At 36.2% G+C, this 72,089-nt stretch overlaps 1 pseudogene; it reads right to left on the reverse strand.

Annotated features, from left to right (window-relative positions):
• Positions 1–8,237: 8,237 nt before the first annotated feature.
• On the reverse strand, positions 8,238–40,319 carry LOC117096748 (annotated as a pseudogene).
• Between the last annotated feature and the right edge of the window lie 31,770 nt (positions 40,320–72,089).

Consider the following 72,089-nt stretch of genomic DNA (forward strand, 5'->3'; position numbering starts at 1 on the left):
TTAAAAATTTTTTGAACTAAATGGTAATAGCAACACAACCTATCAAAATCTCTGTGATACTGCAAAAGTGGTGCGAAGAGAAAACTTCATAGGATTAAATACCTATGTCAAAAAGTCTGAAAGAGCATTAATAAACAATCTAAGCTCATACCTCAAGGAACTAGAGAAATAAGAACAAACCAAACCAAAACTCTACAGAAAAAGAAAAGAAATAATGAAGATTAGAGTACTCAGTTCCACATGGCTGAGGAGGCCTCACAATCATGGTGGAAAGTGAAGGAGGAGCAAAGGCACTTCTTACATGGTGGTAGGGGCACTTCTTACATGGTGGTAGGCAAGAGAGCATGTGCAAGGGAACTGCCCTTTACAAAACCACCAGATCTCGAGAGAGTTATTCACTATCATGAGAACAGCATGGGAAAAACCCACCCCCATGATTCAGTAGCCTCCAACGGGGTCCCTCACATGACATATGGGGTTTGGGGAGCTATTAGGTTGGTGCAAAAGTTATTGCTCTTTTTGCTATTACTTTTAATGGCAGAAATCATGATTAATTTTGCACCAAACTAATACAATTTAAGATGATATTTGGGTGGGGTCACAGTCAAACTATATCAACATTAGTGAGATTAACCTAAAATCAAAGAGAAAATATCCAAATAAGTTCAATTAGAAACAAAGTGGAAAACATTACAACAGATGCCACAGACACACAAAATATCGTTCAAGGCTACTATGAACACCTTTATATGCATAAACTAGAAACCCTGGAGGAGCTGAATAAGTCCCTGGAAATATACAGCCCTCCTAGACAAAACTAAGAAGAAACAGAAAATCTGAACAGAACAAAAACAAGCAGCAAGATTGGAATTGTGATTTAAAAATTACCAACAAAAAAATGCCCCCAAGACCAGATGGATTCACAACTGAATTCTATCAGACATTCAAAGAAGGATTGGTACCAATCCTATTGACACTATTCCAAAAGACAGAGAAAGAGGGAATCCTCCCTAAATCGTTCTATGAAGCCAGTATCACCCTAATACAAAAACCAAGGAAGGGTATAACAAAAAAAGGAAACTGCAGACCAATATCCCAAATGAATATAGATGAAAAAATCCTCAAGTAAAAGCTAGCTAACTGAATTCAACAGCATATCGTAAAGATAATCCACCGTGATCAAGTGGGTTTCCTACTAGGGATGCAGGGATGATTTAACATCCACAAGTCAATAAATGTGACACATCACATAAATAGAATTAAAAACCATATATATGATCCTCTCAATGGATACAGACAAAGCATTTGACAAAATCCAGCATATTTTATAATTAAAACTTTCAGCAAAATTGGTGTAGAAGGGATATATCTTAATGTAATAAAAGCCGTCTATGACAAACCCACAGCCAACATTATACCAAATGGGGAAAAGTTGAAATCACTCTCCAAGAACTGGAACAAGACAAGGATGCCCACTTTCACCACTTCTACTCAACATAGTACTGAAAGTCCTAGCCAGAGCAATCAGACAAGAGAAAGAAATAAAGGGCATCCATATCAGTAAAGAAGTCAAACTGTTGCTGTTAGCTGATGATGTGATTGTATACTTAGAAAACCCAAAGACTCATCCAAAAAGCTCCTAGATCTGATCAATTAATTCAGTAAAGTTTCTGAATACAAAATAAATGTGCACAAGTCAGTAGCACTGCTATACACTAATGGCAACCAAGCTGAGAATCAAATAAAAAACTCAACCCCTTTTACAACAGCTGCAAAAAATAAAATAAAATGTTTAAGAATATACCTGACCAAGGAGGCAAAATATCTCTACAAGAAAAAACACAAAGCACTGCTGAAAGAAATAATAGATGACACAAATGGAAATACATTCCATGCTTCTGGATGGGTACAATCAATATTGTGAAAATGACCATACTTCCGAAAGTAATTTACAAGTTCAATGCAATTCACATCAAAACACCATCATCATTCTTCACAGAACAAGAAGAAAACAATTCTAAAATTTATATGGGACCAAAAAGAGCCCATATAGCCAAAACAAAAATGAGCCAAAAGAGCAATAAGGCCGTAATCACCCAAATAGCATGCTACTGGTATAAAAACAGACATGTAGACCAATGGAACAGAATAGAGAGCCCAGAAATAAAGCCAAATGCTTAACAGCCAACTGAACTTCAACAAAGCAAGCAAAAGCATAAAGTGGGGAAAGGACACCCTATTCAACACATGGTGCTGGGATAATCAACAAACCACATATAGAAGAATGAAACTGGATTCTCGTTTTTCACTTTATATAAAAATCAACTCAGGATGGATTAAAGACTTAAATCTATGACATGAAACCATAACAATTCTAGAAGATAACATTGAAAAAACTCTTCTAGACATTGACTTGGGCAAAAAGTTCTTGACCAAGAACCCAAAAGCAAATGCAACAATAACAAAGATAAATAGATGGGACTTAATTAAACTAAAAAGCTTCTGCGCAGCAAAAGCAATAATCAGCAGAGTAAACAGACAAACCATAGAGTGGGAGAAAACTTTTGCAAGCTATGCATCCAAGAAAGGACTAATATCCAGGATCTTATAGGAACTAAAACAAGTCAGTGATAAATAATAAGAAGAAGAATACTCATCAAAAAGTAGGCTAAGGACATAAATAGAAAATTCTCAAAAGAAGATATACAAATGGCCAACAAATATATGAAAAAGTGCTCAACATCACAAAATGCAAATCAAAACCACAATATGATACCAACTTACTCCTGCAAGAATGGCCATAATTAAAGAATCAAAAAATAGTATACGTTGCCATGAATGTGGTGAAAAGGGAATACTTTCACACTGCTCTTAGGAATGTAAATTAGTACAACCACTGTAGATAACAGTATGGAGAATCCTTGAAGAAGTAAAAATACAGGTACCATTTCACCTAGCAATTCCACTTCTGGGTATCTACCCAGAGGAAAAGAAGTCATTATATTAAAAAAGACACTTACACATGCATGTGTATAGCGGTATAATCCACAATGGCAAAAATTTGGGACCTAGCTAAATACCCATCAACCAAGTGGATAAGAAAATATGGTTTATTTATATATACCTTGACTACTACTCAGCCATAAAAAGAAACAAAATAATGGCATTCACAGCAACCTGGATGAAGTTGGAGGCCATTATTCTAAGTGAAGTAACTCAGGAATGGAAAACTACACATCGTAAGTTCTCACTGCGGTGACTCAAGCCTGTAATCCCAGCACTTTGGGAGGCCGAGACGGGTGGATCACGAGGTCAGGAGATCGAGACCATCCTGGCTAACAGGGTGAAACCCCATCTCTACTAAAAAATACAAAAACAAAAAAACTAGCCGGGCGAGATGGCGGGCGCCTGTAGTCCCAGCTACTCGGGAGGCTGAGGCAGGAGAATGGCTTGAACCCGGGAGGCGGAGCTTGCAGTGAGCTGAGATCCGGCCACTGCACTCCAGCCCGGGCGACAGAGCGAGACTCCGTCTCAAAAATAAAATAAAATAAAAAATAAGTGGAAGCTTAGCTATGAGGATGCAAAGGTATGAGAATAATATAATGGTTTCTGGGAACTTTGGGGGAAGGACGGGAGTGGGATGAAGGATAAAAGACTACACACTGGGTTCAATGTAAGTTGCTTGGGTGATGGGTGCATCAAAATCTCAGAAATCACCACTAAAAAACTGATCAGTTTAACCAAATACCACCTGTTCCCCCCAAAATTGAAATAGTAATAATAATGATAAATAAATTTTAAAAACGAAGAATTAAAATAAGAGCTCTTTTTCAAACATATGCACCTATACAAGAAAATAATGCCCAGTTCGTAGGGTTGTGTTGCTGAAATATTTTATCAAGTATTTATTTTATTTTTAGTGTTGAATGGCATTATCAAATAAATCATTCCATGATATTACCAGTAATATATAATTTTAAAATGATCAAGCGGCTGGGCGCAGTGGCTCACGCCTGTAATCCCAACACTTTGGGGAGGCCAAGGCGGGTGGATCACCTGAGGTGAGGAGTTCGAGACCAGCTTGCCCAACGTTGTGAAACCCCGTCTCTACTAAAAATAAAAAAAAATGAGCCGGGCGTGTTGGCAGGTGCCCGTAATTCCAGCTACTGGGGAGACTGAGGCAGTAGAATCATTTGAACCTGGGAGGCGGAGGTTGCAGTGAGCTGAGATCCTGCCATTGCACTCCAGCCTGGACTATAAGAGCAAAACTCCCTCTCAAAAAAAAAAAAAAAAAAGATCAAGCATAATTTACTACTAAATAGGCAAAAACTTTTGCTCAGTGCTCATTTACCTATTACCAGTTCATTATTCACACATGTCAGCATTTGCTGTAAACAAATCCAAACATGGGCAAAAGACTCTGAAATGCATTCAAATCTATTACCCTTTTACTGAGGTCCTTCAGAAAAAAAAAAGTAACCTTTTTTAGGTAAACAATATGATAATTTGATGTTTGGTGTCTTTATTAAGATACCTACTGGATAAATTATTCATTTTGTCACATTTGACTTTAAAATATAGTATTTTTATAATCTCACAAAACTATTTTAGTAAAAAATTGTTTTTTTCAGTTTTTAATTTTTTTTAAATTTTATTTTATTTGAGACAGAGTTTTGCTCTTGTTACCCAGGCTGGAGTACAGTGGCGCGATCTCGGCTCACTGCAACCTCCACCTACCGGGTTCAAGCGATTCTCCTACCTCAGCCTTCTGAGTCGCTGGGATTACAGGCGCCCGCCATGCGCAGCGAATTTTTTGTATTTTTAGTAGAAACGGGGTTTCTCCATGTCAGCCGGCTGGTCTCGAAATTTTTTTATTTCTTTATTAAGATTATCTATCTCCTGACCTCGTGATCCGCCCCCCTCAGCCTCCCAAAGTGCTGGGATTACAGGCGTGAACCACCAAGGCTATCTTGGCGAAATTCCATTTCTACTAAAAATACAAAAAATTAGCTGGGGTGGTGGCGGGCGCCTGTAGTTCCTGCTACTTGGGAGGCTGAGGCACGAGAATCACTTGAACCTGAGAGGCAGAGGCTGCAGTGAGCCAAGATCCCACAATTGCACTCCAGGCTGGGCAACCGGGCAAGACTCTGTCCCCCGCAACACGCCCCCTCGCAAAAAAGAATCTATTTCCATATCTAATATCTATCACTTGTCTCTGGCATTGAACAGGGTATTTAGAAAAACAAAAATCTCATGTTGTTGCAAGAATTTTCTACTTTGTAATTTGTAGTCATCATGGCCACTGCTGGATCTGATATATATCATTTCACTTTCACAAGTGAAGTCAGTTAAATTCCATTCACTGAGAGTAATACCAGGGCTAAGACTTTTCCAAGAGATCTCTTCCTCACCTACCTACCTATCGGTATTGGAACTGTCCTTTATCTTAGGAGAGCTTTTCCTTTCCTTAACTAAAATTGAAGAAATTTTAACAAATATTTCTGACATTAGCGATTATTTATTCAAGCAACTCTAAATTTGAATGCTACAGGAAATTATAAACAGTGAAAGAGTAACAGCATTTGTTATTCCTAACAAAGCATGTTTACTTGCAGTAGCAGAGAAACTTTGGATAAACACTTGAGAAAATATAAATTACAGGGCACAGCTAAGAAAACATTCTTAAACATAGTACGTTTCATTTATAGAAAAACATTGGTGTAGTCTTTCTTATTATAAATATACTTTGCATTTGAAACACAGTTTTTAATTTCCAAAAATCCTGTATTTTTACAATTCTATTTCTATTATAAGCAAAAACGTAAAAGAATGTCACATATTTTTTCTGAGTAGCTGCACTGTTATGATTTTCTGTGTTTTAGGGCAGAGACCATTACTGTAATGACTACTGTGTGAATATGTAATTACACATGTACTGCTATGGTTGTGTAGAGATAACATGATCTATTTATGCAAGCATAAAATATGGCCATATGGTTTATATTCTAGACTTGCATATTATGAAATCATTTGTAGCCCTACCCTGAACTTCCACAGAGAAACATCACACACATGAGATACACACATGGGCATTGTGGTTTCAAAACTCTTTGTGGAAAAAAGCTGAGATAAACAAATAGAGCAGAAATCTCCTCCCTTCAAAGTTGTGAATATTATGTCTTAGGAAGAAAATGAACCTGGGATTAGACAGATGGAATTGTAGTATTACCTATGACAAATTATTCAACCTCCCTGACCCTAAGTTTCTTCATTCTAAAAGAGAAATCAGATTATTAAACTTCTATATGTATCTGTTTGAAAATGCTAGGAAAATAGTAGACATGCAATAACTGGTTGTGAATGTTTTTCTTTTTTCTTCCTATCACACTACCATATCTAAAATGTCACTTTATGTCATTATGCTTTTTTGCAAAAGGTTAATTAACATCAAAGTACAGGTTATAGGCAATATCATGAAACATGTTACATTCCTGATTTGAAAACTTGATAAGAAACCACTCTTTATTAGAAGATTCAAATACTTACCAATGAGTGTTTTAGCTCAACTTAAATTCTGTATATAAGAAAATTAAGATTATTATGCCTTTAGTGAACTGACAATAAAATATAGATGATGACCCAGCATATTCTGTGATATTTACCCAAATGAGTTGAAAACTTATGTCAGCACAAAAACCTGCATGTGGAGATTTACTGTAGCTTTATTCATAATTTCCCAAGCAACCAAGATGTCCTTCAGTAGAAGAATGGATAAATAAACTGAAGTACATTCAGATAATTAAATATTATTTAGTGATAAAGACACTATCAAGCCACAAAAAATACATGGAGGAAGAAAACTTAAATGCACACTGATAAATCTGAAAAGACTAAATAAAAGCCGTTCTGAAAAGGCTACATACTGTATAATCCCAACTCTATGACATTCTTGGCAAAGAAGACACCACTATGGAGACCTCAAAAGGAAAAGTGGTTGCCAGGGATTTAAGGCAAGGAAGGGAGGAATAGGTAGAACACAGAGGATTTTTAAAGCAATGAAACTACTCTGCATGATAATGTAACTGTGGGTACATGCCACTATACGTTTGTCCCATAGAACGCACAACTCCAAGAGCGAGACTTAATGTAAGCTGTGGACTTTGAGTGATGATGTGTCTATGCAGGTTCATCAGGTGTGACAAATGTACCCCTCTGGTTGGGGATGTTGATAATGAGGCAGGCTGTACCTGTGTGGTGGCAGGGTTATGTAGGGAATCTCTGTACCTTCATCTCATCTTTCCAGTGAACCAAAAACTACTCTAAAAATAATGTCTATTAAAAGTGCAGGTGATGAACATTAATTTAAAAATTTAGTATTTTTACAGGGAGAATATATTCAGTTATTTGTTATGTAAATAAAATTAACATAATTTTTTAAAAAAATGATGAAGACTTATATTTTAGCTGAAAATACACAGAAGCAATAGCCATTACATTAAATACCCAAGAAAAAATATGTATTATGTCATGCAAAGAGTCAAGAAGATATATGCCCATTCATGCATATACATCCTACAACCATGTGGTTCAATATCAAATTGAGCTTGTGGAGTAAAAATGTATGAACAGAGATGTTGCAACAAGCACATAAATCTCTCAAGTCACAATGTCCCACATATAACAGAAGTGTAAGGAAGCATTTCAGATAAGCATGTAGCATTGCAGGTAATAAGAAAAAAATAATAGACTGAAGGAGAATACCATTGACTTATTAAGCGACAACTATTGATGTGTGCTAGCTGGTTGATACATGTAACTTCATCTTCATAATAATATCAATTTTTAAGGATAAATATTCTTGTCATTTTATTGATAACAGAATGGAGGCTCCAAGAAACTAAATCATTTTCTTGAGATCACATCATCAACATTATACATGTGAGTATGTTTTAGGAATTGGATTATAAAAACAGAGTAAAACTACCTCAGTGTCAAAATGTTTTTCTTTTTTTGTCATATGCCCTTCAACAGTTACACTGCAGCAAGGAACAAAACACATTTATCTCCTAAATAAATAGCCTATAACATATTTTTGCATCCTGATCTTTTAAACTGTTCAAATATTTGAAATTGATCATTATATAAACCAGCTCTTCCCCACTGTTTTTAAGATGAAAGTTACTTTCCTTCTCTGAGACTTGTTTTTTTCCTTTGTGGAATGAGGAAAATAATACTAATTACTTTGTAGGGTTATTGTCAGAATGGGGCAGCTGATGTTTAATGCCCCCTCCAAACACGCAACCAAACCTGAATATGAAACATAAAAAACAAATGCACTAAGAATCAACTTATTTGTAATTTCATTAATTTCTTTTTTTTTTTTTTTTTTGAGACGGAGTCTCGCTCTGTCGCCCAGGCTGGAGTGCAGTGGCCGGATCTCAGCTCACTGCAAGCTCCGCCCCCCGGGTTTACGCCATTCTCCTGCCTCAGCCTCCCGAGTAGCTGGGACTATAGGTGCCCGCCACCTTGCCTGGCTAATTTTTTGTATGTTTTAGTAGAGATGGGGTTTCACCAGGTTAGCCAGGATGGTCTCGATCTCCTGACCTCTTGATCCGCCCGTCTCGGCCTCCCAAAGCGCTGGGATTACAGGCTTGAGCCACCGCGCCTGGTCAATTTCATTAATTTCTTAAGAAAAAAGAATAATGCCAGTTAGCAAGTCAGATTATACTGGTGTAATTAGGATACTTATCATGCTCCTGCCTTTCGCTGGAGCATGTTTTCTATCTTATATACTCATCAAATCTGAGGGAACTCCAACTTAAACACATTTTTACCTTGTCTTTCTGCTGCTGCCAATTTCAACTTTTGCTGAAAGCACTCACAAGTACTATTTTTGTCTTACTTGTTTTGAATGCTAAAATCTTCATACTATCTCCCTCTAGAAATATCATTTTCACTTTTGTCTTTTAGTGCTTTTTATTATTTTTAAAATTATCCTCCTCATTTATTCCTCTCTTCCACATTAAGCAATTTTCCACAGCCATTTTTTTGGTGAGGTATGATTATGGCTGCCTCATGTGTGGCAGCTACATTAACTACTGCAATCTTCATAATGGCTCTGAGGTGGGTACTGTTATTATTCATCCCTGTGCAGATGAGGAACCTGAGGCCAGGTGGGGTAAGGCCTAATCCAAATCACAGAGCTAGTAAAATCTGGGTGTGATTGAAATCTTGGTGGGCTAGCTTCAAATACTGTGTTTAGCTGTTATACTAAACTCTTACTATAGTTATCTGTACCATCTTATTTCTCTATACTCTTTTATGGACAATTTTATAAAGGAAGCTGAGGATATACTTTTAATATTACACAATGAGAAAGTTCATAGAAATGCATCAAATGCATTATTCGTGAAGGTTAAATTACTAAAATAAAAGCTGGATTGCCTTAATTATACACATAATGTAGTCCAACTGAAATACCACTGTAATTTCTCTAACAAAATTTTTAAAACTTTTCACACAGTATATTATTAGAAAGATATGAAGGATTTACAGGGAAAAATAGCCCCATTATTGTCTGGCTAACAGTTTTATTTATTTAGCCATGTGTAGAATTAAATTTCAATCATTTAGCCTTATAATCAAAACTTTTGAAAGACTTAGTAGATTCTTTCTTAAGAGATTACTAGGCTTGTTGTGAACCCATACAAGTTTTTTCATTGAAAATCTTCACTTAAGTGTTTTTCTAATGCATTTCTTTACACACAAAGGCTTATTCCAACTCCTGTGTACATACTAAACAAATACCCACGTAGAAGAAATTACTTAAACAGCATGAATTCTACATGAGTAAAGAGTTCATAATCTGGCAATCTCTTAGAAAATCTAGGAAATATATATTCATAAAATCAAGAGACTATATTTATAAAATCAAGAGAACAGTGAGAATAACAGTCAATCTGTAGCTTAATATGAAAACACTTTTAACAAAATAACTTAGCTAAAAGACAACATTTAGAATGAATAATTTATTGTTTGATTTTCATTGAAGAAATATGTCACCATCAGGGCAGATAATTGATTTTAAACTATACTAAATTATATTTTAGTTTTTATTTTTTTAGAAGTCAAGCCAAGTGTGGTGGCTCACACCTGTAATCCCAGCACTTTGGGAGGCTGAGGTGGGCGGATCACAAGGTCAGGAGTTCCAGACCAGCCTGGCCAATATGGTGAAACCCCATCTCTACTTAAAATACCAAAATTAGCTGGGCATGGAGGTTTACATCTGTAGTCCCAGCTACTCGGGAGGCTGAGGCTAGATAATTGCTTGAACCAGGGAGGTGGAGGTTGCAGCGAGCCAAGATCGCGCCACTGCACTCCTGTCTGGGCGACAGAGTGAAACTCCATCTAAAAAAAAAAAAAAAAAGTTAAAGTCAGAGATAGCAGGTCTAAATATTGAATGTCAAAGTTATTTGTTTTTGTTGTTGTTGTTTGCTTAATTTACTTTATTTTAAAGTTATTAAAAAATTATCTGACCAGGCCAGCAGTACACATTACACATAGCCCTGACTAACTGGGTCTTTGCTCATTTCTTTCGATTACACAAGAGTATTTTAACCACAGTATTGGTTACCATAATTTTACTTGAAAAAATATGCAATTAGTTAGCATGTAAAAGATCTATTTTTATAGCAGTTTATAACTATCTACTCAAAACAAGTCATTCAGAGAAACAGTAATTCAAACTTACTCTAAAATGTTCACAAAGCATTTATTCCATTAAATATTTATAATATTTAATATAAATATAAACAGTCCCCAACTTATAATATTGGCTTAGAATTTTTCAACTTTATGATGGTGCAAAAGTGATAAGCATTCATTAGATTCCATACAATCACTCTGTTTGTCACATTCAGTATTCAATATGTTATATGAGCTATCGCACAGTTAATTATAAAATAGGCTTACTGTTAGATGATTTTGCCCAGTCATAAGCTAATGTAGATGTTAAGGGTATGTTTGGGGTGGGCTAGTGTAGATAAGCTGTGACATTTGGTAGGCTGGATTTATTAAATGCATTTTGACTTACTATATTTTCATTTTAAGATTACTTTATTGGACATAATCCTATTGTAAGGAAGTAAGCATCTATGTTACTTATAAATAATATATTTAATGTATTAAAATATATTCAGGTAGAATATTTTTAACATTAAATAATTCATTTTGGCATAAATACATTTATAGCAAATGATCATTTATAGACAATAAACAACAGTCCTAGGTCAATGACATCAGAAACATTTTGTGTGAAGGCTGGAATTAATTTTGTTTTTCACATGATATCACAGGTTATAATGCCTTTAGCATAAGTCAGTGCTAGCCATGTGGAATCATAATGATCTATTCTAAAAGGCTCAAAATAATCTTTTCATTTCTGCAAATTTTAGAAACATGTAATAATTGCACCTGGAACTAGATTTTGGACATTATTCCATTCTGCTACTGTTTTTGCTAAGATGAAAATTGAAATAGAATAAAAATTTTTATTTTTTGATCTCATTTCAATGTTACAGGAGAATATGAGTATTGCCTGGACACGTGTTTGTTTGTAATGAGGCCTTAAATACAGGAATGCAACTTGAAACTGATGTGAAAGTAGTTAAACCTGGTGTATTCCTGGACTAAAAAGTTATATTGTTTCAATTGGGAATTGACTTCGAATATAGATATCTATTTTTCTCATAACAGGTTTTTGGGGAAAAAAATGACAAATCCAAAACATTTACAAAAGACAATTCAAAGCCATTAATAAATATTTGGAAGGATATGTTACTTTTTATGAAATAATTGCATATTGTCATTTACACAAATGTCTCTCTTTGAAAGACCACTGAGGAGTGACTGGGAATTAGAACTGGAAAACAAATCAACCCCATACAAAGAATGTGGCTGAATTTTCACTGAAGCAAATGAAAACAGTTCTCTCATTCACTCCTTGATATCTAGTCATTGGCCAAACAGCCTAATTCATAAATGGATCTCAGAGAAGGCAAATTCAAAGTGTCTAAAGGAAATTCATTTTAATAAATGTAAAACCAAATGTGTATTAGACTGTTTAATGTAATAAAGTCCAGAATGTTATATTTGATCATCACAAAGCTTTAGTTCTTAAATTCTGCATAGAAAAAGCAAGCCAATGATTCAGCCATTTCATTTGTTTAACTCACTTTGAATTCCACAGGAAGCACCAAAAGCAAGTAACTATGTAATAGAAATATATTTTATCTCTACTAAGAGCTTGCCTCTCATTATCAGAGTATGACTGTTACAGATACATGTGTACGCTTGTCATAGTAATGTATTTCCATTTCCATTTTAATCTGTTCTTTTTAAAATCAGTTCTTGACATAATTTTAAAAATTAGAGTTAGAAATTACAAACTCTCTCTTTTTACATTTTTTAGACAGTGTCTCACTCTGTTGCCTAGGCTGTAGAGATGGGGTTTCACCATGTTGCCCAGGCTGATCTTGAACTCCCTGGGCTCCATTCGCATTGACCTCCCAAAGTGCTGGGATTACAAACGCGAACGCCTGGTCCCCAAACTTTCTATTGCAACAAAAACATTCGGAGATTTAAAAAGTAAACTGAATCAATTTGCAGCTGGGACAGTGTTATTTAGACATCACTTGACCTACTAATGGAGCCGTCTAAATCAGATACTTCCGGGAGATGAGAGGAACTGTCAAAATTGGCATCTTTTTGGTGGAAACTATGATTGGGGCTTTTAGTTGTTGGCTTTCGCATTCAGTTTGGGAATGAGTTTAACAAAGAATAAGAATGAAACTGAATCATTTCTGGGACCAGTTTTCTCCTTTCCTTTAACAGTTTTGAGCCACTGATGGCTAAGATGAAGAGACTTATGGCAAGGCTCCCGTCTAAACCTTTGTTTATGTAAAAGGTCCTTTGTCAGCTCTATGTGGGGAGGATCTACTTACATTATATATTAGTCCATTCTCAAACTGCTATACAAAATACCTGAGACTGGGTAATTTATAAAGGAAAGAGGTTTAATTGACTGACAGTTCTGCATGGCTGGGGAGGCCTCAGGAAACTTACAATCATGGTGGAAGGGGAAGGGGAAGCAAGGCAGGTCTTACATGACAGCAGAAGAGAAGGGAAAGCGCAGGAAAAACTGCCATTATTAAAACTATCAGATCTCATGAGAACTCTCTCATTCTCACAAGAACAGAATGGGGAAAAAACAAAAACAAAAAAAAACCCCATGATCCAATCACCTCCCCGAAGGTCCCTCCCCTGACAATTTGAGATGCGATTTGGGTGGGGACATAGAGCCAAACCATATGACATAGAATGATTACAAGAATGCCAGGCACACTGATGACTTTTTCCCAGTTAACTACAATGTTACTGAACTTCTTTGCATTAGATATACCTAAAGGGCTGTCCTCAAGCTGGCTTAAAAATTGATATTTAGAAGCTAAATATTAAGGTTTATCCTATAGAGTAGTAAATATCTTACCATCTAGCTCAAAGCAAGACCTGAGGGATTGATAAACAGAATTACATAGAGTTTTGTAGAAATGGGTTAAAGAAAATATAGTAAGGGACTATTCAATTATTATTTACCTTCATTGAAGAATATTAAAAGTTATTTTTATTTCATATTTCATTATATTCAAAGATTATCTCTAATGAGGCCTACCAAAGTAACTTAAAAAATAGAAAAAAATTGAAAGGAAAAAGAAGAAAAAAAGAACAGAAGAAAGAGAAAAGGAAGGAAGGAAGGAGGCAGAGGCAGAAGAAGCAATGGAAGAAAGGAGGGAAAGAAGGAAAGAAGGAAGGAAGGAAGGAAGGGATGGAGGGAAAGTAGAGCACACATGGCCAAAATGTCATACCTGAGATTCTGTAAAACCTCATCTGTTTTATACAGTGGGACAACTAGAATTGGTTTGATTTCATAAATGAGATAAATAGATGTTGGTTTATATATTGTATATTATATATTCATCTTGAAATTGAATGTCAAATTTAATTTAAATTTTATTTTGAAATTATTTTTAAATTTTATTTTTTAATTTAATCATATTGTGGAATATATCATTAATGCTGCAGAGAATATATATTGGAAAGTATATTTTAAAGAATATTTGTTAAGTGAATAGAACTACTACCACATTGCCTGTGTCTTAAAAGTCTTATAAGTCCCTTCCAAATTGCCTCCCATTTCTGTTTACAAAGCAAGAGAATCCCAGTGTATTAGTCAGTGATCTCCACAGAAGCAGAACCAGTAGGCTGGAGACCTAAGGAAGGATTGATGTTGCAGTCTTGAGTCTGAAGGCTGAATCTTTTCTCTTAAGGCCTTCACCTTACTGAATGAGGCCCATTGAATTATGGAGGGTAATCAGCTTTACCCCCAATGCTACTAATTTAAATCTTAATTACATCTAAAAAATGCTTGCACAGCAATGTCTAGGCACCAAGTCAACATAAAATTGACAATCACACCCAGCAAGTATCTCAAGCATGTAAATGTAGATGTTCATTTCCAGGTGGAAAGAGATATATGGAATATACTATTATATGTTACTGTGTACCTCATAATTATGCTTTTTAAACTTGGGGAGGCCTTAGTTACATGTTCAAGTGGCTTAATGAATGGCAGTCAGTATATTGAATCTGTGAATAATAACAAACCCATAAGTACAATGTTTACTTTTACAACTTGGCAAGAATTTTTTTTGAGTATCAAACTGGGGGAAAATCTAAAATGCGTGCCTATTTTGTAGTGTTTAGCCCTCTAACATAATAATTACCTCTTATAAAAGCTATTGATAGTTTTTATGTATTTATTTTTTGCTACCAATCATGCAAATGTGAAATGTACTTGAATTGAAAAATAGTCACTTTCCCTTACTGCTGCCAACCTGTATCCCATCACAAACTTCATCAAGGATGTCTGTGTTTATCCTCCATTTTCTCATCACAGGTTAATTCTTCAACTTATTCTTATTTGGATTCTACCTCTATCATTTTATCAGAACAACCCATTTTATGCAATCTCTAAAAAATGTACAATACCTTTGACTTTGCCCATGTCTTTTAAAAAAAAACTAGTTTCAGTTGCCAAAGATAGACATCATTCACCTATAGCTCAGGCTAGAGGTAAATATTAGAAGTGATATTGTATCCGCTATCCCTGAATAGGTAGGATTGAAGCTGTGATTATATATTAAGTCAACCAGAAAGTGAGTATGGACTGCTAAGGAAGAGGAATTAGGATGAAATGTCAATGCTCAGTGCCTGAAGAGAACAGGGGAGTAAATAGAAAAATCAGCAGATGTGTGGCATTTTAGAAGAAATAAGTTGCTTTGAAAAAGGTAATGGTAAACGTTTTTGAAAGCTGATGAAATGTCAAGAAAGATTAAACCTTAAATATATACATTGAGAAGACATTTGGGGGACTAGTAGAGGGAGACAACAGATTAAAGTGAGTTGAAGAATAATGAAAAATCTGCTAAAAATACACAATTCTGAATTATTTTGTACTGCATAAAATCCGACTCAACTGATATTCTTAGCTTTTCTCAGTGTGACCTCATTCTATATCTAGCTTCATTTCTATTGCTAAATTGACTTTCAAAATGTGCCCCGTAATGAAGGTACCTATTATTTTATTCTCTCATTTCACCCTTCTATTAATTCATCCAAAAATATTCATTGAGTTATAACTATGTGTTAGTAACATCTAGGAACTGAAAACTCAGCAATAAACAAATAAGGATGAAGTCTCTGCCATACATACTACATTTATTTAGTCAAATTGTAGCAGTCGGAATGGTTTAGCCAGGTTTGCTGGGGAAACAACCATCCATGTAATCTCAGAGGCTTACAGTAATAAATCAACACTTAATATTCAAATTGCGTGTAGGCTGAAGTCAGCTGCAATCCTCATCCATATATTTTCATTCCGGGACCCCTACAGAAAACAGAAACAAATAGGCATAGAAATTTTATTAGTACCTGTTAAAGTTTCTTCTCAAAAACAGTATACATCATGCCTACATTTATTCCATTGACTAAAGCACATCACATGGTCAGGTCCAACATCAATAGAGCAGACAATATATAGTCTGTCCATAAGGGGCCCCTAAGCCTGATGTCAATGAGCAACAATGTATAATTTTCTTACAGGAAAGGAAGAATGAATAACTGTGAAATAAAACTATCTAGCGCAGGTATTTACTCCTGTATTTTACCTACAAAGTCATCCTGTAAGTATCTAAGAAAAAATGGCTCAGCTTTAAAGCATCAGCAATAATACTGCTGCACGGCTTGTGATTCTTAAAAATGACTTGATGTTGGGCATCATCATTAAGACTTGCATTATTTTATCATTTTACTTGATACAATTACTTGTATCCTTTCTTGGGAATGCTATGAATCGTTGATATACTGTATTTTTTATTTCTACTAGGACATTCTGCATTAGGAAAAAGTTATACTGTTTTTAAAGCATCCCGAATAAATCAATTCACTGAGTCATTAGAAGATATTTACTTGAGTTTCTACAATATATTCCAATCACAACTGGTCACACACAATATAAACAAATTGTCAAAAATTTATTTCAAAATTCATATGAAACCAAAAGAACCAAAGAGGATATACATGTGACCAACAATTATATATATATATATATAAATTTCAACATCACTGATCATTAGAGAAATGCAAATCAGAACCACAATGAGATACCATCTCACAACAATCAGATGGCTATTGTTAAAAAATCAAGGTGGGGCATGGTGGCTCATGCCTGTAATCTCAGCACTTGGGGAGGCTGAGGCAGGTAGATGACCTGAGGTCAAGAGTTCGAGACCAGCCTGACCAACATGGCAAACCCTGTCTCTACTACAAATACAAAAATTAGCTGGGCATGGTGGCATGCACCTGTAATCCCAGCTATTTGGGAAGCTGAGGCGGGAGAATTGCTGAGACCCAGGAGGCAGAGGTTGCCGTGAGCCAAGACTATGCCACTGCACTCCAGCCTAGGTGACAGAGCAAGACTCCGTCTCAAAAACAAACAAACAAACAAAAAACAGATGCTAGCGAGGGTGTGGAGTAAAAAAGGAACGTTTGCTTATACATTGTTGGTGGAAGTATAAATTCAGACATTGTGGAAGACAGTGTGGTGATTCTTGAAAGACCTGAAGACAGAACTACCATTTGACTCAGTAATCTTATGACTGGATATATACCCAAAGGACTATAAATTGTTCTATTATAAAGACACATGGATGTGTATGTTCATTGCAGCACTATTAATAACAAAGACATGGAATCAATCTAGATGCCCATCAATGATAGACTGGATAAACAAAATGTGGTACACATACACCATAGAATACTATGCAGCCATAAAACAGAACAAGATCATTTCCTTTGCAGGGACATGGATGGAGCTGGAGGTCATTATCCTTAACAAACTAATACAGAAAGAGAAAAACAAATACCACATATTACCTTATAAGTGGGAGCTAAATGATGATAACACAGGGACCCACAGAGGAGAGCTACACAGCCTGAGGGGCCTACTTCAATGTAGAGGGTGGTAGGAAGGAGAAGATCAGGAAAAATTAGTAATGGGTACTAGGTTTAATATCTGGATGATGAAATAGTTGGTACAACAATCCCCATGACACAAGTTTACCTATTTAACACACCTGCACATATACCCCTGAACTTAAAATAAAAGTTAAAACCAGGGCTTCCTGTTTGGTCTCTCTCCCACCCACTATGCTTTACATTCAGTGGAACATTGGGCCCCAGGCTCTTTCCAACAGAGTTCTCTTCAATCAGATCCACGTGGGACAAATCTGATTATCCTCCCTCACAACCACAACCTGCTGTGTTTTGTTTAATGTCATCTCTCAACGTTTAGGACAAATCTAGCCTCATTATTATGGTACACAATGCCTGGGTTCTTCTTTTGCTTCTTGTCCACTTCCTGGGCCTTTCCTCTGTCTCACAACCTAGAGCAACTATAGGCTTTTTTCCATTCCTAGAGCACATGGATTTTGATGTCTCCTCATTTTCTGCCTAGAAGGCTGCCCTCACCCATTCATCTTTGCTTAGGACTTTCCTGACCCTTTGATGTAAGCAGGATCGCTATAATATTTGCTCCCATCACCCTGTATGTTTCCTTTATACTGATATCATAATATGTAGCTAACATGTTTGCAGCATTTTTTAAATGTTTGCTCTGCCCTCTAGACCTGGGCTGCTCAGAGCATGATCTCCTGGACTGGCATTAGTGGAGAGCTTTAAGGCAAGATAAATATAAGAATTGAGAGTAAGTGTTTCAAAATATCTGCAGCAATTTCACATTGCCAGATCATATAGATTTCTGATCAATGGGATTATTTCTGACCAGGGTATGGTACAGTAAATTGTGGATCACATATGCTCTAAGCTGTATGCTAGTCATATGCAGTAGAACCACATAGCAACAGGTGACACTTTAAGGTTAGTTTGTGCACTATAACCCAAGTGTGTGTAAAATTTTGAGAAAATATAAGCCTTCGGATGCTTCAAAAAAAATTTTAGGTGCACTTTACTTTTTAATATGCCTGTTTTTCAAATTATAATTTAACGTTATTAGTTATACTAAGAGTAAGTTTAATGCTAATTAACACGGAGAGAAATAAGTTTCTCTGGGCTTGTTACAAGAAGGCGTGGATTCTCAACTACAGACACTTTAGGTTAAATAATTGAGAAGAAAAACAGTAGGGAAAAGCTAAAGACCAAAAAGAGTTCATACTTGTTTTACTTAGAAGTGTGTATCTTAGTATAATGAGATCAGTTTTCTAACCATAATTAATAATACTATGCTAAAACTATGGTGCATCATTTGTGGAGTTGCATTGTATAGTGAAGGGATGAAACAATTAACACCTATGTGGTATTTACATAAAAGATATAAATTTTCAAAACCACATTCTTTGTATAAGAGTATTGAATTGAAAAGCCTACAGAAGCAGATGCTCAGCATTTCACATATGAATATTGGTGCTTTATATATCTTATTGTAAAACAGCACTTTGGGTTGCTAAGACTAGAGAAAACATACAATTGCTGAGACAGTGACGTATGGTATTAAAGATATTTGATTGGAAATGCAGTATGAATCAGTATTATGAAGTCAATCAAATACCACTTTGCAATAACACTGTATGCTTAGGAGCTGAGTGATGACATAGAAGAGCAACTCATTGAACAATTAAAACTAGTAAAGTGTTTTTCATTGTGATTATACTAATGCACTAATACCACTGACATGGCAATTCTTTTAGTGTAGTCCACTTTCAATATTATATTGATATTATGTAACTTTTTTCTTCATTGCTCATGTAAACTGACTAGATCTGAACTCTATGATATGAACCGTCAACTGGTGTAGTTTACAGATTACATCTCGTGTGCATGTTTCCATGGCATAATATTTATCACAGAAAACATTCTTGAGTGGTTGCCCAGATATGGTGCTTTTTAAAAAATGCAAATCAACACAGTTTTCTTTATCAAAAAACCCTTGCATGGCATTAAATGTCAGCTTTAAAAAGTCGTTGATAGCATGGTAACATTCTGTGAATTAAGTAAATGCCAATACACTAAATTCAAGATTATTTTATGTATCAAGTAATAATATGGAAGCCGATTATAAAGTCACATTATTACATACAGAGCCATGAAATTCATGGAGAGCAAAAGTTCTGTGGAAAGCACTTCAATCATTGAACACACTTTTAATGTTTCACTTCTTAAGAAATCAGTTTGGTCCAACAATTTAAAGCTGTTCAGTGATAGCCAGGGTAACTTCTTTATCTGATATTTTGTATGTATTTAATGATGTTAATATTTCTAGGTATTGTAGAAATAAAACAAGTTTTTTTCAATGACAGAAAATGAAACTTTGAGAATTTATGGAATCTAGTTTTTATAAGTTTTATAGCAAGCTAATAACAGTTACCAATGAGATAGGTGATAATGTTGTTATTGAACACCTGCAAAAGGTTATCACCAAACATTTAACCAAAGGTTTAGAATTTTATTTTATTTTTTACCAAAACTGTTTCACACATAAGAAATGCATGGATCTGAACACCATTCTTATTGAAAGATAATTCAAAAGGATAAATTTATGGAACTAGCTACTGGTGGAATCACTGAAGACGTGTTTTGAAAGTACATCATCACTTCATTTTTGGATATCAGTTAAAAATAAATATGGTGAGTTAGATGAAATTAATTTAAATGCTCTTGTTTTGTTTCTAACAATACAACTCTGCAGATTGTTTTGGACACAATCAGTGTCACTAAAACAGGAATCTAGAAATAGTGCAGATAATTATGAATAAATGAATGTTGTGAATAAAACCTAACCTAGACATGTTAACAGGGAAGAAATGAAGTGTTTGCATTTATTTGTATCAAAATCTTTAAATGTGTTTATAGAGAGTAGTCTCAAAGTGTGCATATAAGTTTTCATTGCGTGAAATCACATGTCACTTATACATTTTGTTTAGCTGAGATTGCAGAAAGACAAATAGTATATTAGCAATTCTCAAAATTAATGGCTCTGTGTATACTTTTAATAAAAACATAGTATTTTGGAAATTATTTTCTTCATATACCGTATTTGTTCTCATTATATTTATAAAAATGGAGAGATGTTCCTGATTCTAAAAAAAGGGTTTGCAGTTTATGTATATTTGTTTAATTTTAGTTTTCTAGTAATTTATTTTGATCATATTTTTCCAACGTATTCATTCACAATGAATTAAAATGCTGGCTCTGTTCAATAAATACTACTTTTACCTTTTTAGTTTTGAAATAATTACAGATTCATTAGAAGTTGGGAAGATAGTACACAGAAGTCCTATTTAACTTACATAGAGTTTCTTCCAAAGGTTACATCTTACAGAACTCTATATGATAAAAAAACAGAACATTAACATTAATACAATGTGTGTATAGAGTGTTTTCATTTTATCACTATGTTAGATTGGTATGACGACCACTCCAATCAAGATAACACAAAGATCTGTACAGCGCGACCTCTTTATAGTCTCATCTATCCCCTTCCACCTCTAAGATCCCTAAACCCTGGAGAACAAAAATTTGTTCTTCATGTCCATTGTTTTTTCATTTCAATAATGTTGTATTTTTAGTTTTTGAGGAACCTCTGTACAGTTTTCTGTAATAGAAATTCTTCAAAAAACTAAAAATATGGCATTCTTGAAATGACAAAATTATAAAAAATGGAGATCAAATTTTACTATTTGATCCAGAAATCCCACTTCTGGGTATATATTCTAAAGACTTGAATTCAGTATATCTAAAAGATATCTGCATTCCCATGTTCATCACAGTATTGTTTATAATAGACATGGACTTAACCTATGTCCATCAACAGATGAATGGATAAAGAAAACGTGGTATTTATCAACAATGGAATACTACTCAGCCTTGATGAAGGAAATTCTGTCATTTGCAACAACATAGGTGAACCTGGAAGACATCATGCAAAGTGAAATAAACCAAGTACAGAAGAGGAAAACTGCATGTTCTCACTTATATGCAAAACTAAAACAATCTAACTATAGAAGCAGAGAATAGAAAAGCAGTTACCAAAGCCTGGAGGTGAGGCAGGGGTGAGATTGAAAGGAAGAATGATGACATGTCAGTCAAAAGATCCAAGTTGAAGTTAAATAGGAGGAGTAAATAATGAGTATTTAAGATGCTAGATATATTAACTTATTTGATTCAATAATCTCACACTGCATATGATAGATACATACATGACTATGTCTCCTATAATTATACATAATTATAATTCAAAAATAAAGCTATTAAAAAAGAAAGTAATGTTGTATTAATAGAATATTGAAGTGTGTAATATTTTTAGATTTTTTTTACTCAGAATAAATCCCTTGACATCTTTTTAAGCACTGGAGGTTAGAATTCTAACATGCATTTTAGTAGAACGCAATTCAACTCATAACAATACAATCATGGCTGACATTGGTCTGTAATTTTCTTTTTTATTAAGATATTTCTCACCTTTTCATGTAGTATTAGGCTGACCTTATACAATGATTGTCCCTCCTCCTCTTTTTTTTATGAAAATGTGTGTATAACCTTGATTTTATTTATTTAGTTTTAGACGGAATTTACCAGTACAACTATCTCAGCCTGGAACTTTCTTTATGGTGACAAATTTAATTTCCTTAATGGAGATTAGGATTATACAGATTTTCCTTCTTATTGTTAATTTTGATAAATTGTATTTTTTGAGAAAGTTGTCTCTTTTATTCTGTCAAGTTTGTTGGTATATCGTTCTTAATAACATTCTCTACTATTCTTTGATGTTTGTAGTATTTAATGTCTTTGATTACACTGCTATCATTAAAAGGTATTAACCCACTTTTCCAACCATGCTGTCATATGAATAGAACTTCCCCGTAAGAATTTCTTCATCATTCATTCTTTCAGTATATTCACTGAATACCCTGCAAATCCCAGAAAACAGAGGCTGAGACAGATTAGATGTACTTTCTGCCTTCACAGAACCAATGGTCTAGGGGATTATGTGGCTATTACATAAGAATTTGGAAGTATGTTTGGTATAATGACATGAAGACCATATGTTTCAAGAAAACTTTCATGAATCTAAAGGGTAAATAGAATTTAGTTAAACAAAGAGAAGAAGAAAGCACTGTCTAGTCAAAAAAAAAAGCTAAAGAAAAATTTCAGAAGCAAGAAATGATGAAGTATTGTCCAAGAAGTTAAATTTAAAAATAAAAATAAAAAAATTCAGCATTACCAGATATAGAGTGCAAAGGGGGGAGATAACAATTAGAAATTATACTGAATAACTATATGTGGCCAAAGGATACAGTGCTTGTAAGTGTTCATGAGATTCAACATTTTCCTAAATGGGATGGGAAAGTATTAAATTCTTTTTAGCACAAGGAAATAATTATCAGATTTTCATTTTTCAAATGTTACTGAGGACTCAACATACAGAAAGTATTGGCAAGAAAGCAGACCGTAAGCAAAGAGGTGAATTAAGAGTTTGTTCCAGTGACCTATGCAAAATATGATGGTGGCTTGACCAAGAGGTAACACTGCAGTTTTAGAAAAGGGGATGGAAACATCTACCAGAATTGGCTCAACCTTGAGATTGATTGAAATTGTCAAGTAAGGGAGACAATGCAATCAAGAGTGACACGTAGATTTCTGGCTTAGGTAATTAGGTAGATGGGGTTGACATAAAATGAGATGAGAAACATACTGGGGGAAATGTTCTCCCAGGGAGAGTGTTATTTTTGAGCAAGACGAATTTGAAGGGGCTCTAGGCTACCTAGTAGAAAAATTAGGTAATATAATCCACTTACTTGAACTCCATTGAGTTTGAAATAGGTAACTTCATATTGATACCTATGTGCAGCACTTAGCTTTACGTGTGCTGGCAAAAAGAAAGTGGGTATAACTGGTTTGGGGTTTTGCCAGAGTTCTTGGAAGAGGGGAATTCAGAAAGATCAAATACTCTCCAAGTAATTAAAGATTGGATCATGAAATCTAAGCTTGATGGGATGAAAAATAAGGAGAAAAGAATAGTGGGTAAAGAAAAAGTAGAGAGATCCAATGAGATATAAGTTCAAGGGAAGTGGAGAAAGAGTTCCAGTGGAAGAACAGTAACAGAGTAACTTGAAAACAGGAAAATTGTAGTTTAAAATGGAATGTATTTGTCTGGAACTTCTGACGCTATCCTGGATGGGTGATGAAATTTTGAATGATGAGAGAGGAAAAGACAAATGTGTAGAGGAAGAAGAGCAGACATGAGAGCCTTGAGTGAGACTCTTAGAACTTCCTACAATGTCTTTGTAATTGGACTCATGTGTCAACTCCTCTATGAAACTGCAGGTCGCTTAATGTTCAGGCCTGTAACTTCCTCTCCCCTCAACCAACAGAAGAGCCCACTAGCATGCTGTCATGTGTAAAATAAGGACTCTGTAACTAAATTTTGTATCAATAGATGAATGTGGTGATTTGTCTAAAAGTCAGATTATAAAATTATTCAATAACCACCACAGAGCAAGTAGTTCCAAAATGATATCATTCCCAGGATTTTATAGAACATCATTGATTATCTCATAGCCAGAAAAATTCCAAATCTTTTCATTGCTTGCTATCTTCTTGAATTGCCTACTAAATCCTACTGATGAAGTCCTCATAGAGCAGTAATTCTACAGTAGTGTGATAACCAGGCATTAAAGTCTTAAGGGAGAAAAAAAAAAAAAAGATTTCCTATAGCTATATACAAAATTGTAGAAATAAAGCAGTAGAAAGCATTAGCACAGGCCTAGGACAACTCTAAGCATGAAATAAAACCTTATATTTTCATTTTCATTTTTATTTTCATAGCGAGTAACAGAAGGGCACCTCTTCTCCTTGGGAATCAGCTTCAAAGGGTGAACAATACTGTCTTTACTTAACAAATAGCCTTTTTAAAAAACAGCCTTGAGAGTATCATGCAAACTGACTTTTTAATGATTTTGGGCAACATGTTTACATTTTAAACGTTTGAGTTTGCATTTTTCTTTTTTTTCAAAGCTCAGTCTGTCAACTGGTTGGAATTTGTAATTTATGACTCTGTAGCAATCCAAAGTTCCTTATCCTTAAGTGATCCCATTCCCATGGAAGTTTATGTTACAGAGTTTTAAAAAAATCTTAAAAGTAAAGATAATATTTTGGAATCATTATGTGATGTTTCTAAATATGTTCTTCTCTGTCGATATCCCTGTAATTTTTGCAAGATCTTTGATACTACACAACGAAGAAAAAAAGAAATCTTAATCAATGAAATGTCAAGTCCTTAATATATCTCCCATAACACTTCCTTTCTGAGTATTTTATTTTTAGCTTCAAATGTGTATTTTTCCTCTTAAGTTAATTACTCTAATCTTTACTGATTCCCTACTATATACCAGTTACTTCACATAACATTAATAATTAAAAAGAGAAATAGTATCAATAACAGTCTCTAACTTGAAGTGTTTATGGTCAGCTGTAGTGAAAACAAACATCAAAACTGATAATACAAAGTTTAGGACACACTGTTGTGACTATCAGACAAAAGTCTGGTGAGGTTGAGGATATAATAACATATAGAAGAATACACTGATCATCATTCAGCTTGTTTTATTTGAGTAAGCGGAACTGCTTTACTTTTGTCTAATGCAGAATTGTTTAACATTTCATTTATTTGCTTAACACAAAAGAGTTACTCTATACAAGTTTTGTAATCCATGATTTCTTCTTGAAATCTTTCAGGATTAAATCAAAATATGGCTTCAGAGTTACAATGGTAACTTAAAAGCATAGAAGCCAAATATTTACCAGAACTGTAAAACTGTAAAACTAAAATGTGAAACACTTCAGTTTAAAACTATTCACGTTATTTCTAGCTTGAAAGTGCTAGAAATACATCAAAATTGGCCTTTATTAATTGAGAAGTTCATTTTATATGTTAGTGACATTTCTCCAGGTTAATGTATTTATTTGCAAGAAAATGTGGGTGCTTTATAAGAAAATATTTGCTTAATTTAGGTGAACTATTTTTTCTTATTTTGTTTCTAAGATTTTGTGGAAAGAGAAAAATCTCGTATTCTGTTTCTCATTGGTATAAGTGTGCCCCATGGAGCATTGACTCATTCACATTTCACATCGAGGATGTGTCATTTGGTCAGTCTGGGCAGCCAGAAGAAGCAGATAACCTTCACATGGTCCAGTGTGACCATGTGAAGGTAAGTCTTTCCTTGTCAGCCAGCATGAGGCTGCCAAACTTCTACTGGTGGTAGAGTAGGGAGAGTAGTCTGGACCTGGGAAGTCCCTGAGTTATCGTTATGTCTGTCCCTTAGAAAATAGGCAAGGGCCAAGATCAAAGACAGGATGAATACATAAGCTGGTAGGTCTGGGAGGATTTTATATCATGCGTAACTAAGTCTACAACACTGTCATTTTTTATTGTTTTTAAAAAACCTTGATACCCCTTTTCACATGGAGTTAGTGGTTTTGTTCTTCAGCTACTTGCACTGAGGCTATAAACTTGTTCAGACTTTACCTTCTGTCTCACAAAACCAGCTATACTGATCATGGTGGCAATTGCTGTAAAATACAACCCCCTAGATGTCAGTGGAGAGTAAAATTTATTCTTGCTCCATCAAGTTCAGTGCAGATATAGTCAGCCTTCAGCGGTGCTCTTCCCTGTGGTGAGCCAAAGCTCCAAGCTCCTCTTAGGTAGTATCTTCCACTGTTGCTAAGTATTTCAGAGTCATCTGGAGTCCTGGAGTCTTCTACAAATCCTCTGCATTTGGATATCGAACAAGAGAAGAAGGATCTTTAATGAAATAACTTACCATGTTTTCTACCAACATCCCATCAGCCAAAACTGCTCTCTCCCCACTCCTCCAACACTCTGGAATATAAAACAGATTTAATGAGTAACCACCACTCTATTAGGTGCACGTTGAACTTAGTTCTTTCAAAGAGAAGCGGGAATGGGACTGTAGCCACCTCAAGAAAGGATACTGGCAAAAGAGACATTTGGCATTCCTATTTTATTGCCACAATATGCGAATTTTGTCTATATTAAGGAAAAGGCATGCTGTATATCTATCAAGGTATATTGTGCTTGGAGATATGTAATACTCTTTGGAAGATTTTACCCTTCTTCACTATTAAGGGAAGGGGATTTTCCAGTCATTGTAAACTGATATTTTGTGATGTTTAATACCATCCCATAAAAATAATGTCAAGGGAAACAATAGCTGTAAGAAATTTATCAAATGCCTCATCTTAGCTCATTCTTCAAAAGGCATATTAGTCGAGCTGGACTTCCATGAAGGTAATAAAAGTGGTAAATATCCAACTAACATTTTGTAAGCTGAGAAAAAATTTCTCCAAAAGTAAAATACAGGTCATTGTGTGGTAAAAGAAAATATTCATGCTAGCAGAGTACTTAATATAGTAGTTTTATATGGAAAACATGATGTCTTTAGTAGGTGTAGTTAGTGCTTAGCACATCATGTTATGAATGCATGTCTGCTAAACAGTGCATTTCTGGCTATCTATGAATATCTGCTTTTGCTTATATGACCTGAATATTAATGGCCGACTTTCCTATAGAATGAACATGATTAATGAGACTCTTGACTAAGCTGGGAATCTAAATATTTAATTAAGGCCACTTTTGTAACGTTCACTTAGCTCTGATGTCAATTACTATATTTCCAAAAGGGGACTCACCAATTGCTGATTACATCAATATTCATATAATCCGATGACAAATACTCAGGTTTTATGAAAGATGGCATCTTCCAAAATGGCCTGTCCTTCATGCCCTTGTTAATGTGGTCTTGATTCTCCTTCCATTGCCCACGGTGATGTGCTGCCATCCCCAACCCCACCTGTTGCAGCAGAGTAGATTTTTGTGACTACTTCAACCAATAGAATAAGCTAAAATGACGCCATGACATTTCCAAGGTCTGGTTATAAAAAATGCTAGCCATATTCACTTTGTTCTCTGAGGACGTTTGCTATCAGCCATCACACTAGAAAGAAGTCCAAATCTTTCTCTCCAGAAGCACTCCCTCTAGATGTCAGTGGAGAGTACAATTTATCCTTACTCCATCAAGTTCAATGCAGATATTCAGCCTTCAGAGTGTTCTTCCCAATCATGAGCCAGGGGTGTAGGTCCCTCTAAATAGACTTCTAAGTAAAAATACTTCTAAATAAACTAACATGTTTTGCCCATTTTTAAATTGGTGTTTTAGAAAAGCTATTACTGAGTTTACAACTATTATTAAGACATGAATTAGACAAGAAGAGGCCACTTTGGGAGTTCTAATCCACACCTCGGTTTAGGTTTCAGCCAAAAACCTGCATCAACAACCACACATGTGAGCAAAGATGCCTTCTGAAGATTCCAGCCTCCAGCCAGCAAGCCTTTCCAAGTATAACCCTAGGTATTATGGAACAGAGGCAAGCCATGCTGAACCTCAGAATCCATGACAGTCATTTACTAGAATCCAATACTAGTAAAATAGTATTTTTTTTGAAATACTAGATTTGAGATAATTTGTAATGTAGCCATAGTAACTGAAACATTCTTTATTCAAACATAACTAGATCCCAACTTTCCATTAAACTTTTTCATTAGTGTTTTTCCTAACTTGACCAGTATTTACATACATACTTTATCTTCAATTGTTCCAGTTGACTTGACTTCTACCAACTATATAGCACAGAAAAATTATCCTTTAAAAATTATAAACATACATTCAGTCTTCAGTTTGACCCTGGTTTTCTTTCTGAATATTTTTGACTTAACTGCTTTTACATGTTTGATTATACAATACACTAAATTATGTAAGAGTAAAGTTATTATTGATAATTTTTAAACTAATAGGTTCAGTTCAGGGTCATAGCACTAATAGTTTCAGGGCATAGCATAGGATTTACACATGGTAAATGGTCAATAAATATTGCATGAATAAAATGCATGCACAGACACTTTTAATCTGTTTTGAAAATTTAGTTAGAATACTGTAAAACTATGTAATATTCACTGTTATTTCTAAATGCAGATTTGAGATTTAGATTATTTGTGCTTTTATACTCTTATTCATTTGACCATTTAAATATTTGACTAAGAAATTGAATAAATTTATATTACTGTCTCATCCTATATTATAAAAACTGTAACTTATTATTATTGTAACTTACTATTCACTTATTAAAACTGTTTCTCTCATTTCAATAATGGTGATGATGATAACAATGGCAGCTAGTGTTGCTTGGACACTTACTTGTGCCAGAAATTGTCTTAAGTTCTTGTGCTACTAAATAAATTACTTGTATTGGGATATAATTTACTCATAGACAAATTTATTCCTTTTGGTTGTACAGTTCTATGCATTGTGATAAATGCATGTAGTCAAGAAATGGTCATTACATTTAAGATATAGAACATTTCCATCATCTAAAAAATTCCCTTATGCAATTTTGTGGTCAATTCTTTCTCCCATATCCAGCCCTTAACAAACAATGGTCTATTTTCTGTCCATATAGTTTTGCCTTTTCCAAAATGTCATATGAGTGAAATCATACTGTATGTACTACCATTTGCTTCTGATTTATTTCAATTAGTCCAATACATTTGTGAATCATTAATGTTGTTGCATTGCTGCTGCTTATTCCATTGTATAGATGTACCATAATTTGTATAAATCTTTTCCTTATTGATGGACATTTGGCTTTAATTTGGGTAATTAGGAGCAAAACTGGTATAAGCATGGGTATATAGATATTTATACAAACATACGCTTTCAATTCTCTTTTACATCTACCTAGGAGTAGGATTGCTGTGTTGTATGCTGAATGGATGTTTAATTTTATGAGAAAGCACCAAAATATTTTCAAAAGTAGCTGCATCATTTTCAAAATTGGCTGTGTTATTTTGCATTACCACTAGCATTGTGTGAGATTTCCGATTGATCTGCATGCTCACCGCAACTCGATACTGCCAGTTTTGTTTTAAAGCCATTCTAACAGATGTTTGCTACCTCATTGTGGTCTTAATTTGCATTCCCTAAATTAAAATGATGTATGGTATCATTTCATATGTTAATGTGCGTCCACGTATTTCCTTGGATAAAGCTTTATATTTTGCCCATTTTAAATTTTTTTATTGAGTTGTGAAATTTTTAAATATATTTTTAATAACAAACTTTCATTATATATATGTTTTGAAATATTTTTTCCAAGACTGTGACTTTTTCTTTGATTTTTTTAACAGTGTCATTCAAAGAGCAAATTGTTTTTTGTTTTTTTTAAATTAATTTTGTTGGATGCCAATATATTTAATTTTCCTTTTATGATCCATGTTGCTGGATGTTGAGTCTAAGCTTAACCCAAGGTTATCTCCTGGGTTTTTTTTTTTCTGGACATTTCCTTGGAGCTGTTTTACAATTTCTACATGTGGTGCAAGGTGTGATTCACGTTTATTTTTGTATACAGATGTACAATTTTTGTGAAAAACCATGTTGAATTATTTCATCTACATAATTCTAGATTTTATAATCCTAAAATATGAGATTAATTAAATAACCCAGAAGTACTAATTGTACACCTTTAAGATATACAATTTTTTTTTTTTTTTTTTTTGACACAGGGTCTCCCTCTGTCCCCAGACTGGAGTGCAGTGGCAAGATCTCGGCTCACTGAAACCTCCGCCTCCTGGGTTCAAGCCATCCTTCTGCCTCAGCCTCCCAAGTAGCTGGGATTACAGGCATGTGCTACCATGCCCAGCTAATTTTTGGTAGAGACAGGTTTCACCATGTTGGCCAGGATGGTCTCAATCTCCTGACCTCGTGACCTGCCCGCCTCTGCCTCTCAAAGTTTTTGGATTACAGGCGTGAGCCACCACGTCCGGCCAAATATATACAATTTTTTATTTGTCAATTCTACCTTGATACAACTGAAAAAAAGAAAAGCCCATTTACTTGCTCCATCGGCTGATAGTTGTTGGCACGTCGTGGAATATAATATGTGATAAGACCAATAGACTTTGTGGTTATATTCTCCTTCTTTTATGTTAATTTGTGTAAAATGATTCCCTTTATCTGAAGAGATTGTAAGCAGAATCCTGTGTGATGGCTCAAACATTTAGTAAACTTTGTGGTGGTATAACTGGCTTAGGTCTTGAGGTTGGGAAAAGGAAGCCAATAACTAAAATATGTGCCAGTTATAATTGAGGTGAATCGTGTCCCTTTTAGAGCAGAAGTTCAAGGGTAGCAACTTGCTACTAAATGCCTGGTGGGTTATCTTAAGGTGCCATATTAGAGGCTGACAGTTGATCTCAGTTGCTAAGGCATTGGGCATTTTACCAGAGAAGTAGCCAGATCAACCTTACTGAGTGGGATTCCATGCTGTCAGGCCCTGCATGGCTCCAGCTCTACTACCAAGGCTACTCTGTGCTTGAGGCTATGCTGCAGCAAAAGGGTGTCTGAGCATAGATGTGATGCTGGCTGATGTCAATAAGCTGCTGTTAAATCTGCACTGTTAGTGCCTCTTGTTTGTGAATGTCCTTTGGTAGGCATTAAAATGTCATACATAGATCTTTATACTTTGTTCTCATTACTCTAAAGTTCATCTGCATGTCCCAGTTCTTCCTATCTTTTTCCTTCAAGGCTCTATCAAACCAATCAAACCATTAGCTTCTGTAAATGTGTCTGTACATACTCCTACCATGGACTTTCTATTTCCATGCAAAGTGGATGACAAGTTATACAACCCTAAGATCGGTAAATGTATAATCACCAGTCGTTTTGCAACATCTATGAGTGGCACTGTTGTACAGTAACTGATTTTCAGTTTGAACTCACTTACAAAGGTGAGGCCCTTGGGAAACAAACTCAGCCTTGTTCCTCCTCTGTCACGTGGCCATAAGAAATTTCCCCCACACCAAAAGAGAGATGCTAGGTGCAACAAGGAAGAATGAAATGGTCTGGGCGCCTTGCTGTGTAGATTAATTTCACCCTCTGAGATTCTTCGTGCCTGATCCCATATATATTGCTTTTTTCTTAAAATGCATTGCTGCTAGGCCTTCTTGACCTTGGAGCTTGTGAAAATAACACGTATACAGTGCAAGATGGGTAGTTCTGGTCACACAGTCACCTGATGTGCCGGGTTCAGCTGCTCAGTCTCTACCAGAGCCCTTCTACATGCTAGGAAATGCTTTCTGAATGCAGATACAGATAGTATGACTTAGATACGGAATCCCAGGGTTCTCTCTTGTTGTTCTGAGACTAAAGCTTGTCACAAATGTAAGGGAAGAAAAATAATTTTTCTTCTACCCTCATAAATTCTTAGTTAAAAAGGACCACTGTAACAAAGAGCAGATTAACAAAAGGAAAACAAACAGAAGTTCATTAGCATGTATATTTCATATAGATGTGTGAGACACCAGGGGATGTGTAGTTTTGAAAAAGGTGGTTTTGAATTTCTATTTGCATATCTAGCATCTTAAAAAATAAAACAGTAAATTTTTACATAAGTACTAAGACAAAGGAAAAGGACTTTGAGACTCTAGAAGCAGCAACTTGTGGGAAGGCAAATAAACAGGGGACAAAAGCTAATTATCGCATGTTGTTCCTGTTGGTCCATATCTGCATGCACAGCAGAAACAGTGAAATCGCAAGCATGCATCTTCTCAGTGAGCCAGTCCACCTCCCTTCGGGTATTGATGAAGATGACTGCCTGGGTGATGGTCAGGGTTTCATACAAGTCACATAGTATGTCCAGCTTCCATTTCTCTCGTTCCACGTTGATGTAGAATTGGTGGATACTCTCCTGGGTCAACTCTTCCTTCTTGACAAGAATCCAAATGGGGTCCCTCATGAACTTCTTGGTCACCTCAAGCACATAAGAAGGCATTGTAGCTGACGGCAAAACAACCTGGGTATTGCTGTTAAACTTTTGGAGTTTGTCAATAGATCTGGTCCCTGAATCCATGGCTTAACATTTCAACAGCTTTGTCTAGTACAAACATTTTGATGTATTTGGGAGACAGGTATCTCTGGTTAACCATATCAAACATGTGTGCAGGGGTATGCACAATGACATGGGGAGCTTCCATCTGCAATTTCAGTACCTCAGTACGCACCTTGGTGCCCCCAATAGAGGCTTGACAGGAGGTACTCATGTAGTCTCCAGGTGTTATGACCACCTTCTGTATCTGCTGAGCCAATTCTCTACTGGGTGCTAGGACCAAGGTCTGGGTGGCTGTTAGATCTAATTCAATCTGCTGCAGAATCAGTATGGCAGATGTGGCCATTTCTCCAGTCCCGGATTGGACTTGAGTGATCACATCATAACCCTTGACACAAGGTAGAATGCCTCGCTGCTGGATGACAGAGGGCTTCTCAAAACCATAGGCATAGATGCCACGAAGGAGAAACTCCTAGAGGTTCATGTCAACAAATCTGTCAACAATCTCATTCCAGTTACTCTCAATGATGCCTTTGGGCTCCATTCCATCAGGGCCATTGTCTCAGGATTGAGAATCCTGACTCACACCTGTAATCCCAGCACTTTCGGAGGCCTAGGCAGGTGGATCACTTGAGGTCAGGAGCTCAAGACCAGCCTGGCCAACATGCTGAAAACCTGTCTCTACTAAAAATGCAAACATTAGCTCAGCTGGGTGACACATGCCTGTAGTCTCAGCTACTCAGGAGGCTGAGGCAGGAGAATCGCTTGAATATTTAAACCTGGGAGGTGGAGGTAGCAATGAGCTGAGATCGTGTCACTACACTCCAGCCTAGGTGACAGAGTGAGATTCTGTCTCAAAAAAAAAAAAAAAAAAAAGGCTAATTAGTAAACCATGTTAGTGTAGATTCTTCTGGTACCACGTACAAGCCAATAAAGGTCTAAAGTTGTCTTTAGTGAACTTTACCTCTGTTCTCCCTGGTAGAAGAGTGACATTATACCTTTTGTCTTTGTGAATCTATGTCCTACTTTTATGCACGTAGAAAAGGGCAGAAATCTTTCCTGCAACTACTTCTTCATTGCCTTTAGCTCAACAATCCTTCATATTCTGGAGTAGCATATTCTGATCTCCCACACCACTAAAGATACCTCAAATGCATGACTCTGTAGGTATTATGGCTCAGGTGGCATGGCTGCTTTCATTGTAACCTGAACCTGATAGGGATTCATTCCTTCTCCAGGCCCCATTTAAAGCTGGGAGACTTGCATGTTACTCAGGAAATGGGTTGGAATTATTTTCTTAAATGTGGAATATGTTGCCTCCAGAGACCAGGGAGGCCTACCAGTCACACGCAGGAATCAAAAGAATGCATGCACCAAGCTTCATGACCTTGAGATTATAGTCTATTCATGTTTTCCAGGATCCCTCGAGATTGCATAGAATAATTTTTCCAGGATTCCTTTAGATTTTATAGAAGACAAATTGGTGGCATGGATACATTGAGAAAAAACATAGCTACATCATTTAAGTTCTTTAAGAGTCTTTCTTTAAGACTGACAGTAATACATGTTGTTCTCCTTAAGATGTAATATTGCTTTTTATTCACTCTCTTGGTGAGGCAGGAATAGTTGGGCAGTTTCAAGGCTTCCACTTGAGTGTCCTCACTGTGCTAGGTCTTACCTTACAGGAGAAGTAACATTGATGAACATGCCAAAGGCCAATATGATCATTTCAATTAAACATGCTTGGACCTAAAGAAATAGCCCTCAAGGGGGTCCATTTACCCAATGAATTTACTGTGACTCACAAATGGGCCAGCACTCTATCATTTCTCCTGGAATGGGAGAGTGTGATGAAATTTCAGGACCCTAAAATCAAGGTCAAAGTCCTCTACATCAGTGATTAAAAGAGTTTTTCTTAAAATTGGCCAGACAGCAAATATATTGGGATTTGAGAGACAGAGTTTTTGCATCTCAAGTATTCAACTCTACTGTTGTAATGTGACAGCAACCATAGATAATGTGTAAGCAAGTGGATATGGCTGAGCTCCCAGTGCAGGGGCATTAGCTGGCCTTCATGTGGGAAGAGTGTAGCATTTCTGCAGGCCCAGAGTGTTCAGAAAAATCTGGGGACTCACAATTTTCAAGGCATTGGCCCTTATATCCCAGATCAACTTGTAAAGTCTTCCTCTTCTTGAATAAGGACACTGACATGACTTCATAGACTTGCTGATTTTGAGAATTCAACCTTTCTTTTATTTGTATTTTATTTTATATTTGAGAAAGAGTCTCACTCCATCACCCAGGCTGGAGTACAATGGCATGTTATCCATTCACTTCGACCTCCACCTCCCACGTTCAAGCAATTCTTGTGCCTCAGCCTTCTGAGTAGCTGAAATGACAGGCACACACCACTGCACCTGGATACAGCCTTCCTTTTAGCTCTGCTATTCTTATAATGAAATTGTGGGCTTTATCCTCAACTATTTCTGCCTTATGACTCTAGGAAATGAGGATCTCTTTATGTGCTGTTAAAATGCCTTATAACTCTCACACTTAGCTATAAATGAATGAATTAATCACATTCAGCTTTTGTTTTCATTTTCTAAAATATTGAGTGTCCAGAAAAAATCAATCCATTTTATGAGCCTTATAGTTATTACCTTCTGTGAACTCTGAAATCATGCTGCACTCATTCATGCACTTCTTTCCATCAATGAAAGTTTAACAATTGCACTAGTACTTCCTACTGGGAGCTATCTGTGCTCCACCTGTCAGCCATCTGGCCAATTATACAGATGCGAATTTCTCTTTATAGTCTCTTTTTTAAGTCTACTCTTGGCATCTAAGTTTGTCTTCCTGTGTTCTAGAAATCATATGCAAAAATAGAGATTTGCATTTACTTGGTGTATATAAGGGAGTGCTCTCAAGAACAACGCCTGGAAGGAAGTGGAAGGAGTAGGATTAGTCAGAGTTGAACTGTGTGTGATGCTTCTGCAGGCAGAAGCCTTGGTCAGTCCATGAGGAATTCTGAACCTTGCGATGACCCTTCAGATATGTCCTTTTGTACTTCTAAACTGAGCAGTCAATGAATATGTGCTTTCTCCAGCATTAGGGGAAGCAAGGTGGCTTTGCTTGGCTGAGGACAATAAGGTGGCCTGCTACTAGGTTTCTAATTCTCTGTCATGCTAGTATGAACTTTTGCACATGGCATTGGCACTAGTAAGGTTTTAAAAGAATGGGCAGAATTAGATGAGACCTCTTCAGGTCTTAACTTGAAATTGGGCTAGCATCACATCTGCTGCATTATATAGGACAGAGCAAGTCACAAGGCCAGTACATTTTTGAGAACTGGGTCAAGACTCCACCACACACTTGCAGGTGTGAGAGGTTGCATTATGAAAACTCACATTCAAAGGATATGTGTACCACAAAGGAAGTAATTGGAGAAACTTTTATAATTAATCCACTATGTATAGAACTAAGATTTCAACTAATTATTATTTTTTCTTCCTGTACATTTCATAGCTTGTTCAATCTCTAAATTTTAGGATTTTGAAATAAAACTCCTTACTAATATTTGGGGCTTCCTATTTTTTTCTCCCTTTTTCAAAACCAAACCAAAACATTCAAGGCTGTTCAAAGAAAAATATAATACATCTTTGCAAGATTGAATAGTTGAGCCAATAATACAAGACTCACTTTTCATTTTCCTTGTTAAATGTATTTTACTTGATTGCCAACCACCAAAATAAACACTGGCACAACTGCAGGATTTTGAATTCTTTCAAATAGGAACTGGAAGTAGCAGAAATAGAATTGAGGGAATGCAAGGTCAGCACGTGATTTGTGCTTATAAAGCTGCTCTGACTACTGTCCCCACTGATTTATACTTGTCACATACTGAGGGCTCAGTTGTGGCGCCAACTTTCTTTCATTATTATCTTTATTTTAAAGTGATTTGTGTGGCGGATTTAAAAAATGCATTGCAGGAAGTCAAAAATTCTAAGTAATCTTAGTGTAATTTTGGAAACAAATATGAAGAATAGAGCAAGAAAAAGTTTGGCACTTGACTTCTAAGTATGGGAGATAAGATAATCTAAACAAAGAATATATCTAATGTGCTTACGAAATAATATGTGTGGCAGGAATATATATATTACTACTTTTTCCTTATACACAGATATCATTAGGTAGAATATATCCAAGATCATTGATGGCCACAAGGCTAGGCTAAGTATGGTGATTATTATGTTTGTATTCTCTATTTATGTCTTATTCTTCAGTTTACTTAATAAAGCTCAGAACTTTTAAATTGTTGCTAATAGTCCAATTTTTTTGACGTTGAAATCTCTCAGCTTTATAGCTTTATAAAACTTTATAGGCTTATCTCTGTAAATGGCAGCTGTTTCACATTCTTGAAATTTCAACTTATGAAGGTCAATGTTAAGAACCAATTCCAACTGTCTGAAATTACTCAATCTATGTTAGAATAAGAGAGATCTGAAAAATAGTTGACAGGTTAATTGCCTAGATTTCGTTGTAGAAATCAGTCTACAAAAGTCCTATTGCTGACATGACAGCTTCATTATTATTTGTGTTTGTGAGGTTTTTACTCATTTATGTAGAGGAAGATGATGTTTAAGGACAGTAGCTGTCTCCATGTGCTCTTTGTTGGAGCTGGGTATTTCTTATCAGTGTGAGGTTGATTGTGAAGACATATTTGAGAGGGAAAGCACAGGAAAACAAGCTCTTGACTGCCTTATCTTTCAGTGAGATCATGCCTCATAGAATATGTTGAGTCATTTCAACATCTTTAAGGGTTACCATTTGAGTGGTGATTCTAAGCATTGACTTGAGGTCAACTGGCTATAGGGGTAAAAAAAGTTTAAAAAAGCAATATATGTAATAGTTTAGATAAATTATTAAGTGATGATGGACACAGAGTTCTACAGTTCTGAGTTTATCATAAAATATTCTAATAGGAAAAGTCTTCCCATTATCTGTGATATTACCCAGGTCCATACCTAATGAGAATAATAATATTTTTCATTGTATAGAAATTTTGTTATTCAACACTATTTTTATCTTTCTTATCTGTTTTGTTACACACAACAACCCAGTGAGATAGTTAAAGAGAATTTCCTCATCTTTTATAGATGAAGAAAGTAGAGGTGTGGACTTTCAAAATACCCTCCATACCTGACATTCTTGAATTGGCAAGATTCTATCACAATTATATTGGCACAAAAAAGGACAATGTGTTATTCCATACAAGAGGTGACAGAAAAGAAAGAAAGAAATGCATAAATAAGATACTTTTAAGTAGTGGTACATATTATGATAAAAATGAAAGAGGGTAATTTAACCAAAAAGTAATCATTGGGCACCTCCAAACTATGTAAATAAAGCTGGCTATAGGAGGGACTTAAATTTAAACTGATATTTTAATTTTATCATGGAATTATCCATGTGGAGATGACAAGAGAAATCAACCACTGCAAAACTGACCTGATACACTCAATAACCTGGAAAAAGGTCAATGTGGCTGCAGTGAGCAAAGTAAAAGTGATATAAGGTGTAATCAGAGAGGCAGGTAGGGGCCAGATCCTTTAGAGGCTGGTCATCACAAGAAGTGTGTATTATAAGTGAAATAGAAAGCTATTGAAGGTTCTAAGCAAGAAGACATCATTATCTATTTTGAATTTTTGGAAAATCATGCTATTTGGATTTTGGAGCAGGAAGTCCAGTAAGGATCTATGCATAAACAAAACAGAGACCCAGACTTGTGCTACAGTAATGATAGTGGGGAGTAGTGAACTGTTAACATATATATTGTAGTAAAAGTGCCTGCAGATTTGCCTACAGATTAAAAGTGAGAATGAAGAGAAAAAAGGAATGAGGATTAATGACATCTAAGCATTTGGATAAGTAACTGGGCAGATGATGATAACATTTATCAAGACGGGGGAAATGGCTGAGTAGGTGACAAGGTCAAGTTGATATGCTTATTAGAATTAAGTCAAAGTGCCACATAAGTAGGTGATGTACATTTCTGAAGTTCAGGCAAGAGGTTGTTATTAATGAGGGTCTCATTGGTGGATTGCATTTAAGACATGAGACATGAGATAAATGAGACTAGCCAGAGGAAGATAGTACGACAGAGAAGAGACACTGGGACACTGAGCCCCTCCGAATTTAGAGTTCCTACTGGAATGCTTTTAGAGATAAAATTACTACTGCTCTAATTTTTTCAACTTTTATTAATGGCTGTAATCCTAACAACTTATAGTAAAGTTATTTCATACTCCATGTGTATAAAATCCAAATTATTAACTTTTTAATATCTTGTATTAGATGCCTTGTTCTTATCTTTCAGTTTTCACCTGTATTTATCTATTTTTCCTGGCAAAGGAATTTCTTCTTGGCCATGAATGGCAAGGCAGAATGAAAAATAGTGGTATTTATAATAAGATGGTGCTTGGTACCAAACATTCTTTTACTCATGACATAATTCACTGACTACATTTTTCCTGATAGAGAAAATACCAAAAACCAAATACTGCTTCAAAATATGTAAAAATATTCTTTCTCTTATGATCCAACAAGAAATAATTGTTTGATAAAATGAAATAACCTTTATGTGAAGACCATTAGGATGATTATAGTTACTAGGATAAATAATTTCACAAATATATTTCAAATGCTTCCACTGTGTAGAGTAATTGAAACTGTTTATTGCAGGTTTAGAAGGTTCCATTGTTTAAAAAAGAACAGTTTCACACACACCCAGAACCACAACAATAACCATACCACCACGTGCACACGGCACAAACATTTCACAAAAAAATAAAAACAAAAAAGAAGTAACTAAGGGACAGTTGTGGTGGCTCATGCCTGTAATTCCAGCACTTTGGGGAGGCAATGTGGGAGGATTGACTGAGCCCAGGTGTTCAAGACCAGTCTGGGCAACACAGTGAGACTCTGTCTCTATTAAGAATAATAATAATGATAAAATGAAAAAGAGGTAACTAAGCTTTTGACCAAAGTGGCTTGAGAGGTCACATAATGCAAATGACTGAAATTATTCTTGTTAATTAGTATGTGAAAACCATCAGTCAATGGATTAGGTTAGACCTAGAAAACGTCTTTAAATGAGAAATGTAGCTCTGTACAAAATCCTTGTAATACTTTGCTAATTTCAAAACTAAGAAGCCTTTTGAGTTGCACATGGGACACATTTGGGTTAAACGGATTCAATTTCAGTTCTCTTTGAAGACCAAGAGGCATATAATATAGCAAAAGAGTGAGGAAGTAGAAGTCAAAAATTATCAACGTAATTGCATCTGCGTTAACATTAGCCTGGGACCTGAATTCAGAAACTCTGGGACCCATATAAGCCCCGTAAGGAGCATACTTAATACTAAAGTAATATATACTGTGTTTTAAGTTGAAGTGATTGTTTTATAGCTCTGCCCTATCAAGGACGCCTTTTCTCACCTTTTCTTACCCACACAGCTAGTTCTTAAGCTTTCCCCACTTTCTGATGAAAAAGAACTCTGTAAATTCAGCTCCATACAGGCTGTGAGACAGTGTGATTTTATAGTGGGGACATTGTGGCTCGGCATTTACAGTCTTTGGAAAAGTCTCTCCACTACGCCAATGCTGCTAATGGCCATGTTTCAGGCCATAATTTATTGTGCAAAGTCCAGACAGAAACTCATGGGAGGTCTCTTTTGCCTCAATGTTAATTTCTAACAAACGCAATATACTTTTCAAATTTTGAGGGAGGCAAACAAAATTCTGTTTCTTTGTATCTCTCCCACCGCAAAATTTCAAGGTTGACTTGAAGTCATACAAGGTTAGTAATTTTCTGAGTGTTTATTTTTTTTCCTATTTTCTGAAACATTTGCTATATAGTGAAACTACTTCCAAGGAACAGGGTGTTCTCCACAGCTCAAGAACTGCTCTAGCTAAGCAAATACTCATATCATCAATTGCCATTTAAAAATGTCTCAGAAAACATTCTTTGAAGTAGTCCTTCCTCAAATCCTATTTGGAACTGGATTCATATAATGGATAAGTGGGTAAACATTTTGTGGAATTAAATGAATGAAGGGGAAAATGAATTTTGTCACATATAAAGTTGTTATCTTTCAAGGAATGCCTAAGTGTTACTTCTTCTCAAAATTCTGGGAAAACCAGATGGAGTATTGTTAACCAAGTAATTCCTAACTCATGGCTTGGAAGTCGGTGAGGGTTTATGAGAATTAACGTTAAGTGACGAAAGGCACTGAAACAGTCCAGCAGATACAAAAATGTGCTTTTTAGTCACCAAATTGTACATGTTTTTATTTATCCAATCTTTCCATTTCTCTTTACCGAATATTTTGCCTACTCTTCTTCATCACAAGGACCATGTGTTACAACAATTTTGAAATCTATTAAGCAACTCACTAGTCATTCAGTGATTTGTTTTTGAACGAAGGATTAATATAATTATAAATCGAGTACAACTGACTTTCAGTGTTATATGCAACATATTCATATTATCGATAAAAATAATCCAAATATTCTCACCCTTTCAAATTGGCATTAATACAGGAATGATATTTTTAAAATCTCACTTAATCCAAATAGTTAAAAAACAACTCTGTTTTCTACAGTAATTCTGCTCTTGAAGTAGATGATGTAAGAATGAATTTGTAGCACTGATATAAAAATAATTAAACCAAGTAAAATATAATCTTATTTCACTCATTATCTGCACTGCTTAGTATATGATAAGGCACTAAAAACTGATGCCTAGCAAATGGATTGCAGATAAATAAATGTAGAATATCCAAAGAATCAAATATTACAGTGCACATCTTGGATTTAGATGTAATATATTAACAATCTGCAGTTTATAAAATTCTGAGATGTGAGATGGTTTGGAGGCATCATCCTGTTTCTTTGTTGGATGTACTCCACACCCAGCTTGCCCAACACTGAACTTAGATACCCGAGACGATAAGATAAGGGATGTTTTTAAAACATGCATCCCATATCTGACCTTAAAGCTTAGAAGGAAACTTCAGGATTTTCTCTTTATTTATTGCTTTCTCTATTTTTTCCTTCCTTCATTTCTTCACTTTTGCTTTTCTTGTTTTGGAACAATTTTGAATATAAACCAATTTTTGATGAGTTTTCTAAGATTATTTAATTTTTGGTAGGAGATACAATGTAACTGTGGTTATGAAAAAGAATGTACTATTTTTAGGCCATGGATGTTAAAGTTTTTAGAGACGTAAGGTGATATTTGTGTGCAATATATTTTCAAAGGTTTTCAAAAGTACATGCCAATGTGCCCACATAGACACACAGAGCAAATTTGCTAAAGTGTTAATACATTTCAATTCTAGGTAGGGAGCATGTGGGTGTTTTTTCTAAGTTTCCTTCCACTCTTTTATATTTTTGACATTTTTTATTATAAAAAGCTGGAAAAAGAGACCCTATGATGATCAATTTTATGTCAACTTGACTGGGCTCTAGTAGCAATATTTAATCAAACACCAATCCAGGTATTGCTATGAAGACATTTTGTAGATGTGACTAAGGTCTATCGCCAGTCGACTTTAAGTAAAGGAGATTATCCTAGGTTATCTGGGTGGGCGTGATTCAATCGGTTAAAAGGCTCAGTACCAGAACTGAGGTTTCCCTGAATAATAATAATTTCTGCCTGTGGAATGAAGCTTTAGTTCATGCTCTAGAGTTTCAGCATCCTTTCTTGAAGGTCTGCTTTATGGACTTTGGACTTGCCTAATCAGCCTCCATGATCATATAAGCCCACTCACTGCAATAAATCCTTTAACATATAGTTCCTACTGATTCTTGTCCCCTCACTGAAACTTTACTGATACATACCCTTTCATCCAAAAGCTTCCTGTATAGTTGACAGGCCATATGAGAGACTCTTACCTTAGACTGGGGACAATGTCAGAGAAAACTGTGTAACTTCCCCAAGGAGGAGACACTTGATTCATCTGAAAACCATGTCATAATTGATAAAACTATGAAGAAATTTATTTATTTTGAGACAGAGTCTCACTCTGTCACCCAGGCTGGAGTGCAGTGGTGTGATCTCGGCTCACTGCAACCTCTGCCTCCTAAGCTCAAGGAGTCCTCTCACCTCAGCTTCCCAAGTAGCTGGGACTACAGGTGCACACCACTACACTCAGCTAATTTTTGTACTTTTTTGTAGAAACAAGATTTCACCATGTTGCCCAGGCTGGTCTTGAACTCCTGAGATCAAGCAATCTGCTCACCTTGCCCTCCCAAAGTGTTGGGATTACAGGCCTGAGCCACTGCACCTGGCCAGGAATTTACTTGTATACATATTTAAGACTAAATTGGTCCATTAACATAAGAAACTTAGGTGCAGGTATTAGATTCAGGGAGTAAAAACATTTGAAGAGGGTTGCATGACTTTATTGAATATCGTTTTGCAGTGGGGTTTTCTAACAAACAGTCAATTAAACAGTGTGGAATGCACTATGGGCAAGAAGTTATCTTAGCACTCTTAGGGGAACAGTCAAATCATTCAGATTTATATGTTTTGTGAATGCATTTACTATTCAATTAATGTTCTATGCAGAGGATACTTAAGGTTTGCATTCCTTACGTAGATGATAGAACTACTTGTCAAATAAAATTACTTTTTCATGCTTTCAGTACAATTTAAATTTTCCTAGCATGACAGATAATCTACAAAATCCATCTACTAATTTACACATAACTTATCTACAGAGATTGTAGATCTACAAGTAGAACATAAATTGTTTAAAATTTAATGATACAGTTATCGGCAAGCAACTTTATTCCAAGATATCCCATTTTACTCCAAAGCAGCAAGAGTGAAAAGGCAACGGGGAAGTGTAGAGGGTGGTGGTGGAGAATGGAATGAAGATAAAAAGGCAAGGAATTTTGGCTGTACACTGAATAGTAGCATCATCAACCTCTCAATAATCAACAACCTGGATAAATGATTTAGCATTTGACATACGTATTTTGTCAATCCAAGTCATTTGATCTTGTCGTGCCCTTTGCGGCATTCAATATATGGCCTTCAATATATCACCTCTACTTCTTGTCTTTAAACAACTGCTACTGTGAATGTAAATTTCTAACCAAAGCCTGATGAGAGTATTTTAATGACCTGAACACAAGCTATGTTTATGAAGGAAACCTAAACATTCAGATATCTTTTATTTTAGTCAAGGAGTTAAATGAAAATCGAGAGAACAATTTATTGACGAAATGTTTGTTTTGTCTAACCTGTATGCAAAATAACCCACAATTTTGTTTTTGTTTACCCGTTGTTCAATCACAGGAAACTTTCATGGGAACCTAAAGCAAAAATTGCTGAACTGTATATTTGGGAAATCAACCAACATCAATACAAAATGCCAAAATAAATAAAAATGGTTTTGTGAATACCCTCTATCGGAAGAACAGTTTCTGAAGGGAAAGACAACGTAGAAAAGCATTAAAAAAGGAGAAGTAGACTTTTTGCTGGAATTTAGCAATCTAGATTCAGTTCTTTAGAAGGAGAGATCACAAATTGATTTTGGAAATCTGCTCAAGCTTAGAGGCTGGCTAAAGCTTTCCTGCTTTTACAATTTTAGATGCTTAGAAAAGGCATTTTCAAGACAACACTCGGAGTCTATGAGAGAGAATAACACACTCAAAATGTTGCCAAACTGAATGGATTTCATAACCTATGCTTTTACAAAACAATAACTTAAAAAATGTCCCAATCTTTCTCAAAAACACCATGGTGCATTAACTATTTGAGAGGATTTTCTTGAACAGCAACGACAACAATAAATAACATTTTTAGTTCAAGAAGATGCCTTTTCCTTATTTCCTTCTTAGGGTTTAATATAAAAGCTAAACCATAATAATCTTTCTCTTTTTTTATATATTATACAGAATCCAATGCATATCAACTTATTAAAGCATTATAATGAACAAGTGCTCCCAAGTGTTACTGTTTCCTGTCGTTTTCTTCTCCCAAGGTTGGTCAGAGAGGCACATTTAACGTGTGCTGCAGATCATTACTTTATCTGTAAAGACTTCTCCCGTGGGTGTGAGGCAGAAGGAGTAATTGTTGAAGTCAGGAATTGTATGTGTTCCCCACCCTTGTGATTAACTCAAACGAGAAGGGATGTGGCAAGAGCAGAGCCTGGAAAACTCAAACTTGAGATAGAAACCATGCTCTTGTTTTTCTCAACTGATTATGTTCAACGGTGCCAAATAAATAATTCTGCAAATTGGGAAGGGTGATCAGGAAAGCAGAGTGGGAAACAACTGTATAAAGAAGGAAAATCTCTATTTCTCAAAGACTCTTTTTGTAATTTAAAGATAAGTATTTCTCTTCATGTTTTTGCCTGATGAATATGTGTGTCTTCTTTTTTTAATGTTTACAATTATTTTACCTTTCTATAAAAATATTTCATTAAGGTGTATTATGTATTGGTAATTAAATCCAACAAAACTTAGATGATAATTTTAATGAATTAATGACAAGGTAAGAGAGTCATTAAGGAGTGCCTTCTAAGACATTCGCCAGCCTTCATGGCCCTTTCGCCTGGATGTCGGTAACATCACCTCTTTGATTGTGATCATCGTAACATCCCTAGAGACTGGCAATTGTCTCCTACAAGGGCCACATTTCTCCCCCTACAGCAAACTGAGCTTTAAGGAAACAGAGCAATGGCAGTTAGGAAAAACAAACAACAACAACAGCAACAGCAAAACACTAAAAAATGATATAACTATAGAGAAATAACACCAATAAAGTCAATCTTAGAAGGTAATAGAGTGAAGAAAGACAAAAAGAAGGATGGGTGAAGAAATGGGTTTGGGGAGAGTAAATGTATAACTGAAGGACTCAATTTTTCCCCAAAAAAGTAAGAGCAGAACAGCTATGAAATGTGAGAGGGTGGTTAGATGCTAGTAGATTTTTAGGAGTTTGATAAAGGATATGATTTAGCTTTTGCAAAAATAACTTGCCAAGGAATATTGAGGAGCAGCTGAGGTTGAATAATAAGCTGAAGTGGTGCCAGTCAGCAAGCTGATGAAATATTCTCCAGCAATGTTCAACCTCAAGGGAATCAATACATAGAAAACAAATGGTGAGACTGATCAGAGTTTGAGGTTTTAACAGGGCAGGTGTGGTTCTGGAATTAGATGGAAAGAAAGAGATCCCAGGTTAGAATGTAGGTAAAATGATTGATGATTAGATCCAGGCTGGGTTGCCAGGAAGAGAATGAGTGATAACGGAAAAACTGGGAAAAAAAAGCCAGGGAATTATTAAGTGTTTGGAGGTTTTGATAAATTCCAAAAATATGTTTCATGTAACTAATAAAGTGAGACAAGACTTTAAAAAATGTAATTATTAAGAGGGTTGGGCGTATGTATATCAATCCAAGGAACAGAGCCCCTCCTATTGGAAATATACAAACAGTCTCTGTGCATTGCATAAGTACTGACTTGAGTGTTTAGACACTCCCCTTACCAATATCTGTTTGTATATGTGTGTGTGTATTTATATATATGTATATTAAATATATCTATATCTTATCTATTTATCTATCTACCTCTAGCTAACATTTGACAGTTTTGTTAATTTTTTTTTTAAATCATTGACTTCTTACATCATGGTGAAGGAAAGTAAATGTGTGTTTGTACTCTGTATGTTAATCAAGTAGGACTCATTAGAGCTAATAGAGAGTTTATTTTTGTATTTTATTGTCTCTTTAAAGTTGTATAGAGGATAATTTTTTTCTCTACCACTAGATAAAAGTGTGGGGAGGATGCTAGAATTTCTGGTCACTTTTAGATGGTATAAAATACACGAGCACTTTAAGTGGCAAACACAGTCTCATCTTTTCAGCAAATTGAAGTGTCCAGTCATAGATACATAAGGTAAGAGTGTCAGGAGGGAGCATCTTCTAAGACATTTGCCAGCATTCATGACCCTTTCCCCTAGTTGCCCGTAGCATCACCTCCTTAGTTATGATAATCATAACATCTCCACACATTGGCAAGTGTCTCTTACCAGGCCAAATTTCTCCCCCTACAGCAAACTCACCTTTAAGAAAAAAAAGCAATGGCAGTCAGAAAAAAGTAAAAAAAATTAAGAAAAAACCTAAAAAAAGAAAAGATGTAACTATGCCGGCCGTGGTGGCTCCTGCCTATGATCCCAGCACTTTGGGAGGCCGAGGCAGGTGGATCACGAGGTGAGGATATCAAGACCATCCTGGCTAACACACTGAAACCCCATCTCTACTAAAAATACAAAAAATTAGCCGGGCGTGGTGGCACGTGCCTGTAGTCCCAGCTACTCTGGAGGCTGAGGCAGGAAAATTGCTTGAACCTGGCAGGCAGAGGTTGCAGTGAGCTGAGATCGCACCGCTGCCCTCCAGACTGGGTGACAGAGCAAGACTCCATCTAAAAAAAAAAAAAGGATATAACTATAAAGAAACAGCACAAAGAAAGTCAATCTTAGAAGGTAAGAGAGCAAATGACGACAAAAAGAAGGATAGGTGAAGATATATTATTTGAATCTCTATTTTAGAGAATTTGCCTTTCTATTTCTCTGTCGGCTAGGATCAGCCTCAGGAGGGCTGTGGCTGTCAGAAAAATTAATTGGAGTGGGCTTCACTAGTCTTGTCACTCAGTCCTAACCCTGCTGATAGATGCTACTTCTAATCCCTAAGGATGGTATGAAGGGAGAGAAGATGCAAAAGGAGGCAGAGAACGTTCCTCCTTGCCTGGCACAACTGCATGCAGCCTTCGTATGTCCTGTATCTAGCAGGTATTTAAAGCTGTGGCTTCTCTTGCAAGGTATTTTGTGAGTTCTTTAAACGCAACTAGTTGGTTTCCTTAGACTATAGCTTCCATAATGTAAGTGATGACTCTGTTGCCTTGCCACTGTCGATCTGCTTTAGCTTTCTCCACCAAGAGCCACTTACTATTGTAATCTTGGGACTATAGGATACTGCCCTTCTGGGTAGGGATCATTTTGGATGACCTCCAGGCTAATGTTCCTTCTTTAGGTGTCACGTCCAGTCACTGGGATGCATGCATTTTGACCTGCCTGTCAGCAGCTGGAAGTGCAGTTCCTTTCCAGCTGCAGCTCCCTACTCTGCTGCCAAGAATACATTTTCTTCCTCTGGCATGAGTCAACCATCTGTTTCCCACTGGAGGGAACACATGTCGAGCTTTCTGAGTGTGCCTATTCGAACCCCTCTACTAGGCTTGGGATGGGGAAGCAATGTCTGCACCCCAAGCCTTTGTGGGAAAGGATAGTGAGAGTCCCAGCACAGCAATCCTCTTCCCAAAGTCCCACTCTGGACTCTGCAATTACCCGCACCCTCTTGCCCTTTAAATTGGAGTAAGAAGCATCTGGATGAGGAACCCAAGTACTATGTAATAGGTTCTCGTGTATTTTCATTGAACACTTAATTAGAAGTTTTCACCCTGCTTCTGAGTTCACCTATTTTGAATTCCATATGTAAGTGAGGTATTGTGGTATTTGTCTTTCTGTGCTTGGCTTATTTCACTTGACATAGTGTCTTGCAGGTTCATCTATGTTGTCACACACAGCAGGATTTCCTCTTTTTTAAAGGTTGAATAATATTCCACTGTGTATATGTACCACATTTTCTTTATGCATTTATCTGTTGATGAACACAGGTTGATTCCACACCTTGGCTTTGTGAATAGTGCTGCAATAAAGGTGGGAATGTAGCTATCTCTTCAATATGCTGATTTAATTTCCTTTGGATACACCGTATACCCATTAGTGGGATTACCGGATCATATAGTAGTTCTATTTTTAATCTTTTGAGAAATCTCCATACTGTTTTTCGTAATGGCATTCTCCAAAACAATGTACAAGGGTTCTCATTCCTCTACTTTCTCACCAACGCTAATGTTTCCTGTTTTTGATAATAGCATTCCAACAGCTATAAGGTGATATCTCTTTGTGGTTTTAATGTGCATTTCTCTGAGGATTTGAAACTGCCATTTTTTCCATATACTTGTTGGTCATCTGTATATCTTCTTTTGAGAAGTGTCTATTCAGGTCTCTTGCCACTTTTCTAATTGGGCTATTTGAATTCTCACTATTGAGGCATTTGAGTTCCTTATAGTTTGGCTATTAACCCCTCATCAGATGTATGGCTTACAAATATTTTCTCCTATTCTCTGCATTGTCTCTATGCTCTATTGACTCTTTCCTTTCTGTCCAGATGTTTTTAGTTTGATGGAATTCCCTTTGTCTATTTTTATTTTTGTTGCCTGTGCCTTTGAGTTAGTCTTACTTTTTAATATTTGCCCCTTCTAATATTTGTGTGGAAAGAAATTTTGAATGTTTCCAGCACAAAGAAATGCTAAATATTTGAGGTGATTAATAGGCTAATTACCCTGATTTGATCATTATACATTGTATACATGTATAGAAATATCACTCTACCATAAACATGTGTACAATTATTATGTGACCATTAAAAATAAAGTAAAATATTTTTAAAAGGTAAATTAATGATAATTATGGGTTTGACCATTTGAGGACTATTGAGGAAAAAAGTCAGAAAGCCCCATGAGCTTATCCCTTAATAGAAGAATTTAAAAACCTAGATGCTATAATAGTTTAAAAAAAACTAACAAATTTTAAAAACACAGGCCATAATGTTTTGATTAAATTTATATACTCAAAATTCTAGTCCTCAGAATATATTATAGGAGTAAAGTAATTGTATGAAAAGATAAATGTTGGAGGATATTTATTTTAGCATTGTTCATTGTGGCAAAATAATAAATAAAATAAAAATGAATGCTCACTCATTTATAACAGGAATATTGAATAAATTTCAGTGCATTCCGAGCATGAAGCCATTGAAAAAGCATAAATTAAAACTACAACAGTTGAATTATAGGCATTTCCATAATATATTATTGACTGATAAATACAAGTTTCAGAAAAGTATAAAAAAACATAATCTTGATTTGGTTTAATCATAAAAAATATTTTTTGTATATTTTTTGGTTTTCTTATGAAAAAATCTATTTGGAGATGTTAATAAAAATACTATTATGCTTGTGAGGGTATTTACATAGTCCAAAATGTATTATTTCCCTTGTCAAAACACATTTCTCAGTTTGATTTCATGGTTTGGGTTGGATAGTAATCAGTAATTTCATGGTGATCATTTTTAGTGTGATGATGTGATATTCTAATACAGAGATAAGCCAATTTTCTTTGTTTGAAGTCCACTTTGTCCAATATACATAGCTAATCCAGCTTTATTTTGACTATTATTTTCATGAACATGATATACCTTTCTCCGTCTCACAATCTGCCTTTCATGTGATATGTTTAACCATTTATATTTAATATAAGTATTAAAATGTTTGGATTTAAAACTGCCATTTTATTATTTATTTTATATTTGTTCCCTCTGTTATTTATTCAAGTTTTTCCCTTACTGTGCCCTCTTTTGTATCATTTAAACTTTCTTTTTCATTCAATTTTAATTTATGGTGTATTCATTTATTTGTGTATTTATTTATTTATAGATGGAGTCTCGCTCTGTCACTCAGGATGGAGTGCAGTGGTGTGATCTCAGTTCATTGCAACCTCTGCCTCCCGAGTTCAAGCCATTCTCCTGCCTCAGCCTCCCGAGTAGCAGGAATTACAGACGCTCACCACTACGCCCGTCTAATCTTTGTATTTTTAGTAGCGAGGGAGTTTCACCATGTTGGCCAGGCTGGTCTCAAAAAACTGACCTCATGTGATCCACCCGCACTGGCCTCCCAAAGTGCTGGGATTACAGGCGTGAGCCACTGTGCCAGCCTTAACTGTGTTTTTAATAATGTCCTTTGTCTTTTTGTGGTTATTTTTAACATTTGTTCCAGGAATTACAGTATGTTACAGGCAGCAAATATAGTAGGTCTGCAGCGACCTCAATTCTTGCTTCCTCAGAAGAAAGAATTGGACTGAGGGACATAAGGCAGAAAGAGAGCCCTAGCCAAGTTTTAGAGCAGGCGTGAAAGTTTATTAAAAAGCTTTAGGGAGGCTGAGGCAGGAGAACGCCGTGAACCCGGGAGGCGGAGCTTGGAGTGAGCCGAGATCGCGCCACAGCACTCCAGCCTGAGCGGCAGAGCGAGACTCCATCTCAAAAAAAAAAAAAAAAAAAAAGGTTTTAGAGCAGGAATGAAAGGAAGTAAAGCAGGAGACTTGAAAGATCACAGGCGCAGTCTGACCTTTTGACTTGGGGTTTTATATTTTGGCATGCTTCCGGGATCTTGCCTCACTTCTCCCCTGCTTCTTCCCTTGGGGTGGGCTGTCTGCATGTGCAGTGGCCTGCTAGCCCTTGGGAGGGGAGCATAGGAAGTGTGTTTACTGGAGTTGTATGCATGCTTACTTGAGGCATTCCTCACTGACCAGTCCAATATCCCTAGAAAGTCATATACCAGTTAAACTCTGCCATTTTGCCTCTTAATGTGCATACTTGAGCCTACTCACCCAACTCCGACATTGTATTGGGAAGCTGCTAATCACCTTTCAGGATTTTTCTATCTATTGGGAGACTGCCTTTCTCTGGCGCCAGCTACAACCAATTATTATTTGAGAGCACCGGTGTAAATACCACCTGACCATCATCTAATGGTTCCCTGACATTCCTGGTGGGAAGACGGCGCGGGGGGCGGGGAGGGGGGGGTGCTTCTCTTGCCCTGCTCATGTCTAACTCCTACTATAACAAATATGCATACATACTTATATTTGTAATGCCCAGGTAAAATCAGTATTTCACCACTGCATGTGGAATTCAGAAAGCTTACCAGACTTTGGGTCTCTTTATTCTCCTTTATGTTGAGTTGTCTTATATATTACAACTATGTAGAATTAAAATACTATCAACAATGTTATAATTTCGTTTCCACTCTCAAACATGTTTTAAACACTTAAGAGGAAAATGATAGTCTATAACATTTACCCAATAGTACAATTTCTGTTGCTGTACTTTCATTACTAATGTTTCAAGTTTCCGTCTGGTATTGTGTCCAAAGAAGGTCCTTTAAGGCTGGGTGCGGTGGTTCATGCCTGTAATCCTAGCACTTTGGGAGGCCGAAGTGGGTGGACCACCTGAGGTCAGGAGTTGGACAGCAGCCTGGTCAACATGGTGAAACTCTGTTTCTACTACAAATACAAAAAAATTAGCTGGGTGTGTTGGCACGCGCCTGTAATCCCAGCTACTCAGGAGGCTGAGGCGGGAGAATCGTTTGAATCTGGGAGGTGGCGGTTGCAGTGGGCCGAGATTGCGCCATTGCACTCCAACCTGGGCAACAAGAGCAAAACACCATCTCAACAACAACAACAAAGTCCTTTAATGATTCTCTTAGTGGAGATCTGCTGACAATTAATTTTCTTAATTTCATTATTTAACTTTCATGTTTTAAGGATAGTTTCACTACATACAGTCTGGGTTGACAATCTTTCCTTTTAGGAGTTAAAAATATTGCTCCCCCCCAGAAAGTAGGTAACTATGTATAGTGATAGATATGTTAATTAAGTTGATTGTGGTCCTCATTTCACAATGTGTATGGACATCAAAACATTATATATATCTTAAATGTAAACAATTTTTATTGTCAATTATAGCTCAATAAAGCTGGGAAAATATTGTTACATTTCCTTCTGGTCTTGACATTTTCTAACGAGCAATCTGATGCCATTCAAATATCTATTGTCTAGGACACAAATCAAAATTACTCAGCATTTGAAGAGCCAGGAAAATATCAACTTGAGTGGGAAAAGGCAATCAACATATGCCCTTTATTGTGCAAAACTCGGGTAACAGGTGAACAAGATTAACAGGGACCGCTAGGATCAAGAAATGGAAGATACCTCCTCACATACATTTGAGATGAATCCACAAAGATATCAAGGCGATAATGTATGTGAGTACGAGAGGTTTTCCCATATAGTGATCAAGTGGATTGTCATATTTAAAAAAATAAAATAATTATTTTATGTTTGAAAAGGAGAGTTTATCAATTAAATTTATAAGTTTCCAATCTGTTAAGACCTATGCTTTGATCAACTTTCATCAGAACTCGCCATCTACCCAACTTAGTGTTGCTAATTAGCTAGGATAATTATCACACTCATGCCCTTATATGCAAACCTTTATTTTTCTTGCTTACTGAAGAAGACTCTCAGTTTAGATATAGGTTTTCTGTGTAAGAAAATCTGTGTTACAGAAATGTAAATACATTTTCTCTCTTACTCTAATGCTTAAACCAAAATATGAGCATAATAATACTACAGTTATATATAATAAAAATTGAATTGTAAAACTAAGTTCATTAATTTTGCTTCTTTAGTAATACACAGAAGTGGTCTTTAGTGAATAAGTTGTATTCCCAAGAAAGCACAGTAAATTAATAATAGAGTCAAATGGGAACCCTGGTTTTCTTTTTCAAATATTACACAACACAGTGTTTTTAGAGGGTTCCAGAAGAGGAATATTCCTTCAGCATATTAGACACATCTTAACATCAAATTCATATCAAATTGATTTTCAGAAATGGTCCACTTTTAAAAATAGCTACAGCTGCTGCATTGTGTTAAAACTAATCTTCAAAAGTAAAAAAGCAATAGGGTATAGAGGAAGATGTATGTATTTTGGGCCCACAGCCTTCTGAGTTCAAATCAATCTTCTGTCCATTAGTAGCTAACAAGTACTTTATTTGAACTTGAAAATAGTGTAAGTTAAGCTTATTCTTAATGAATAATTTAGCTTGGAAGCTCTCGCTATGTCTGACACATTTTCAGTAACCATTTATTTTCTGCCTTCCTTGGCTGAAATGCCATTTGATAAGATGCCTTTATAATTTAATAATTTTGTAGTCTAATTCACCAAGTATATAATACAATTATTTAAAAACCCATTTAAGAACAATTAATCTAAATAATTCCTATTTTATTATATTTTAAAGAAAATTTATATTCTGTTTAAAAATTTGCATGTAACTACCAATGATAATTATATTTAACATTTTTTGGTTATTGTATTCTACAATTATATAAGTTGATATCTCAAACACCAAGACTGATGACACAAATTAGCTGTGATTTCCAGTTATTATCTCTAAAGGCGTGTCTACATGAGGCAGGATGTGGAAATGTTTGCTTAAAGGTGAGGAGCAGGTCTTAAAACAATAAAGTTGCAAGAGGAAAAGCTAAAATCCCTGACACAGCTCTTGAGAATGGGCTGGTCAGGTCTGAAAGTGGGATCGGAAGCACCAGGTGAATTCACTGGCTTACTCAGTGTGTGAGAAAATGTGCCTCACCAGATTCTCTTGCTGATTCATATTTTCTGTATTAATAACATTTTTTTTTTCTGATTATGTGAACTACACAAATAGAAATCTGGTAGCTCAGATGTGTGAAATGAGTGACGGCTCATCCTATTTGCTGTGATCATTGAAATTTATTTTTTCATTAGTCTGCTCATTATTACCAAAGAGAAAAGTGCATGTTTTGCTACACACAGCCAACATCCATCTTGAGCTTATGCAGGGGAGGGTTCAGAGAGGAAGAAAAGGAGAAGAAAAACCTGAAAACAGGCTATACAGGGTCTGGGAAGAATGAAGGGGGCCAGGTTAAGCCAAAGAAGCCTGACTCTGTTCCAGGATGTGGCTACAACTGCAAAACATAAACTTGCTTGTCTGCATTTTTTTTTTAGTCCCATCCACCTTCTCATACATTCTAAGAACAGGAAGTTGTAGCAGGTAGGTTATGAAATAACCTCGCATACTCTGTCATTTTTAATAGAGAACTAGAGCCTTATGTTCCCTGAAGTTCCTATGAAAGTGAGTTACTTGTTTTTGGTTTTGTTTCTTTCCATAGGATGTCAGGGACAATGAGAGGACAAGCCCTGTTCTGGGTGAACCTATCATGTAGGACAGGATACTTTTCTCCCACCTTCTTTGTTACAGGCACCCTGTGTCAGTCTCTGCATCTAGCTCTACGTGCCCTCTCAGTTTCTGCTATGGCTCCTTGCTCTGAGAGAGACCACACCCCTCAAACTCAACATCATCTGCTACTTCCATCCACTCCACCACCCATCTATTGCATGTCAGTAGACACATGGGGGAGGGGCATATTTCAGCTCAACTTACAAGCATTCAATTTCTCAGACACAGTGCTCATACTGAGGGACGGATACCACTTTCAAGACGTGCTCTTCCCAGTACATGGTAGTTTTACATAAAAGTATAGAAAGGGGCATACTTAAGAGAAAAATCAAACCAAACAAAAGAGACTTAAAAGACTTGAAAATAGCACAAGTCTTTTAAAGCCTCATTGAAGTAAATAACTACCACTGAAATTTTAAAAGTCCCTGTGAAAAAAGCCTAATCATGCCAAGGGCCAAGGTCTCTGTGCTCCATTGGCTCCATCCACTCCTCACTTGTACCCTCACGAGCAGCCCCTGGACACCCAGCTGTGGCCTATCTAAAGGGAAATGATCTCAGCAGTGCTGGGTTCTGCCCCTCCCTGCCTCAGCTGGTGATAGTGATCTGCCTTTTTCTTAGTTCTTCCACTTCTAGAAAACAACAGTAAAAAATGGCTTTATACTCTGATCAGTGTTTCAACACTAGGTTCATTCTCCTGCCACTCCTGGCTAGCTATATTGTTCCCAAATTAGTCGGCTATTCTCCATTTATACTAACTATGGTTTATGCATATATAATGAATGCTTCTGTTAACATTGAGATTTTTTATTTTAAAGAAAATAATTTTTAATTGAAATTAGTCTTTATTATTATATTACTGGCATGTGAGACTTGGTATGAAGAATTATTATTATTTTTAACTGGGAGTGCTTTCTGCTTGGTCAGCAGGAGAAACAAGAAGAATGGGTTTTTAGGGTCTCTTAGGAAGATATACTTTCTATTATCCTCTTTTTATGACAATCAGCGTTGCTGTAATGTTTCCAGTTTCTTTTTCTTTCTTTTTTTTTTTTTTAGACGAAGTCTCACTCTGTCGCCTAGGCTAGAGTGCAGTGGCACGATCTTGGCTCACTACAAGCTCTGCCTCCCGGGTTCATGCCATTTTCCTGCCTCAGCCTCCAGAGTAGCTGGTACTACAGGCACCCGCCACCATGCCCAGCTAATTTTTTGTATTTTTAGTAGAGACGGGGTTTCACCATGTTAGCCAGGATGGTCTCCATCTCCTGACCTTGTGATCCACCCGCCTCGGCCTCCCAAAGTGCTGGGATTACAGGCGTAAGCCACCATGCCTGGCCATATTTCCAGTTTCCATATTTCTTTTTTTTCTTCTTCTTTCATCATTTTGTTACCTAGAGGCCCTGTGATGAGATTTGAAATCATCTTATCTAAATCCAGCACACAGCTTGTACTCACTGTACCAATCAAATTATTCAAAGGTCCTTTCTGATAAATTGCAAAAATAGATACAACTTTTCCCTCCTTTTAGCTTCTTTCCTTGTGTAATATGACTTTGAAGCTCTTACTATTATATCAAGAAATAACGTCTATTGTCTCTGGATTGGTCTTGTGACTTGCTTTGGCCAATGGAATACAACATCAAAGCTGTTGATGTGCACATTCCAACTCTAGGCCTCAAGAGCCTTGCAGAATTCCACCTGCTGTCCTGGGATCTCCGCCTTCCCCATAGAACCAAGCCTGGGCTAGTCTGCTGAAGGATGAGATCTCACATAGCCCAGAGTCAAATGGGTCTCCTTCCTACCCAGTAACACTGCAGACAAATGAGGGTTCCAAGTGAGACCAGGAGAAGTCCCTCCCTGAACCCAGTCCCTATGGCTGATACACAAAATCATTAACCAAAAAATAATGTTGTGTTAAGCCAGTAAATTTGTGATGAGTTTGCTATGCTGTTAAATGTTTGTTTTCAGCCACCGTGTTTTGGGATAGTTATGTAGTATAAGGTAACTCATAATAATTCACACAACAAATTCCAAATGTTTTGACATTATAGTCAAGGCCTCTCTAGGTTTAGATTTCCAGTTTCAATCCTGGTACTTTACCCTTTGAAATACATTCTCAGTTTATATGCTTCACATGTTTTCTTGATGTGATACTGTTTACTGTGACTCTGTATTTCCATATTATATGTATTGTGCCTTCTTACTACAATACCCTCACCTATCTGTTCTTGTGAACTCATACATTTTCTCCAGACCTCGTTCTAATATTATTGACTTCATAAAGATTTTTCCAACTCTTCAAAAGATGGAAGTCCTCAACTGTCTGTTTCTACAATAATTCTCATGTGTCTTTCGTGTCTTTCATGTATGGCATTTATCACATGACACTGCGTTTTCTCCTGTCTCCAGCACCTAGCACAGTAGTAGACATAGCTGCAGTAGCTTCAACCACTAGTCACAACGATTTGCTCTGTGCTCTCCAACGCCGCCTCCACAGGAAGAACAAACACACTTTCCCACGGTAGCCAGTACCACTGTGTCAATTTCAACCTAGGTCTTAGAAAATATGGTGCTTTTTCTCAACCTTGTAGGTGCTTCCAATCACCATTATTTGGTTCTTTCAGAAAAGCTCGTATCAAATAAATCAAAGGGGAAAAGAGCTGCTAGAGCTTATGTGCTAAAGTGTGAGCAAGAAATTAGTGTCAAATGTCATTATTTCACTATATTGTAGAAACAGCTAACTGAGGAGATAGCTAAACTGATAATTGAGGGACAAACAAACTTAAGAGTCTGTTTGGTATCTTAAGATATTCTAAGAAGAAAGAAATGGAATCAAAACCTAGGACGTTTCGGCTGAAAATAAATTAGTTTTCTTAAAACATGTTAAATAGTCTTTATGGCCTCAAAGGAACAGCCAACAATAAATACATTTCACTTCTTTAAATTTGAACTCATTTTCATCAGTCTTTGTCAGAGATTTTGACTTTAAGCACATCTAGCTTGACTTAAAGTTACGTGTTGTTAAATTAACTTTTACCATAGTTTAAATGGATGCTAAGTACTCTAAAATGTTAAAGTTATATCTCTGATGGCATACGGCCTCTGACAATATGAGAGAATGAAATATATTTTTAAAGGCGTGACATTGCTTCTCCTTTTATGGGATGGAGTTGGCATATTAAGTGAAAATGTTGCTGTCCTACAGCGGTTTTTGTTAAACCTTTTTGATGAAAATATTTTTCTTGGGGAAAGGAGATAGTTATGTTTTAGTCAATTTCAGTATAAGGAAACAAATTTTAAACATCCTACTGAAACATCCTTTTATATATTAACCCCAATTTCTAAAGTAACATATGTTCAAGGTAAAAACATTTTGAGAATACTGAAATGTATAAACTGTAAGGTGAAATCCCATGATTTTGTACCCTAGAGCAAGTACAATTCACATATTGGTATATAATCTTTCAGGTTTACTTTTCTGTGTGTGGAATATCCTAGGCTGGGTGTGGTGGCTCACGCCTGTAATCCCAGTACTTTGGGAGGCCAAGGTGGGCATATCACCTGTGATCAAGAGTTCCAGACCAGCCTGACGAACATAGTGAAACCCAGTCTCTTACTAAAAATACAAAATTAGCCAGGCATAGTGGCGCATGCCTGTAATCCCAGCTACTCAGGAGGCTGAGGCAGGAAAATAGCTTGAACCCAGGAGACGGAGGTTGCAGTGAGCTGAGATTGCGCCACTGTACTCCAGCCTGGACAACAGGAGCAAAACCTCATCGAAAAAAAAGAAAAAGAAAAAAATCCTTACTCTTCCATAATATTTGATTAGGGATAGAAACACTGGTACCTTTTGTTATCCCTTATAAAAGTAATGAGTATACACTTATTACCAAAATAAAGTTCAAGTATGAAATGATTATATTAGCTTTCTAATGGAAAAAGTACATAGTATGCTTTGTTTTTAATTCCAAATAAACTCAAAAAGGGAACATGCTTTGCATCTTTCTACTGAAAATATGTGTAATATACAGAATTCTGTGATGTTGCTTTATGACCTATTAATTTAAAAATGTAAGTGTAAACAGTTGGCTTGTTTCAGAAATACAAGTGAGATTTTCCGTTAGCTCTTTCACTTTATGAGTTGTGGTTTAATATGATTACCGCACTGTAAACATCTGAGCTTACAAGACAGGGAGGGAGTTGGCACGTTACGTGCAAATGCTGCCATCCTACAGCATTTTTGTTAAACCTTTTTTGGTGAAAATATTTTTCTTGGAGGAAGGAGATAGGTATGCTTTAGTGAACTGCAGTAATAAGGAAAAAATTTTAAATATCTTTTTACATATTAACAACTTAGAATATTCCAAGTGAAATGTACATATTTTCATGTATGTCTAAGTTTATATGACAGCAGAATTTCAGTACTTAGATATATATTTTTTTCTGAGGTATTCAAGGAAAATATGAAACTTAATTTTTTTCCTTTGGCAAGTTATCTGGTCTATGCCAAAGGGCTTCCAACTGCCGAACCATGACTTGTTATTTGCTATGCAAGACTAAATGTGACTTTCTTGCTGCTTCTAAATTTATTCAGTCAAAGTTTATTACGATATAAATGAACCATACAGAGAAGACAACCTACACTGATTCAGGCAATTCATTCAATTCATAGAGAGAGAGAAATAAGGAGAGTTAAATAAAGACTCTTGTATAAATAATAACTACTATCATAAATAAGTTAATAGACTTTAAGCAAAAGTTAACATTTTACTTAGAGAATGAAAGAAAATAGGCCATAAGATGGTCTGTGGAAGGCAAAAATAAACCAATTTTACTGACAGAACTATGGAATACTGATGTATTCATTGCTCTAAATGTGTCAGTTAATTCTTAGGAAGAAAGAACTAAGAAAAACTCAGGAAAACTATTTATAGCTCCAGATACCTGTGTACTTATGGAAGAAAAATCTGAGTAATAAATCTAGTGAACAGGAACTTTAAAAGTGAACACAATAAAAATATTTTAAAGGTATTAAATTATTATTAGGAGTCAGAATGTAAGTGTTACTAACTCATTAAATCTTAAAAGTCTATTAGGTAGGCATACTATGTAGTGGCAGAGTGTTTAACTCTTTTGCACAAAATCACACTGTTGGTAAGAGGCAAAGTTAGGGTTCAAATCCAGGCCAGCTGGCATCTGAGACTCTCATCTCAAAATTTCACGTTAGTACCTACTTATCCATTCAAGAAGGTAACTGAGATCTCAAACAAACACTAGAATATCTGGGTAGTCCTGACCTATAAAACATGCCATCTTTACAGATTCATTCCGTTCAGTGGGTTCAAACATCCTTTCTATTTCATTTTCAGAGGAAAACATATGCCATCTATGAAAGGTGTTAGTTAGAGAGAGAAACACACAGGCATGCAGGGATTTGCAAACAGCCTGTAATTTAGAGATTGAATTCTACGTTTGATATTTATCCAGGCAGATTTTTTCTTTTATTTGAAAAATGCCCATCCTTGCCATCTAAGCCACAAAGTAAGCTTATAATTATGAATGCTTTCAATTTCAGAAGCTGACGAAGGAACTTAATGAGTAGAATATGAAAACGAAAGCTTATATGTTCAAAAGAAGCAAATCTAATTAAAACGAAGGGAGTTAGAATTATATCTTCAAAATATGCATGGGGATACAGCATATGAGCATTGCAGGTAAATTTTTATAAGACAAAATGCAAAATTGTTATTTAGGAGAACTTTAAAAATATATTTTTTGATCACCCACAGTGAACGTCATTGTAATGAAGAAATCCCATCCTTCATGATCACACTCACAGCAATATTTCATCTACTCCTCTCTACTTCATCTGTTGTCTGTCTTTTCCATGACTTTTCCTTCAACCTTCCTGTTTTAAAATGTATTTTGATGTTATCATGTAGCACAATAGCTCTATGTCTCCTTCACTCTGTATTAAGCTCTTCAGCAATGGGAAATTCGTCATATTTATCATTATGCTCTTAATACTTAGCACATTATCTGGAGCCCAACAAACATTTTTAAAGAGATTACCTTATGTTAAATAACAATGTGTATGTTGATCTATTATATGTTTTCTAGTGATGAAATTATTTAATTGTAGCTACATAGAGTATTAACAGAACTCATTTAATTCATTTGTGTGGAAAATATGCAATGATGATAATGATGACATATTTAATTCTCAGAGTTTAAACAGTACATCTCTGTCTTCTGTGGAAATAGAGCATGATGAAAGCATAGACTCTGAGTTGTTCATGGCCCAACATGATGCAAAAGACAGACAATCAAACAAGCATTGAAGCCAGGCAGAATGGGAAATAAAATAAGGGAATTGAAAAGGTCTAATTTGGCACAATCATTACTTCAGTAGCATTTAGGAAGAACTGAGGTGGAATATTATTGGAAACCAAGTATTCTTATGAGGCAATTGTAATTGATCCTGATTTAAGAGTTGGGATGGCTAAACAAGAAGTACAATTAAGGAAAAATCAAAGACCAAATCCCAGAAGCAGAGAATGTTAAAGGATAAAATCTTAAAAATCTAGAAAAGCCTGCTGACACATAATTTTGAATAATGGAATTCCAAGAGTTAGATATTGGTACAGTTGGCATAGTTATTTTAGATATTTGGAGGACAATAATAAAAATCCAGGGTTCACATCCCAAGGGAATATTTGCTAAACAGGTAAGAGACCACTATGAATGTTGCTTTTGTTATAAACAGAGTTTTTAAAGGACGTGATTTTAGCTTTGGAAATTTAAACTTGGCAATAGCGTTCAGGATGGATTCGAGGAAAAACAAATACTGAATATGAAGAAGCCACAGGTGATAGTTGGTGAAAATAATTAAAAGAACCTGAACTTTGGTATGCCTGAATTTTGGCACAGAGAATTACAAAGAAGGGAGAGATAACTGAGACTATTTGAGGAGTAACCAAAAGTACATTTTATAAGGCCATAAAAGCATTTACCCCAGATAATGCTACAATTAGAGATAGCATATAATGAACCTATGTTGTACTTAACAAGGTGTGATAATTAGAAAAGAGAGTGGCAAAATTAACCATACTCTCAAAGAAAAGCTTTATAAAACAATGAATATTTAGCTACCTTGAAGGAAACACAAAAAATAGATAGGTAAAGAGAATATGTGGAAGAATTTCCACGTAAGGAGTCAAAGCATGGGCCAGTGTTCTAGAATCAATAGTTGCTCATTCTGATTTTAAGCTGGCACAGTAGGATCCAGACTGATTGAAACTACATTAATACAGAGTAGTTGTGGGGAGAAAAAGTTGGGATAGATAAATGTTTCAGACATTATTAATCTGGAAACTACATAGATATACTTAAATGTAAAATGAACAGCATAAGGGAGGTTTGTAAGCACTGAAACAAACAAGCAAATAAAAAAAAATTAGAAATCATTCTTATAAGAGTATCAGTGAAGAATTGGAGTTAGGTTTCATGGCAGATTAAGGTTCTATTAGGAGGCAATTAGAAGACAATAGTATTGATTTACTAAAGATGAAAGGACAAATGCAAGAAAAATACTGTCTTGGTGTCTTTTGACAGAGATAGGAGAAGGATTAACCAAAGATAGCCAAGTTAGCTAGGGGTGGTAAGCAAGCACGCAAGCAAATAAAGCACTTTGGAAGAGCAACTAGGTGAGTGTGCACATATTCCATTTGTGATGGTGAAAGAATGTCCTATTTGTGTAAAGATCTTTTAAGCAGATAGAAATCAAAAACTGAAACCTTAGTAAATATTTGGGGCTAGAGAGTTAGGTTTGATAAGATAGTTCAACTTACTAGAGTGGATGATTTTCATAAAAAGGATGGAGTGGACAAAGACTAAAAGATCAAGAATGGATACTTAGAAGGCCATTACTACTGTAGATCAGGAAGAAGAAAAGCCAACCAAGAAATTAAGTGATGGTGATAATGATGATGATAATGTCATAATAATAATATATGCCAGTTTTTGAGCAATTATTCTGAGCCAGTGGCTCTGATGAGATCTTTACATTAAATGCTCATAACACCGTCTTTAAATAAAGATGTAGAATTGATAGAATTCAGTAAAATGGCAAAGCAATGTCTCAGTTATTAAGAGAGGGCAGATTTTTAGGATCATCACCATCAGATCTTACTAAGACAGGAAATGGATTAAAAATTTCCTACGGTCTGGCTAATGTAAGTACAGCAAACTGGAAAGTCTGTAAAGAAGAATAATGACTTTAGCAAAGGCAGGTTAAGGGCCTCTCTGCTGTTCAATTAAGAATAAGAGCCAAAAGTGGCCCAAAAATTCATGTGGAAGAATGATGATTTTATACGAAAGTTGGCATGGTACTACTAAGAGTGTTTAAAGGATTACAAATGATTCCCAGCAGGCTGAACTCTTACACAAGTAATTCTATTCATAAGTGTCCTATAGTGGTTTTCAGAGAATCGATAAGTTAATAATACAGATTTTTCCAAAACATAAATAATACTAAGCATTATACTTACCTATTATAATAACCAAAGAGTTATATTAGCCTTGATACTAACAACCTTTCAAGTTAGATCTTATTACGTGATTTCACAGTTAATAAAATTGAGATCTGGACCGTTTAAGTAATTTGCCAATTCACCAACTGTATGTACCAGAAACAGGCTTCCAGACCAGATATACAAGGTCCCATAACATTCCTCATTCCCATTGTTCCACACAGACTCCTGCAAGAGTTTGTATCTACCTCTCTGCTCGTTAAGATAGAGACAAAAGATAAATAATTTAAATCAACAAAGGCATTGTGTATAATTCCCTTTTAACAGTTTTTTCATTAACTTGAAGTATTGGGGAACTGGGCTCAAAATAGTTGACAATTTGATGGTCTTAATCCCTAAAAGGTTTACCCAATTTATAAAGCTGGCAGAAACACAATTAATACCATTTGCCTTATGAAAACTATGGTTCCACAGTAAATAAACGAAGAATGTCACAAATGTGAGTTGTGTTCTGGAATAATAGGAAGATAGTTTGAGATGTGAAGAATGAGAGGTCACTATTACAGTAAACTCTCTGCTGACAGATGATTGTTTTTATGTTTTTATAATTTCCACAAAATTTCCATCTGAGATCATTTTTAATTTATACCACACATTATCTCTCTTGATCCACCTTTTTCTCAAGGTACACTATGCTAAGGTTTTGTTTTTATTATCCCACCCACATGTGGTTGGCCTACACAAACACATACACGTCCGGCCTGGGTTTTTTCCAAACACAAATACCCGTGGTATTCATACTATGGGAAAAAGAGTAGCTAGGTTAAAAGTTGATGTAGAAGTTTATTTATGTCCAAACCCAAACTTATTACATATTGCACAGACAAATGCTACAAAATGATAAAGTTATGGAAGCAGAGTACTCAGAAGCTTACAGGCCAAATATATATTTTTTATTTTGTCCGACAAGAATATAAATATCATTGCCGCTAAACACCTGCATAATAAGAAACAAGGAAGGGCGTGACATCATTTGAAGAAAGTCAAGAATCGCCTAGACTCTTCCTTAAGTGTTTTTCTAATGATGTATTCTTTTACCTGAAAATACTACCTATAATTCTATTAATATGATTTTTTTCTCTCTCATACATACACACACAGAACACAATCATATTAATGAAAAAAACAAATGTTGCCTGTGAGTGAAGGGTATTCAGTCAGGAATGCTACCAGTTTTACCTTAAAAAACAAAGACATATATGCAGAATGGTCAAGTATGAAACTATAACTGTACAGAACCCAGACAAGAAGAAGGGTGGGTTTCAAGCTTAGGGGACTGCTGGTACTTTCAGAACCAAAGAGAGCCTGGGAGGGGGAGCCCTGGGAAATAGGCAAGCTGAGAGGTAAGGAAATCATGAATGTGCCAATGGATGTGAAAGATATTTAAACAGATAAAGAATGACAGCTACAAAGTGACCCATTGACTCACAGGCGTGTTTACAGGTGCCAAGCATCGTAACATCTCTTCTTCCCATTCTGGGGGTGCTGCTTGTGTTGTCATGCATGATTTTGCTCAGCAACACCTCCCCCACCTCTGCTTACCCATACATGACATTAAAATACATGCATTTTCACTTCTGAATTCCTTGTCCCCCAGCCACAAGAATTTCGTTTTGAGTTTATGTGGATTTTAAGTCATTCTGGTTGAGGATGATCAGAAAAAGATGAAACTAGGAGATTAGGAGGGAAAAGGAAGACAAAACAGCAGGGAAAAACGCTTTGCCAAAGCAGGCACAGGAGAGATAAAAGAAGCCTAGCACTCACAATCTTGTCTGAGGAAGGCAGCTCAGGCATATGTGAAAGGGATTGATAGTGCCAGACCTTAGTTCTCTCCTGGCACGCAGTACCTTAGAACAGAAAGTTAAGCCCTGGGTCCTTGTGAACAGCAGAAGAGGGCTAACAAACACCCGGTCCCCTGTGGCAGACTGAACGCGTTAAAAATGGTTACATGCAACTTTTTTCCATCTGAAGTATTCAAATTGCACAGTCTCTCTCATAGAATTAAAAATCAAAGTCGGCCAGGCGCGGTGGCTCAAGCCTGTAATCCCAGCACTTTGGGAGGCCGAGACGGGTGGATCACGAGGTGAGGAGATCGAGACCATCCTGGCTAACACAGTGAAACCCCGTCTCTACTAAAAAAATAGAAAAAACTAGCCGGGCGAGGTGGCGGGCGCCTGTAGTCCCAGCTACTCGGGAGGCTGAGGCAGGAGAATGGTGTAAACCGGGGAGGCGGAGCTTGCAGTGAGCTGAGATCTGGCCACTGCACTCCAGCCTGGGCGACAGAGCAAGACTCCGTCTCAAAAAAAAAAAAAAAAAAAAATCAAAGTCATCATCAGAAACATATTAAGTATTTGGATGGAAGATTAGACCCTGAGGAAAAGGAAGTGCTTTCTAGACTCTTACATGCAAACTGTCTGCCACAGAGCGCAATTTATAAGTATCTCATTTCAACCACAGAAGGAAAGAACGAAGGGTAAAATGGAGATACATAAAAATAATATTTGTACTCTTAGGATCTAATATGTCATCTTTATAATTTTATTTTCATGAGTAATAAAAATTTGAAAAGCAAACTTTTATTAACGAGGTTAACCTGAAAATTGTCCCTTCATCATCTTTAGTCCCATAAGGTAAGGATCACACATTGGGGTGCCTTCCTGCCACAGCCAGGAAACCTCAGTAAATGACACCTCTTAGTTGTAAGGTGATAGAGTGATGAGGATTGTGCTAAGTTTGAGAGCACATGCCCAGTTTTTAAAAATTCAATTTTCTTAAACCACTTGGTAAACCAAAGAAATAGGTCTGGGAGCCACAAGCTTTTCTCAGTCTGCCAGTTTTAACCTCTCAATGTCTTAAGTTCCTCAGCAGCAAATTGTCCTGCCACAGGGGATTCTGGGATCCTTCTAAGTTAAAAAAAAAAAAAAAAAAGGAAAAGGAAAAAAGAAAAAAAGCACTAAAATGGAAATACAAACAAAGCAAAACCTTCAACTTAAGAAAATATGTGTTTTCCTAGACTTGTGGCTTTCAAACTTCAATTTCTGATGTTATTTCTGTTTTTGAACACTTTGTGTTGAGGTTTTTTGTTTTTGTTTTTTTGGGGTTTTTTTGTATTTGATATGTGTTGATACTTTGACAGGAAGCTTATAAGGATGATATCCACTTTTGTGTGGCTTTATCAGAATGAGTACTGGGGGAATAGAGGTATTCTACTTGTAGATTAAAAACAAACATGTACATACATGAATATATAAAACATACACAAACCCACAAGCATACACACATGCAGTCACAGATATACAAACATACATATATACACATAAATATATACACACACATATACATGTACACAACACAGAAATTCAGAAACACATTTGAGAAGTCTGCCAGGCCTTCTATAATGTGTGAAGGCCCCTGTGGGAGAATATTTTGGGCTCTCTAGCAAGGGTAGACCAGAGTTTGTTTTCAGTATGGATCAGAGTCTGCCCAGAACTTACTCCATATTGCTGGCCCTGGTAACCCTTACCAAGTTCCCTGCATCTCATTTTGACCTTGCCTGTAGCTGAAAAACAAAAGCTGACACTCCTGTGACTCTTCTTTAAACTGAAATTTAGGGTCAACGTGGCCCCATTTCTTCCTGGTCATTACATCTCACACTTTCATTCTTGTTCCCCTGTCCTGGGTAGCAAGTTTTTTTTAAGTAGAAACTTCCTTCGAATAATTAGATATGCAGATGTCTTTTCTGATCCTCAGCTGAGGTGGCCTAAACATAGATGTATTAATTTGTCTTGTGCTATTTTATTAGTTCTGCAAATTATATAAGTTGAGCAACATCTCTAAAACACTTAAATATAACAAAACTAGAGCTAAGGTTTAGACTTAGAATTTCAGTGATTTTTCTTTATTTATTGAAGACACTGATTTTATTTTTTTAGTTTTTTTTTTTTTTTTTTTTTAATTTTTATTTTTATTATACTTTAAGTTCTAGGGTACATGTGCATAACGTTTATATCATGTATAACTCCCCAATGCAATCCCTCCCTCCTCCCCCCTCCCCCTGATAGGCCCCAGTGTGTGATGTTCCCCTTCCCGAGTCCAAGTGATCTCATTGTTCAGTTCCCACCTATGAGTGAGAACATGCGGTGTTTGGTTTCTCTTCTTGTGATAGTTTGCTAAGAATGATGGTTTCCAGCTGCATCCATGTCCCTACAAAGGACGCAAACTCATCCTTTTTGATGGCTGCATAGTATTCCATGGTGTATATGTGCCACATTTTCTTAATCCAGTCTGTCACAGATGGACATTTGGGTTGATTCCAAGTCTTTGCTATTGTGAATAGTGCCGCAATAAACATACGTGTGCATGTGTCTTTGTAGTAGAGTAATTTATAATCCTTTGGGTATATACCCAGTAGTGGGATGGCTGGGTCATATGGTACATCTAGTTCTAGATCCTTGAGGAATCGCCATACTGTTTTCCATAATGGTTGAACTAGTTTACAATCCCACCAACAGTGTAAAAGTGTTCCTATTTCTCCACATCCTCTCCAACATCTATTGTTTCCTGACTTCTTAATGATTGCCATTCTAACTGGTGTGAGATGGTATCTCATTGTGGTTTTGATTTGCATTTCTCTGATGGCGAGTGATGATGAGCATTTTTTCATGTGTCTGTTGGCTGTATGGATGTCTTCTTTTGAGAAATGTCTGTTCATATCCTTTCCCCACTTTTTGATGGGGTTGTTTGTTTTTTTCTTGTATATTGTTTGAGTTCTTTGTAGATTCTGGATATTAGCCCTTTGTCAGATGAGTAGGTTGCAAAAATTTTTCCCATTCTGTAGGTTGCCTGTTCACTCTGATGGTAGTTTCTTTTGCTGTGCAAAAGCTCTTTAGTTTAATGAGATCCCATTTGTCAATTTTGGCTTTTGCTGCCGTTGCTTTTGGTGTTTTAGACATGAAGTCCTTGCCCATGCCTATGTCCTGAATGGTACTACCTAGATTTTCTTCTAGGGTTTTTATGGTATTAGGTCTAACATTTAAGTCTCTAATCCATCTTGAATTAATTTTCGTATAAGGGGTAAGGAAAGGATCCAGTTTCAGCTTTCTACTTGTGGCTAGCCAATTTTCCCAGCACCATTTATTAAATAGGGAATCCTTTCCCCATTTCTTGTTTTTGTCAGGTTTGTCAAAGATCAGATGGCTGTAGATGTGTGGTATTATTTCTGAGGACTCTGTTCTGTTCCATTGGTCTATTTCTCTGTTGTGGTACCAGTACCATGCTGTTTTGGTTACTGTAGCCTTGTAGTATAGTTTGAAGTCAGGTAGCGTGACGCCTCCAGCTTTGTCCTTTTGACCTAGGATTGTCTTGGCAATGCGGGCTCTTTTTTGGTTCCATATGAACTTTAAAGCAGTTTTTTCCAATTCTGTGAAGAAACTCATTGGTAGCTTGATGGGGATGGCATTGAATCTATAAATAACCTTGGGCAGTATGGCCATTTTCACGATATTGATTCTTCCTATCCATGAGCATGGTATGTTCTTCCATTTGTTTGTGTCCTCTTTGATTTCACTGAGCAGTGGTTTGTAGTTCTCCTTGAAGAGGTCCTTTACATCCCTTGTAAGCTGGATTCCTAGGTATTTTATTCTCTTTGAAGCAATTGTGAATGGAAGTTCATTCCTGACTTGGCTCTCTGCTTGTCTGTTACTGGTGTATAAGAATGCTTGTGATTTTTGCACATTAATTTTGTATCCTGAGACTTTGCTGAAGTTGCTTATCAGCTTAAGGAGATTTTGGGCTGAGACGATGGGTTTTTCTAAATATACAATCATGTCATCTGCAAACAGGGACAATTTGACTTCTTCTTTTCCTAACTGGATACCCTTGATTTCTTTCTCTTGCCTGATTGCCCTAGCCAGAACTTCCAACACTATGTTGAATAGGAGTGGTGAGAGAGGGCATCCCTGTCTTGTGCCAGTTTTCAAAGGGAATTTTTCCAGTTTTTGCCCATTCAGTATGATATTAGCTGTGGGTTTGTCATAAATAGCTCTTATTATTTTGAGGTACGTTCCATCAATACCGAATTTATTGAGCGTTTTTAGCATAAAGGGCTGTTGAATTTTGTCAAAAGCCTTTTCTGCATCTATTGAGATAATCATGTGGTTCTTGTCTTTGGTTCTGTTTATATGCTGGATTACGTTTATTGATTTGCGAATGTTGAACCAGCCTTGCATCCCAGGGATGAAGCCCACTTGATCATGGTGGATAAGCTTTTTGATGTGCTGCTGAATCCGGTTTGCCAGTATTTTATTGAGAATTTTTGCATCGATGTTCATCAGGGATATTGGTCTAAAATTCTCTTTTTTTGTTGTGTCTCTGCCAGGCTTTGGTATCAGGATGATGTTGGCCTCATAAAATGAGTTAGGGAGGATTCCCTCTTTTTCTATTGATTGGAATAGTTTCAGAAGGAATGGTACCAGCTCCTCCTTGTACCTCTGGTAGAATTCAGCTGTGAATCCATCTGGTCCTGGACTTTTTTCGTGGGTAGGCTATTAATTGTTGCCTCAATTTCAGAGCCTGTATTGGTCTATTCAGGGATTCAACTTCTTCCTGGTTCAGTCTTGGGAGAGTGTAAGTGTCCAGGAAATTATCCATTTCTTCTAGATTTTCTAGTCGATTTGCGTAGAGGCATTTATAGTATTCTCTGATGGTTGTTTGTATTTCTGTGGGGTCGGTGGTGATATCCCCTTTATCATTTTTTATTGCGTCTATTTGATTCCTCTCTCTTTTCTTCTTTATTAGTCTTGCTAGCGGTCTGTCAATTTTGTTGATCTTTTCAAAAAACCAACTCCTGGATTCATTGATTTTTTGGAGGGTTTTTTGTGACTCTATCTCCTTCAGTTCTGCTCTGATCTTAGTTATTTCTTGCCTTCTGCTAGCTTTTGAATGTGTTTGCTCTTGCCTCTCTAGTTCTTTTAATTGTGATGTTAAGTGTCAATTTTAGATCTTTCCTGCTTTCTCTTGTGGGCATTTAGTGCTATAAATTTCCCTCTACACACTGCTTTAAATGTGTCCCAGAGATTCTGGTATGTTGTATCTTTGTTTTCATTGGTTTCAAAGAACATCTTTATTTCTGCTTTCATTTCGTTATGTACCCAGTAGTCATTCAGGAGCAGGTTATTCAGTTTCCATGTAGTTGAGCGGTTTTGATTGAGTTTCTTAGTCCTGAGTTCTAGTTTGATTGCACTGTGGTCTGAGAGACAGTTTGTTATAATTTCTGTTCTTGTACATTTGCTGAGGAGTGCTTTACTTCCATTATGTGGTCAATTTTGGAATAAGTGCGATGTGGTGCTGAGAAGAATGTATATTCTGTTGATTTGGGGTGGAGAGTTCTATAGATGTCTATTAGGTCCGCTTGGTGCAGAGATGAGTTCAATTCCTGGATATCCTTGTTAACTTTCTGTCTCGTTGATCTGTCTAATGTTGACAGTGGAGTGTTGAAGTCTCCCATTATTATTGTATGGGAGTCTAAGTCTCTTTGTAGGTCTCTAAGGACTTGCTTTATGAATCTGGGTGCTCCTGTATTGGGTGCATATATATTTAGGAGAGTTAGCTCTTCCTGTTGAATTGATCCCTTTACCATTATGTAATGGCCTTCTTTGTCTCTTTTGATCTTTGATGGTTTAAAGTCTGTTTTATCAGAGACTAGGATTGCAACCCCTGCTTTTTTTTGTTCTCCATTTGCTTGGTAGATCTTTCTCCATCCCTTTATTTTGAGCCTATGTATGTCTCTGCATGTGAGATGGGTCTCCTGAATACAGCAGACTGATGGGTCTTGACTCTTTATCCAGTTTGCCAGTCTGTGTCTTTTAATTGGAGCATTTAGTCCATGACATTTAAGGTTAATATTGTTATGTGTGAACTTGATCCTGTCATTATGATATTAACTGGTTATTTTGCTCATTAGTTGATGCAGTTTCTTCCTAGCCTCGATGGTCTTTACATTTTGGCATGTTTTTGCAATGGCTGGTACCGGTTGTTCCTTTCCATGTTTAGGGCTTCCTTCAGGGTCTCTTGTAAGGCAGGCCTGGTGGTGACAAAATCTCTAAGCATTTGCTTATCTGTAAAGGATTTTATTTCTCCTTCACTGATGAAACTTAGTTTGGCTGGATATGAAATTCTGGGTTGAAAATTCTTTTCTTTAAGAACGTTGAATATTGGCCCCCACTCTCTTCTGGCTTGTAGAGTTTCTGCCGAGAGATCTGCTGTTAGTCTGATGGGCTTCCCTTTGTGGGTAACCCGACCTTTCTCTCTGGCTGCCCTTAAGATTTTTTCCTTCATTTCAACTTTGGTGAATCTGGCAATTATGTGTCTTGGAGTTGCTCTTCTGGAGGAGTATCTTTGTGGCGTTCTCTGTATTTCCTGAATTTGAATGTTGGCCTGCCCTACTAGGTTGGGGAAGTTCTCCTGGATGATATCCTGAAGAGTGTTTTCCAACTTGGTTCCATTTTCCCCCTCACTTTCAGGCACCCCAATCAGACGTAGATTTGGTCTTTTTACATAATCCCATACTTCTTGCAGGCTTTGTTCATTTCTTTTTCTTCTTTTTTCTTTTGGTTTCTCTTCTCGCTTCATTTCATTCATTTGATCCTCAATCGCTGATACTCTTTCTTCCAGTTGATCGAGTCGGTTACTGAAGCTTGTGCATTTGTCACGTATTTCTCGTGTCATGGTTTTCATCTCTGTCATTTCGTTTATGATCTTCTCTGCATTAATTAGTCTAGCTGTCAATTCTTCCACTCTTTTTTCAAGATTTTTAGTTTCTTTGCGCTGGGTA

This window comes from Trachypithecus francoisi, unplaced genomic scaffold, assembly GCF_009764315.1.
Source record: "Trachypithecus francoisi isolate TF-2019V2 unplaced genomic scaffold, Tfra_2.0 Lachesis_group14, whole genome shotgun sequence".
NCBI classification, from domain to species: domain Eukaryota; kingdom Metazoa; phylum Chordata; class Mammalia; order Primates; family Cercopithecidae; genus Trachypithecus; species Trachypithecus francoisi.